The sequence below is a fragment of the Clytia hemisphaerica genome, unplaced genomic scaffold (assembly GCF_902728285.1).
Source record: "Clytia hemisphaerica strain Z4C2 unplaced genomic scaffold, Clytia hemisphaerica genome assembly, whole genome shotgun sequence".
NCBI classification, from domain to species: Eukaryota; Metazoa; Cnidaria; class Hydrozoa; order Leptothecata; family Clytiidae; genus Clytia; species Clytia hemisphaerica.
The window spans coordinates 1,517,689-1,574,870 of record NW_027104530.1 but is presented as its reverse complement, the minus strand read 5'-3'; the positions used below and the strand labels follow the sequence as shown (position 1 = coordinate 1,574,870).

Genomic DNA, 57,182 nt, shown 5'->3' with positions numbered 1-57,182 from the left:
TTTTAATAATTAAGTTTTAATTTGTTTTGCTACAATCGGGCCTTTGAATAATCCGAAGCTACTGAAGTTTCAAACTTTAGGAGTGAAATTTCATTCTCTTCCTCAATCTGCGAAATCATTGTCATTTTGCCTTGATCCCAAAATTAGAACTTTTCATCTGTTAGTGAAAAAACTTTAACCAGAGACGCACATCTGATATGTATTTTTCAGAAATTGAATTTGTTCAAAACAATATTGATGATGTCTCCAGTCTATCAAGGCAGGATTAAGGCGATGTAGCCGATTATAAGCTTATTAAAAATGATGCGCATTATTGGGTAAAACTTTATAAAGCTTAGTCTGATATTCAGATTTTTGAATGTAGCGTAATTCGCAAAAAAACATCAATTTATAATCATAAATTCTGGTCATAATTCTCAAAACTTTAAATAACTTTCAAAACAATTTTAAATTTGTACCATGAAAACTTTGCGCAGAAAGCATGGCGTTCTGAAGTTACTTTAGAACGCCATGGTCAAAAGGAAATTATTTTTTGACGTTCGCATCATTTAAAAAAGGGGAAAATCGCAAAAGATGCTGACAGAATCAAAATTTTAATAAAATTTTCAATCTTTATGAAATACCTTAAGTGGATAAATTTTTGCGTCTACTATAATTTTCGCGAGACGAGAATTTAAAGATTTCGCGTGGATTAAATTTCGCGAAAATGGGTTTTTTTATTTAATTTCGAGATTATATAAATTGTTACTATAAAAGAGATGTGTGCTTTTTAATCGAACAAAGGCAGACAAAGTCGCCCAAAAGCTTTCAAAAAACTTCAAAGAAAGTACTTTTAGGAGGTTACTAGGGCCCGGGGGGGGGGGTACTACCCTTGTTGACCGACGGGGATGCTCCGCTAAGGTTCGAAAAATGGACCCTACGTGGGACTCGAAATTTGCGAAAAAGGTGACCCTGAATGGGACTGAAATTCCAAAATTTTCTTAAATTTTCTACTTTTTCCCCAAATTTTCCAAAAATAGGCCCCTACGAGGGACTGATTTTTCTATTTTGGTGTTTTTGCGACCCTACCTGGGACTCGTAGAGGTTAAAAAAGGTACCCTGACCAGCGGAGCATCCCCGTAACCCATCTTGCCCTAGTACCCCTAGTTGAACTCTTAATATAATAATTTGATTTCTTTCTTTGATTTCCCGAACTTTTATTTTCGCGATTGTAAAATTCCAAATAATTTCGCGTGGACAAATTTTCGTGAATCAAAGGCCTTCAAAATTTTCGCGTGGACTAAATTTCGCGAAAATGGCCAAAATTCGCGAAAACCGCAAAAATTAATCCACGCGAAAATTTATCCACTTACGGTATTTATGGACGTGATGGTTAAAATTTGAAAACTTTTTGACAAATTGATCAATTGATTTTACGGATTACGCTAAATATATAGTTCAAAACTTATCAGGCTTAAGTTTTAAAATGTTCCTCTCCATAATGCGCTTCTTTTAAGTTAAGTTCTAACAATGAAGTGTAACAGTGCGAATTGTTAGACCCTTCATGCCTTGATAACCTGGAGTCAGCAGGTCAGTAGAAGAATTATAAAAAAACTAAATATGGACAACCGGCTCGGCTATCTATGAACTGAAGAGTTAACGCTCAAATAAAGTCTTTTAATTGCAAAAAACGACAGAAAATCTTTAAATTAACACTCGATAAGCCTTGTGAATAATTCAATTTACCCCCTACCAAATTCATTTCAAAAAAAGCCTTGTAACACGGTATATAACCTAACAACAGACGAAAAACAGTTTTGAAAAATCGCTTAATTTTTATTATTTCAGAAACTAACAAAATGCCAATAAATAAATAATTGCAGAAAATGTCTCTGTCGAAAAGTTTGAATTTATCGTTTTAGATGAAAGTGATATCTTTCATGAATTTCATGAATTATTGTCTATTTCTGTAATGTTCTCAAACTAAATAACGTAATAATCCTCCAGTGGATCGATTGGTCAAGCAATACATTCTAAACAAAATATCAGCTCAACAGTTTCAGTCGAAGATGCTCATTACGTCTAGCACCATCTTATAACAATCTTTTGAAATGATTTTCCAGGTTGCTTAAGGTCCATCGAGACCTTACGTAAACACGTTCACGTTCACGCTCACGAAGGACACCCGTCACATTGACACGAAACTGCTTCACGGTAAGCAATCACTTTCGTTTTCTTGCTCAACATGGGGCATTTCATAACGGTCATTTTGCGAATCGTTTTCTTTGGTTTACAGAATTTGCAATCGATAGCCAATGCGTCTTTATCGTTAGTATACATTGAGGAGGAGGTGCAATAACCATGGCAACCTTTAGTGATTACCGTTACTACACCACAGCCAGGCTCGTAGATTTTCATCCGCATTTTCTTCACAGCGCACGGCGTCGACGCAGAACCATCAACAGAGCGTCGCACCAACGAAGCGGAATGACAAAAGGAGATCAAAGTTACCAAACATACCAGTTGCAAAATCGAATTCATTTTAGTCATCGTTTTGTGTAGTTGTTTTCCTTGTTTTAAAAACTGAAAAGGAAAGGAATGAACGTATTAGAAAATGATACTTAAAATACCAATACTTAAAAGTTTTTTGCTTTCTCATGCATTCCTCATTTGGTTTATTTTCTAAATATTATACCGCTTGGGCACTCTGTTTAATTCAAAGTCAGTTGTACGGTCATTAAAAAATGAAATGACAAACTTAAAAATACTAAAGCAGAGGTGCATTATCCGACAACTTCTCACGACCACGAATCAATCATAGTATTTATACACACTCAACCACTCGTTCAAACACTGCTATAATCTTGCTGAGTGAATCAGTGAAGCTTAAGTGTGAAACTTCCAAAAAAAGATAAAGGGACAGTGACGAAAACAGTTATAATCTGACAAAAACTCAACTTGCATGGTTGCACCTTATTTACAAACGATTGTGATAGCGGACCGATTAATGCTGTCGCGACAAATAATTTCATTCACACAACTTTCGAATCATCATCCAAACCAAAAAGATTTTCGATACTTTAGACAACGTGAATTTGAACAAGAAAATGCGAGGCATGCGATTACCTTGTTTTTGCGCAAAGTCATCTAAAAAGAAAATAAAGGCAAGGGGATCTATGTTCCAAAAATTATCTAAGTACTTCAAACTTCAAGCTAAATAGAGAGTTTCGAAAGTCAATTTTGATCTTGCTTACTTTGTCTTCTTGGCTAAATAAATATCTGACGAAGTTCGAAATTACAACATGGAACACTACATCTTTAGAACAAAAAAGTCAAAATACGAATAAAAATCCAAGCTTACGACATTTTGGTCAGACTATGTTTCGGAGACACAGGCCCTGCAATATTTCAATTAGATTCGTATAATGTAATTTCCCTGAAAGTTGAACACTAGTTAGGCATTGGTGAGGCATCTTCGAAGCGAAAGTCAATAAGTAAAGCACTCTGCGACCAAACGCCTTGCACAACAACGCAACACTGACATAAACCCATCTGCTGAGACAATACAAGAGATCATAGCATTCGTAAGTAGATTAAAAAAAGAATGTGAAATAGGGGAGGTTTGAAAAGCCTCTTCAGGCGTGTGTATGAAATAGTTGACATTTTCACGCGCCTTAAAACGAGGTGTTAAAGGTCACAGCCGTTTTAAAAATAGATCTCCCCTCTGTCAAATAAACGTCACAAATTCTTACAAACTTGACCGCCACATCAACAATTTGGAAGTTTGGGCCTAGACCACCAAGACACAGGAAATAGCAGAACTTGAAAGAAGTTGGAAAAGTGGCAGCCGGTTTCAAAAATCTAAATCAATGACAGTGGAGTCTCTTTAACTCGAACAAGTTTCATCGTCTCTTCAGTTAATAAACGTTACTCCATAACTCGATCAAATTTGTGTTCCCACGCGTGTTCAAGTTATGGACTTGACTGTACTATTCTTTGACATTTTAAACTTCGAAATCATTGATTGGTTGCATTTTTAATATATCGTTTTTTATATCGAATCAATGCACGATTACATCGCCAAATTTCAATGGAAGAGTTCAAGAGAATGCAATCTTCTACCAATCTGTCTGAACATCTAACCCGAAAAAAAAAGACACTTTCGTAATAGTCAACTGCTGAGGTCGATCAAAGACGCCGTGTGTTGTTTTAAGGACGACTGCTCAAAAATAATCATCTAAAAATAAAAAGCACAGGAAACACAAGAAATGCAATCTAACATCGTTGAACTTAATTGGGGACAGATTATTTCCTTTTCATGAAGTATAAAAGTTCAGTGAAGAATCTGAACTTAAGAACACCCTCTCCACATTACATAAGGACGAAAAAGAAGCAAGCAAATCACCATCAAACTGTGACTGGAAAAGTTAGTTAGTCTGGGCGAGCTCATGTGTTTCCCAGCGATGGAGACGGTGAGCTTCTGATTTGTCTAGATCCTGATCAACTGAGAACGACGGTAAACAAGCACTTTTACCGTCCTCAATTTTGCGGGACAAAACTGAGGGTTATTCCAAATCCTTTCAGTCACTTTGCCGTCCCCAAAAGTGCAAATACGTCAACTCTCCAATGTACCATAGGCTCCAGAAGTAGACTTTGCCACTTTGTATAAAGAAACAGGAGGTTCAAAGGGGGTTTATATCAAGTTTCACTGACCAGAGGGAGGGTAAAGAAACGCCTTAAAAACATCAAAAGAAGTAACAATTTTTTTGAGCTCAAAAAGGGCATCCGAATCATCTTTGAAAAATGTTGTGGCTATAGATATCAGAGATTAAGGTGCTCCAAATAAGGTCAAAACATGGTCATAACAATTTGATGTTCGTTAATACATAAAGACTTATCACCTAATGAAAAGAACTTTAGTCGGTTTTAAAAAATACCGTGAAAATTGATCAAAAAGTAATACATTCTTAATATAGAAGCAAGTTGAATGAATTTCTATTTTTGAACCGCAGAGACAAAAACCAAGAAGTCTAAAAGGAGGATTTTTCCTCTCGACGCATGACGCAATTTTCGATAGACAAATACTGCAAATAGAAACTTGAGTTTGTAAAATATGACAAAGCTAGAAAGATTTAGAGGATTTCTCAGTCGTTCCACCTTCACAGTTCTTAGTCAGTAGCATTATCAAGAACCGTCTGTTCTGCTCTATTACCAGGCTGCACTCATCCCCGAAATTAATTTTGATACTTGGAGCTGCGTATCGTGTTTAAAACTCCCATACCCCCGTCTTTGTGTTTTTTAGGCGTATATTTTACCGAACAGACGAAGTGAACGTTACGAAGGAGAGTCATACAAGTCTTATTTAATTTGTGCAGAGGCAATGAAAACGATATAAGTTGAAACAGGTTACTTTAAGTTTCAGGAAACTCTCGGGCGGGAATTTTATACACGATACGCAACCCCTATATCAATACATATCAGAGGCAATGCGTGCAGCCTACTCTATCACAGCGGTCTTCAACAAGCCTAATTAAGGGTATTTTTAACTTTTGACTGAAAGCAAAATCGCATAAGATTAGGTCTTCCAATGTATTTTTTCCAGACAATAAGTTGCGTTCGAATCTAAACTGCTGCGAGCAACAAAAAATGCAACTGCAGACCAAATAAAAAAATAATTGGAGAACCAAGTAAATTAGCAAAATGTTCAAATAATTTAAACTAATTAATTCCATCAGTTTTTGCTTACTCACAACTCATCATACCATAAATAGAAGTGATACAAAGTAAAGTAAAGAAACACCCGAACCATTTATATACGAGTATACCACCACCAATGTTGTTTTCATTGTAAACAACCCCTTTGAAGGATAAGGCGAAAGTAGATTCACGGTCCTCTATTCTTTGAGCTAGCAACTGCGACTGGGAGGCTGGATTGAGAGCTTTTTATACTAAAGACCCCAGTGCACTATAAAAATTAAATAGTTTTTAATAAAGATAAAGCTCTATTGTCAACAAATAATAGTACCTTATGCTGATTGGTCGGATAATACCTTTTAAATGAAGTTGTACCATTCAAGAATTCCATATAAGGAGATTAAATGATCCTTTTTGAGCACCTGAGCAAGCCTTCGTTATCGTACCTTAATCTTAAGAACTTGTTGATAGACCCTATCCTCAAACCTCATCCTACAGGCAGTGCGTTGGACGAAAGGGAAAGTACCAAATTGATCTTGCTCCATAGAAACCTCTCACTCAACAAACATCGTGCAAAAATACTTAAAGTCGAGTGTTAAAAGGAAGCTAAGATACCTTTTGAACGGAAGTAAACCCGTCGTCATGGAAACGGCTCGTGTGGGAGAATGGATTTTCTAGGGTATTGAACCGAAAGAATTAACACTTTAATGACAGCCAATAAATAGAGCGATCATATGTGCTTCAATAAACCCACGATAAGAAGATCAACCAGATTGCAAAAGCATAGCTGGACGAAATTTCCAAAGCTAAACAAACCATTTATCTTGCTGAAACGTCTGAAGGGGTTCAAGCAAAGAAATTTCACACCACCAGCCAGGAGTCAAGATTCATTAAAAAAGAGCTCCAGAACCTGGGACAAATACTTTTTAACGTTGGTCAATAATCTATGGTATGCTCCAATAAATAACAGTTAATATAGCTGCTTATTTTATATTACTGGTTACTTCTATTGATAAGAAAAATTGAATATCGCATTCTTTTAACGGGCACTTTTTGCAAGTGCAAAACAAAAACAAGGATTCCCATTTTTAACTTTAGCCACTGACAATGTTAAGGCTTGGGGACACGAGAGGAATAGAGCATGTTGTAATGCACTAACGCAAAAAAACCTTCTCGTGTCCCCAAGCCTTTACTCTAGATTCAAACTCATTAGCTCCATTAAAGACCAGCGTCGAAATTATTAACGATCAAATCGCCTTAGTTTTCCAATTTCTAACACATCTTATATGAAAAGTAATACAGCTGTGGGTGAAATCTTAAAAGAACATTCATCTAAAGAACAGCAAAGGAAGAAAAAAAGAGTTTGACTAATTCAAAGTTGGAGGAAAATATTTACAATATTTACTAAAAAACTGACAGGGTATTCCGTATACATTCGTAACGAATATACCATTTTTTCAATAAGAACAAAGTATATAAGAACTTCATGTAAGGCATAAAATCATAAGAACATTTTAAGGCTTTAAAGTCTTATAAACCATCAATTTCTTAAAAAATTGAAGTAAAATTCTCACAAATTGCTGAAAATGGGAACATTTTAAGATAAGATTTTAAAGCTGAAATAATCTGAAAAGTTCAGCCTGAAGCTTCAAAAAATGTTGGCTGTTCTTATTACGAAAAAAAAATCAAAAAAAAATCCTTCACACTCAAAGAAACTTTCGATGGATGCCATTCAAATTAACAAGTATCGACCAGTAGAAGTTTCTAGATTTCAAAACTATCATCTTGGTCAGTTTTCAGGCCAAAAGGAACAAAAATTAACATACGGAGAAAACTGTTTCGGTGTAAGAGGTTTTGTCAACAGACAACAGACGTCCCGCATCAACTGTCGAATGCTTCTTTGAAAGAAGGAATAGAGACATCATTTTATACCACACAGAAGATTCTAACGAGAATGTATGAATATCACTTCCGTAAGATTAGTTCACAGATTATTCACCGAGTTGAAGAATTAATCAAATTAACAAGATCAAAAATCGAGAAGGAAATATTGAAGGTGGTTGAAGGAAGCGCACGTGCTACAGGACAGATTTAAAATATATTGAGCCTTAAATATCTTAGAAAAAGCGATAAAGTACATTGACATAAATTTATTCTTTTAGTATCATTTCATGAAAGAAAAAATTCCTTCTGGAAGACGGAGCTATAATTACCATACTTCTAAATTCTCAATTCATTTTCTGTGTCTGCAAGGCTTTATTCTTCAAAATGAGATTTAAAGAATCCGATTAGAGAAGGAAGCAAAAGATCAAATCTTGCGGTGACTAATGAAAAGCGGTGTAAGAGAACAATGTGGCGCATTTTTCTTATCAGCACAGTCACCAAAAATCGCAAAAATACATATTTTGTCACCACATGCCACTTTTGACACCGAAATAGAATCACTTTTTTCTTCAAACACCGATAAGCACCGACAAAAGAGCAATAGCGTCAAATCATCGAACCCCCTATAACCGTATATCATAAGAGACAACGTGCGATATTATGGAAAATAATACATAAACAGAAACAGTTTCAGGTGGCCATTTTTTCTGTCCAGGGGAGAGGAGGTACCCTAAAGTACCGGATATAAGGGGGAGAGGGGAGAGGGGTCAATGAAAATTCTGGACAAGCACAGGGAAGTTCTCTAAAATTTCGACAGAAATCAAGAGGTACCTTTAAGTTTCTGCACAGACCACCACTGCTTTTGTACCTCACTGAAATCCGTCCGAGAAGGAAGAGCTTTGTACACTGTACCAGACAAAGACATTTCTAGAACACAGACCATCAATGCTCCTCCTGGCAACCTTCTTGGAACAGATCCAACAGGATGTGTCAAAACATTCATGTTGCAGCCAAATAAACAAAAGGACAGTTGTTGATGAAGAAGGATTTAATCTCTCGCTAAATCTTCTTGTGAGTTTTAAAGCACTTTGCATTAATCCTACCACAAAACTACGTCACATAAGAATGGAACACAGCGAAGGAGTGATTAAAACAATCACGCTTGATAACACATACAAATGGAAACGAGAAACACTCCCCCACATCGTTCAGCATACTATTTTTGTAACAAATTTCGGACAAGCATACCGTTGATAGCCAGTAATCTAAAACTCAACTCAAACCAATTAATCAAAATTTCCCGTAAAGTTCATCGGAAAACTTCTCATAATTCTCATAAGTCATAATTAGACACTCTTCTAGTTTTTCACTCTAAATAAGAGCTTTCCACGTTTCCCAGGAAAATCTCGATTGACATTCTATAAAAGCATGGAAGCCCATGAAAAAAGCTTTGAGTAGGAACTAGGTCATAGTTGGCGAATGTCAGACCATTTACTTACCCAGCATTTTTAAACTCTGCACCTGCATAAATTTTGCTGTGTCAGCATAATATGCTTATATTATAAGAGGCGCGCCTATCTCATCAAAAATAATATCTTCAAGAACTAGACTATATTAGAAAATTCTCATTCATAAACAAGCTTTGAGACAATATTAAGACTAATCCGAGACAAAAACAAACTCAACGCCAGCAGTGTTTTGACAATTATGTGAAAAAATGAGGGGTTTAATTAAGTCAAGAGGGATTGCCTGAAGATTATCCATAGGAACTAAAATACATCCGACACCCGCCGAAAGATTTCATTACCAATTATTACGTAACAAAAAATTGACTTGATACATTTTAGCTTTTATATGCACCAACATTGACGTACCAGCATAAAGACGAAAATATTCATTTGGTTCAGCCAATTTTTCAAAAAAAACAAAAGATACCTCAGATCAGCTCAGTTAAGTTCTAAAATTTATGAGCAGGTCTGATACATAATGTTTGATACCGACGACTGTGTGTGAGCCCTTATTAACAGATTTTGACGAATCTGTATTACAGGCAAAAATCTCCCTGAAAGCGAGCTATCTGCGCCAAGCGTTAAACAAGCAGCAATATAAAAATCTAGACCGTGAGCAAAGTTTAGCGCTTGGAAAGTTTCAGGCTAGGTACGACCAGGTTCTGAATATGTAAAGACACCACTGAGGTTAAGCATACCAGGATCATCACGACGACGGACGAAAAGGCTGGTGAAAATACAAAATTTGATTGGTTGAAACTCACTAGCCTGTTAACTTTTCGTTCGTCATCGTAATTTTACATTTTACCGATTTACTTAACTTCACTATCACCATCATGTAATGCACAAGGTGTTGATTCCACCAAAGCCAAATCAGAAAATTTTAATGAGTTATGAAATACTCATCGACAGGTATAGATTCAACGTTTAATTAAACGCATGCGGTTGGTTGACACTCTATATATAGCATCAAAGAAATACGCCATTAATCGCCTCAAAAGAAAAGGAGAAATGGATTTTCTATAATTATCTTGTGCGTTCAAACTGTTTTTTAAATGCCTTGAAAAGTTATTAATAAATACAATTAATGCCAAAGTCTGATAATGCGATCATCATAACTTAATAAAGTCTTTGAGCCTTATATGTCTTTGAGTTTATAGAGTCACCACAAGACGTACTTGGGATGAGTGAAAGACATAGCAGTAAATGTTCGAAAACGCCAAACATTAGTTTGAGATCTCGCACAAGTAAAAGTGATTACACAATTTCATTAATTTATATGATTTCAGAAAAAAACCACAGTCGTTAAATTGTTTTTAAAAAGGAAACAATTCGACTAATGCAACAAAAAGGAGGGGTAATTGCTCAAAAAATAAATTGCTGAAATAACTGAAATAACTTAGACGGCCACAAAATTGCGTTTTTAAAATTTATTAGAATTGGTTTTGTTGATTGAAAAGAAATCTTTATACGGGATGATTATGAATATATTTTAATCTGGCATTTAGCAAGGTCAAAAATTCAAACCTCAAACAAACTCATCTGCGAGTGTAATCATCGAAGCCATAAAATGATCCAACAAAAAATGAATGGCTTGATACTTAAGTTCAAAATTGACCTAAAATCTAGGTCTAATTGTAAACATTCAATTTGGAATTTAATATCTATTTCATTTTCAGAGCACTGCAATGACCTTCCCCTTCCAGCACTTTCCCAGCTTTACTACTGCTTAACTATATTCATCCTGAACCCTGAAAGAAATCTCTCTTTATACAAGAACACACCCACACACAAATATAAATTCCACTCTCCCTTACAAACAAATGGTACAACAATCACAAACACAATATCCGGGGTGTCTAGAAATTCTATCAGCATTCTGGATGTCTTAGAAAGAAATATCCCACGATAATCTTGCAATTGATCAAAAGCTACATATTTTACTTCCGCTGAGCACAGCACTCTCCTTAAAAGGTTCCCTATATGACGCAAACGAACTTGTAGAGGGTCATTTTAAAACACACAAGCATTAGGGGATAGGATGATAAAGGGTTATTGATTTGATTATATATCTATTGCTAACATTTGCAAACTACCTTGCATTGAGCTCCGCCTCTCTAAAGGGTGCATGCTGTAAAAGGTTCCCACACGCTAATCCCATCACATCACTTTCGCGGAAAAATCTGTCTATAAAGCATCATAAAAAAGATTCGTGCCAAGCGGAATTTAAAATTTACACAAGGAAAGGTAGATCTTAGCCTCTCTATCCCAACACGCAATTTTTTTATCACGCCGTGGTCGTCTGGTACAGGTAAGGTTGCTCTGATCTTTCTAATTATTATATTATTAACGAATTTTGCTTAATCTGGAAACTGTATAGTTTCTTTCTATATTTCGTTGTGACGGAGAACAGAACCTTCAACCTCGTTCCCTGCGTATTATCAGCTTTTTGGCAATTACTGATAGCGCTAGTAAGTTATTCTCAGATGTCCGTAAGTAACATTAATAAATCCTGGAATACACAGGGACGAGGTTGCAGAATCTTATGAGATAGAAATTTTCAACAATGTTCGAAAGTTTACGAAAAATCAAATAAAACTTATCACCAAAACACATACCTATTCGACTTTGTGATCCATTTCATCCACCATCTTGAGTAATCGAGGCAAAGAGAACTTCAAGACCAACACAACAGTGAAAACAATAGACGTGATGAGTTTCCAAGTGGCCAGAGAACAGCCCAAATATAATCTGTTGACAACTAATAAAATAAAATTAAAGGTTTGACAAATAAATAATATTGAAAACTAAGCCTTCTTAGACTCGTTGATAGAAATTTTGGATAATGAGACTATTTAAGGCGCTGTTCCCAGTAATCGGATCGTGAATGCATAAGACGTCAAAATATTCCGATATTTCTTTTTCAAAAGAGTGCTTCTCTCGCCCCGAGAGCTTCAGACAGCGAAATGTATTACAAAAGCTAAATACAGCAAAAAGGAAAAATGACTTAAAATAACCTTACTAATATTGAAAGGCACTGGGTCTTGAAGACGCTTCAGATTGATTGGAACTCCCGTTCGATGTGCTCTTACTTTGATGATGTAACTCTGTGAGGAAGGAATGGACGTTTGTGATTAAAAGCATTGAACAAGATAAATCAAACTCTGACTCAAAAAAGAAGGGAAGAACTAAGCTTAAAAGGGAACTCTTAAAAGTGGTCTTTAGGGTACGGGTGCACTTATTTATTTTTGCCCTAAAACCAAGTCCTATTACCATAAACTCGCTTTTGTTGTCAAAAAAGGGAAGAACAAAAAAGTATCCGGAGTCACATAACAGCCAATTCGATTGACTTCAAAATATGCCATTTTTGCCGTAATTGCCAATTATTTTGCATTCGATTGACAAAAATTTGACAAATCTGGCAAAATTTGAGTGCCATAAATGCCAAATAAAAAAGACTTGGTGAATGTGGCATTCTTGGCATTTTTGGAACTTACCTCCATACGTCGCCATACAAAACACTGTTCCCACGAGACCTGTGTTCTTTTCGCTCTAATTTTGCCACTTTTGCCAAAGATTTTGAAAAATAGAAGACCTTCCAATGCTAAAGCAAAACAATGCCGTTCGGCAACTTGATTGGTTAAAAAATCGTTGGCTTTACAAACGCCGACAGAAAACTGCTGACTAAGCATCACAAAACGGTAATCATAATGGCGGCGTGGCGATGTACAAATTTGCCATGAAGCTGTGATCTTTTGACATTGAAATTGTAGATTTGGCAAAGTTGGTGACTATGGCAAATTTGGAAGTCAATCGAATTGGCTGTTACAATTACAATGTAATGATAAGAGGGCAAAAAAGGATGTACCTTATAAAAATTACTTAAAGTTCCACTATATTTTAACATTCTAGAAAAATAGAGTTTGGAAAATGAGGAATTATATGAAACCTCACTTTGCTTCCTGCTTTCCACTGAAGTTGTTCAACGTTCAAAAGTTTCCTACTTGAAATTCTTCCTTGACTTTCTTCAACTTCAAGAACAAAATCCGTTGGTATCTACGGAAAAAATTGTTTAGAATTGATGACGTCAAATTTCCTAACGGAAGCACCCGAAAAAGGCCAGATTTTGACAGATTTTGACTACCTTAAGGGAACTTATTTTGGCGGGAACTAATTTTGGCGAATTTAGTTCCCGCCAAAATTAAATATTTTGCTCACTCGCCAAAATAAGTTCCCGCCAAAATTAAATTTTTTGTTTCCTTGCCTAAATAACCCCTGAAATTCATCAAAATTGCTCAAAATAAGGCAAAATAGAACAGAATTACGCTGTCATTCGCCAAAATTATTTCCCGGCAAAATTAAAAAAATTCACTATTCGCCAAAATTAGTTCCCGCCAAAATTAATTTTTTTTTAAATTTTCGTTGCTCGCCAAAATTAGTTTCCGCCCAAATAAGTTCCCTTAAGGTACCTTGTTTCTATTTTTAGTAACAAAGAGGGGTTTTTTCCTTGCTTTTTTCTGTTTTCTGGTATTTACGCTATAAAATTGACTTATACATATCAAGAATAGAAACCAGTAAATCTTGGTCGAGTCTTGGCTTTTCTTATTTTTCGTGATTACCAGGATTACTCACTTTATGCTTATTTTACTCATTAACTTAATGCGGGGCTTAATTAATCAACATTTTCTTTGCCATCTTATGAAATCTGAGGCTGAGAGTGTTTTTAGTAATGCTCTTAGCTTTTGGTCAACAACAATGAGCCCCATACAGCCCCACGCTGTTTTATTTGAAAAAGTTTCTTGCAAAAGAAAAAGTGTGCAATAAGAAAGTTTCATTATTCTGTTCCATGTCCAAACGACATGAAAAGATTTACGGAGAAAACCTTCACATTTAAACTTTTGTGTTCATTTGTATCCATTTTATTAGGGCAGAAACACTGCGTCAAGGAAATAAAAATATCAAAAGCAATGACTTACAACTGCTGGATAAGATACACGAAGTTCGTAATTCGAGTTTTCTTCTAGTTCTTCGATCGTATACAGGCAAGTTTGTTTATCCAATGCCTTGATTGAAAAAGTAAGAGTTTCAGAAAATAAGAAAATTGGTAACATTATATCATTTTTTCACTTACATCGTTGCCCTCTTTCATCATAAGGTCAAATTATCAGTTTTTTCTTTGAATCTAAATAGTGTACCCGTTGAATATTGCTTTGAACTGTATTTTTTTTGACTGTTTCCTACAAGAAATGTGAAAACCACATACCTGGTCGGGAAAAGTCACATCAATAGATAGTCTAAAATTACAAAGTAGAATAATTATTCATTGTTAGGATTGGTAGCAATTCAAAAAGAAGAAGATTTTCGCATCTAGGACTGCAATACCTTACACCGCTGATTAGAAAAAGTTGTAAAAGGCAAAATAAATCTCTTTACCTATGTGCAAACTCCAGCACTTCTGAGCAAGATAGACACAATCCAACCAATATGAAAAGCGTATAAATTATTTTTGTGATTCTTCTTTTCATTATCTATAAAAAGAAAATACTTAGGAAAGACAAACAACAATAATAATGATGACATCAGTAACTTTATCTGAATGTTGCAACTTTATCAATATGCTGGAGGTCTGAAGGAGTAGGTCAATATCTCATTGGAGAGTAATGAAAGTCCACCTTTGATGTGCCACATCCCTAGCCAAGCTCAACAGCTCTTACACATAAGCCTGGATATATTTGGTTGGTTCTGACAATCCCGACAAACGAGGGGAGTTCAGGCCTCCCACTGGCGATGTCTGATGAAATTCTGTAATCTTAACCTTCCAGGTGTTAAATATTTTTCCGTTAGCGTTTCAGAAGAAAATTTCAATATCGAGTGCCAGATAATCAGAAACTAAATATCTCAAAAATACTTGATCCATATGTCACTTTGTCAGAGTGTCAAGAGACTATCATTATATCAGATTATGAATATTTTTGCAAATAGATAGAATTCAAACTCCATAAAAAATCACTCCAAAGGCCACGTATCTATTACATTCTAACCTTCTTTCTAAATTTACAAATTTTCACTTTTTTCAGTTCACAAAGTATATTCAATTTTAAAATACTATTTACATCAACTACATATACATTATATAATTCAACTTATTTTCGAAAGTAGATATTGCTTTCAGAAGATTTATCGTTTGGAAAAGGGATAGCAAGAGATTAAATTCAATATCCCAGTAAATTTTAAACCAAGGAGTTTTTAAATACACATCGTTTTTTTTAAGAAACTAGTTTTACCAAGCAGCCTCAATGTTTCTTAAGAAATCGGCCTTTTGAGCCTTAAATGTTTCTTACATGTTTTTAAACTTCTTGACATAATCAGCCTCATGGAAGGCTGGATTGGAAGGTTCTTAAAAAACAAATTAAAAAATGTTATTTTCTCTTTCTCAGCCTTAGCATGTTTCTTAGATGTTTCTTAGTTTTTAGGCATTCAGAGCCTCATGTTTCTTAAAAGTGTGTTTCTTAAAAAAACGTATCTAAATTTGTACGCTTAAATCGGGTGGGGGGGGGGGTTGAAAGTCCTAAAATCGAGAAAATTCAAATTTTAATAATTTGTAAATTTCTCAACTTCATGCAAAAAATAAATCATCTAACATTTTTCTTTCAAGCATGTCTTCATCTTTTTTCGAAGATTTGGTTTTCGAGTTAGTAGTAGTTCTTTTTCCATAAACTTTATCAAGCTCTTTAGGCTTTGTTTTCGAGTAACTATTTGTAGATGTGGTAGACCTTGACTTAAGAGAACTACTCTGTTTCATGCTGTATTGATCGACAGATGTACTTGTGGACCGAGGCTGTATTCCTTCAATCAACTCTAACATAGATGAGGGTTTGAAATGTTTACGTTGAAGAGGTGACACCAGGATCATTTCCTCGTATTCAGCATCTTCATCAGATGTTGTTGATTTCGAAAAGCAAACACTCTTTTGTGGTGGTGGGTTCAAGTGTACTGATGTCCTTTTATACGCTTTCAATGATCTATTTGAAGTACCTTGCCTGGTTGGTTTCGAGTCAATGTCAAACTTCTCTTTGGTACTACGTTCTTCTAACATTCTTGGATCTCTAGACGAAGAGCATTTTATCTGACTTGAAAAAGCTTTGTTTTGATGTCTGTAGCTTGATTTTATAACTAATGGTGAATCTTTCAAAGTAGGTTCTCGAGGTGTCTCGGTTTGTACTTCCATATCCACAGTATGCTTCACTGGTTGTTTTATCTTTTTAGTCTGTTCATTGTTGTATGTTTCAAGTTGAGTTGATTTAGGACTGTTTTTAACGAGTTCAGCTTTGTTTCCCTTTAGGTCGTGGCTTTCAGTTTGCATGGATAAATCAGCGAGGGTGCTATTTGTGTGTTTAGATGCTGATTGTTGAAGGTAAGATTCAAGTTTTTTGCTATTCAAACCAACAGTAGGTTTCTTTGGAGTTTTTTCAGTTTGTTGTTTGATGACAGATTCTTGTAGTTTTTGAAGCTGTTCAATTTGCTCTTGTAAGATATTTTGTTGGCGTTCAAACTTCTTTTCTTGCTCTAGGAAAGGTCTGAAAAGTTGTCAATCAGACGGGTTTCAGATTAGCATCAAGATCCATAATACTTTGTGCATTTTGTTGGTTTGATTTCATTTCCTCCACCAGTATTTGATATTCTGTCAGTTTATCTTTCATTAAATTGTGTTGATGGATAGCTTCTTCTTTCTCACGCTGAAGTTGCATTTTCAAAGAACTATAATTTTCTTTCACGTCATTTAATTCTTTGACAGCCTTTTGTTTTTCACTTCCAAATTTAGCAAGTTCTTGGATGAGCTTTGTTATTTTTTGTTTGTCCTCTGAATTGAGGTCCTTAATACCAACAGACCTGGTGTATACCTTTGGGGAGGTAAATGATGCCACACTTTCTTTCTTTTCTGGAACTTTTGATTTATTTTGGTTAGCAATCATGACATTGACATCTGGAATCTCTTTCTCTTTTGCATTGACAGTCTTAACTTTGGATCTTGGAACATTCTTTGCAAGCCACGGTTTTGGTCGTGCTGTAACTTCAGTTGAATTCAAAATCTTACTTGGTTCTTGAAATTTGGTTGGATCCAGCACATTACGAAATTGATCTGAGTTCTGTGGAAAATCTTCCCAATAAATCTTCACAGGATCTATTTTCTTCATTTCTATTTCTTTTTCTGTTTTCACTACTGAAATCAAAAAGATAACAAACATGTATAAATCATTTTGATTAGAAGAAAAAATTCTTAAGTCTAAAATCTCTAAAATCATCTCATTTTTTGTTGTTTTAGATTCTAACCCTTATCAGTATAGCTACCCTTATCAGTATAGTTGGGACTCTACAAATCCTAGGTCAGAAAAAGCTACACCTATTTTCTTTTCTCTTTACAGAATCAAAAGCCATCAACATCAACAAATTCCACACATTTCCTCATCAGAAACTTTTAAATTATCTGCCATTTTGACTTCCCATGGAACCATTCAGAACTTAACCCAACTGCATCAGGTTATGTAATAGAATTATTTCTGGGAGTGATTTTTCAAGATTTGCAAAATAACTAAGTCAGTAAAAAACTATTCCCTGAACTGCCATAATTTGTTTTTTATTTAGCCATTCTTAAATTTGTGCTATGAAATGCTTAGAATGAATAAGTCACGGTGGTAAAAAGTCACTGTATTTTTCCCACATAGAGTAAGTCTGTGACGTCACACACTAAATTAATTAATGTTTAGGTTTACAGAGCCTTGTAGAATATTCGAAATGCCTTCAAACTTGGTAGGAAAATTCAAAATAATAATAATTTTTTTTGTATTTATAACTTTTGGATTCCCCACCTAATTTTCAAAAACGGGAAAACAGGGAATTTCCCCACAATCTGCATTAATTTATGCAAAATTAAACACCTTTTTGACCACAAATAGGCCCATAACTTTTGATCTAGAGAAGTTGGGACTTTGGTGTAATACACTTTTTTGCTCAGTTTGAAGAGCTCTATCATGTGATATAGGTCTTTTTTTAATTTGAAGACCCCCCAAAAATCATGAATTTCCAGGCCTTGCAATTTTGCCTGGAAACGCAAAAAATCGCCAATTACTCGTTACTTGCACGATAATATCGCGGAAACTTTTTGATTTTGGAATCTACATATACTAATTCGTGAGTTTCCACCAAAAAAGGTTAGTTCTAAGATGTGTGTCACGAAACGAAACATTTATCGACCTCAGCAGCGGGACTACCTGTCTTTGGTAAAAATTCAGACCTACTGTAGCAAAAAATTAAAGGCCTTAATTGAGTAAGTCTTAGATAGGAAATTTTCTTTTAACCATTACTTCCTTCATGTCAATTTTCAGTTTTTAGCATATCGGAAACATACAGTTTAAACTCTGTAATCCGTTTTTTTTACCATATAAGGTCATACCTTTAATTCTAAATTTCTTGAAATTAACAATAGCTGAGATTAAATGTGACCCTATTTTTCACTACTTGTCAAGATCTATTGTTTGAACATGCAGGAACATGTTGCTTTTAAACATGGTACCAACTTTAAATCTCCATTTAAATTTTGATGACGTATTTTTGGGTCACGTGAAGATGTTTTTTCAATGGAAAATAGTTTGAAAAATATTTAGGCCAAACAAATTATTTTAAAGCTATAAGAATGATAAAGAACAGGATAATGGATTTAAGTCATTAAGTAAGTGGTAATAAAAAAGCCTATTTTGAGCACTGTGAGTAAATAATATACTATTTGTATCTTTCAGAAAATAAACACTTACAAAGGTGATGGCTTCTTCATAAAAGCGAATGACACACACAAATATACTTTTCAGATCCGACATGCAGGAATAGTGTCAGGACCTGCAGGCAACCTAGTAGGGTTGGGTATGGGTGTGGTTTGGGTGTGGTTGTGTATCAGATTGGATAGGGATAGGGTTGTTATCAGTTAGGGTCAGGGTTGGAGCTCAAAACAAGCACTCTTTTGTGATTTTGGTCTGTAGTTAGTACAATATAAATAACTGTCAGAAACATTCTCCTGGCATGATTCTGTGACAGAGTGGATAGAGCGTTGGGTTTCTGATCATTGGAACTTTGCATTCAGTGGGTTCGAATCCCACCGGTGGCAATTTTTCGGAATTTAATCATTCAATCAAACACTTGAAGAACATACCGGGTGTCCCAGAAAAAAGTTCCGCTCTTTGAATTGAATTTTCTCGAGTTCTATGAACTTTTAGATAATGAATCTTTTTGCATTGGAAAGAGGAAGGATAAACTTAAATTTTGAGGGGTCATTTATTAAATTAAGTCAATTTGATCAAAAGTTATGGCCTAAATGCTAAAATATCACTTTTCAAAAAAGTCAAAAAAAGACGAAAAAAGAGGGGATTAAATTCATTGTAAGACAAAGACACAAAAAGCTTTGGAAACTCTTGGTAAGATTTTGATGAATGTTTGGAGCTCAAAAAAGCATCGTACCCCTTGATTATGCCCATGGGAGCTCGTTAAATTAGACAAAGAAAAGAAAAGGAATTAACAATAAAATAAAGACACCTTAAAGAACTGCATGGAAAAAACTTTGAGCGTAAATAAATTGGCAAAAGAAGTGCTTTCTTTATGATGATTTGATCTCCTCTTTTTTCGTCTTTTTTTGACTTTTTTGAAAAGTGATGTTTTAGCATTTAGGCTATAACTTTTGATCAAGTTGACTTAATTTAATAAATGACCCCTCAAAATTTAAGTTTATCCTTCCTCTTTCCAATGCAAAAAGATTCATTATTTAAAAGTTAATGGAACTCGAGAAAATTCACTTCAAAGAGCGGAACTTTTTTCTGGGACACCCGGTAGAAAATAACTCACAAAGTCCCAATAGTCAGAAAAACTATAAACTAGAGATTGAAAAGTCAGATAACTTGCATCAGTGGAGGGAAACTTGCATAGCCATCAATTGCTTGACCAATCAAAGCAGCAAAATTTCAAAACAAATCTCTACTCTACTCTACCATTTTAGAATCTCATATTTGCTGTGCAAGTAATTTTGGCAAGTTACTTGCCGACAGAATAGTGGGTTAATAGTTGGATAATAAAAAATCAAGCGATATCATAAATTTCAAGATGGTGGGAATTCAGATGTTTCCCAATGGCTGCTGGACATGTAACCTCAAATTTAATATTATGATATTAAACATAAATTATATACATGCATGTTCTGTAACTTTGTATTTCAATGACCAGCCAGGTCATTCATTTGAGGGCTATGCATGTTAGCCTCCACTGATGATGCAAGAAGTTACCTGATCTCACGGCACAAAATAAGTTCAGATGTGTCTTTTGCAATTGTGAAGAAACCACAACCTACTGAAGTTGGTCTAATGTCGACATCCCTCTTCTAATTTTGACACCCTTGTCAGGCCATTTTTCATGCCCTTTTAACGTCCAGTCATCGGATGCTGCCCCTCCTGAAAACACTAAAATTTTGGTAAAAGCAGCCTTTTTAGCAGAAAAACACAAGAAAAAGAGTGCCCTTTTGGGCAACAATGGAAGCTGCCCTGCTTTTCTAAAATATGATCTGCTTGTGTACAGATAGGAATGATCAGAAGGTTATGATAATATGAAGGTTAATGATAAGAATTTTTTCAAACTCCTTTTCAAACAATCAAACAAATACAACAGTTAGTTTAGCTTATTGCTAAATAGAATAAATGCCCTAAAAGAAATAGGAGAATAAGCTATATATATTTAGCTTTGTACCATTTTATGTTTTATGTAGTATATACATTCAGTTCAGGAATTGATGTTGAAAAACTTTTCCACGCGCACTGTTTACATCTATAGTGAAGACGTGCTATTGCACAAATCTTTAGAAAACAATATGAAGACATGCTATTGTACAAATTTTTAGGAATAGCTCAGCGCACACACAATTTTCAGAAGCAGTCACCGACAAAAAATTTGTAAATACCTGTTCTTATTTGCCAGCTGGAAGGATTTTTTGATTTTTACAACAGATACCCCGATTTCCAGGGTACCAATTTTCTACTCAGAACAGATCAAATAATTACTATTTGTTACTAGAACAGATTGTGTTTATCCAGCCAAGCAAAGCTAAAGCCAATAGAACAGATACTATTTTCTGAGAACAAAATAGAACAGATAAAATCGGATTTCTTGAAAATATCTGTTCTTACTTGCCAACTGGAAATATTTTTAATGTTAATAGAAGAGATCCCTAATTTCCGGCTGGAAACCAATTAGAACAGATCAGAAAGGAGCGAGTGCTTGTACGATGCAGAACTTATCAAATTTCCAGCTGGAAAACTTATAGAACAGATCAAATCGATGACCAAAGCGGGCAGCGGAGGCAAGGTTTAGAACAGATAGTATTTTCCCAGCTGGACCAAAATTCTGCTGTGATCTGACAAAAGGAAGTAACCATCAATTTTTGAAAATTCGTATTTTTGCAAAATTCAACTCCTTAGTAGAGTCCAAATATTATACTATTCTAGGGTTTGGTCTTTATCACAATCAGCAAAAGTTTTGATCTTAAAACGATACCATTAATCTTGAAAAAGGTCAACTTGTTTATGCAACTAAAAATAAGAAAAATGCAGTTACTTCCTTTTGTCAGATCACGGCAGAATTGGGAAGCATATATTTTAGGGAAAATATCGACCATAATTTTTGCTTAGAACTGATCGAAAATTTCCAGGTGGCAGATTTTTATGTAAGAACAGATCAATAATTTCCAGGTAGACAACTTTCCCATTTTCCTTAGAACAGATTGCTCTTTTCAGCTGGAACATGTCTTTAGAACAGATATTTTGAAGAAACCCCTCGGTGACTGCTTTCAAGTTTTCTCAGAAACACACTTTTTTAGACAGAATACATTCCATAGTGAAGTTTATGATAAAAGAAAAACAAGTTCAGAAAAAATCACCAAACATAGAATCTAGCCCCCAGGTCCATCTGAAAAAATTTAGGTGAACCCCTAACATGGTTAGCTCCCCCCTAGCCACAGGCTAAAATCAGGTATATACCAATTGCTGCTTGACCATTTTAGCCCCCCCCTCAGGCCAGGACCCCCTCCTGGTTCCAGCCATGTGGTTTCGAAAAAAAAATCCTGCGCATGCGTACAATTTACATCCCGAGAAATCCCGGGCCTGGGAAATGCCCATTTTTGGGGTTTTCAAATCTCTAGTTAAAAAAAAAAGAAATTCCACCCAGAAAATGACCATTTTTGTTTTACATCCCAGGTCTGGATGACGGCAACTTTTGGGGTGGGGAAGTTTGCATAAAAATTTTCCCAGGGTTGTAAAATGGCCAAATTACCCCAAAATTTATTAATCCTGCGCAAAGCTGCACTTTTAATTTAATTTAACCGCTAGCTGATACTTACTACAGTATAAGGTTGTTTGGGAAATGCAATACCGTGAGTAGTCCTAAATCCGACAGCCCTGCCTAAATCCGATGGGGTCTTTCAACAAACAGTTAGTCACACTAGCTTCCCGCCAAAATGCATATCAAAGATTAATGCTGCGAAAGCGCTATATCGTTTACTTGACTCTCAAGCAAAAAAATGCGCCGCAAAACTTCTAAAAAGGGATTCATGAAAAAATAACCCGGCGCTTTTTAATGAAAATAACATTTTCAAAAACTTTGAGAAATTGCCTAAAATTTAAGCCATAGATGAAAAAATTTAAGCCAAGCCAACCTTGAAAACTAATTTGAAGAGCAACTTCCCAAGAAAAAGATCTACAGGGGAGGCGGAACCCACCTAGATCCGCGCACCGCCGGATAGGCTTATTGCCCGGAAATTTTGCCGGACCTCAAACAATGACCCATTTACATGTGCGGAATTATTTTTACTTTAGCGTATAAACAAGGCCTTAAAAAGCGAAGCGCTGTCTCGGGAATTGAATGACAAAATTTGGTTGGTTGGATATTTGGCTGCTGCACGTTCGCAATCGGTAATTTTGTCTCATTTTAAGTTTGCAAGTTTTAATTGATTGTCTTGGGATCTTGAACTTGATTCAGGTAACTCTCATCCTTGTTGTTGAAATACATCCTGTAGATGACTGATGTTGTTTTTTCTGAAAGCTTAATTTCCTAGTGTGACTAACTGACAGTAGATACAAAACAAACCTTGTGTTGGTTGGTTGGTTGGCGAAAAAAACGTCAGTAATAAAATGGATTTTAAAACTATTGGAAATTGAAAAACATAATGACCTGCATGCTGTTTTACCATGTTTAGACATTATCTGTCACGGCACACGCAAAATGGTGGTGGTTAGCAACTCCAGAAAATTTTTCAAATTTTAATTTTTTTTTCAAAACCTATCCTATCTTGTAGAGCTTTGAAAAAGAAAGAAAATGAGGGGTCATAGGCCTCCAGAGGATAAGTGGTTGTAAAGATATTCAAATTTTAGTGTCAAAAATTTGACTAAAAATGTCAAAAAAAAGGTTAGGAAAATAGCTTGGAAAAATTCGAAAAATGTGTCAAAGAAGAAAAAAAAGTAATTTTCCAGTCATGCTTCTTCAATTTTGCATATCTCTTTTTTTAATGTAGCTAGAAACCTGAAATTTGGAGGGAGAATTCTTTGATGGTGTTAGAATATTATTATATAAAAATATTTGTAAAATATTTAGTATATGTATCAAAATAATGAAAGATATATCTTTTTTTGAAAAAAGAAGACATTGCATTGTTTTATTTTTGTTTTTGAAGAAAATTAGCTTGGAAAAGGTTGAAATGAGTCAAAAAAGGTGGTAGGACCCATTTTCAAGGGGCCTCTGGAAATGGAGGAAGAAAAACTTATGAATAAAGAATAAGTTTTTCTGAAAGGAGAAACCCCAAATGAAAAGAAAATCCATTTCGGCAGAAATAAAAACTTTTTTTGGGACATTCCCATGCAAAAGAAGCAAAAAAGTTAAAAAAACTACATGAAAATGAAAGAATTAGAATTAGCGATTGTGACTTTTGAATTCCTCACCCTTTTTCTGATAAACATACAAAGTTTCAGCCTTCAAATACATTTTCCTCCGTTTCCAGACACATTTGTTCATCGATAGTTGGAAAAAATTTTTCTCCCGTCGGCAAACAATTTTCAAAATGTTGCAAAACGTTCGGCATTTTACCAATTTGCCGTCTAGCCCGTGTCCACAGTGTTATATACCACTGGAAAGCTAAGATCACGGGCTTTCATTTAGTAAAAACCGGAACGCTTTAGCATACATAGAAAAAAAGTTCAAAGGGTTCAAAGTTCACGGAAAAATGAAACATTTGGTTTGACGTCAACGAAAGTTGCATGACTTCTGGAGTCGCTATGGTGGTTACAACTACAACCTTGTTGGATGATTTCACACACACTAATGGCCCCTCTTTAATTCTTTCAAAAGTGTTATCTCTGTTTTTTACTCTGCGAATATTCCCACGCAACGTCCTATTAAGTATTAGGGTTTTATTTTCGTATTGTAAGTTGGTCTAATATCGACATCCCTCGTTAGCATACAACTCCTGATTCTGAAGTCAGGCAAATTTTGTTGACTTCAAACCAAATGTTTCATTTTTCCGTGAACTTTGAACCCTTGGAACTTTTTTCTATGTATGCTATTAAGTGTGCTTAATGATCTTAGCTTTCCAGCGGTATATAACACTGTTGACTCAGGCTAGACAGATTGGTAAAGTGCCGAACATTTTTGCAACATTTTCAAAATAAGTTGCAACTATTGATGAACAAATGTTTCTGGGAAAGGGAGGGAAATGTATTTGAAGGCTGAAACTTTGTATGTTTATCAGAAAAAGGGTGAGGAATTCAAAAATCACAATTGCTAATTTTAGTTCTTCGTTTTTCATGTAGTTTTTTTCACTTTTTTGCTTCTTTAGCATGGGAATGTCCAAAAAAAAGTTTATATTTCTGCTGAAATAGATTTTCTTTTTGTTTGGTGTTTCTCCTTTCAGAAAAACTTATTCTTTACTCATAATTTGTTCCTCCATTTCCAGAGGCCCCTTGAAAATGGGTCCTATCACCTTTTTTTGACTCATTTCAACCTTTTCCAAGCTAATTTTCTTCAAAAACAAAAATAAAACAATGCAATGTTTTCTTTCGTTATTTTCATAAAATATACTACAGTAATTTTGTATTCTACAAATATTTTTATATAATAATATTCTAACACCATCAAAGAATTCTCCCTCCAAATTTCAAGTCTCTAGCTACAGTACACTAGAAAAACAGATATGCAAAATTAAAGAAGCCTGACTGGGAAATATTTTTTTTTTCTTTTTTGACTCATTTTTTGAATTTTTTACAAGCTATTTTCCTAACCTTTTTTTTGAAATTTTCAGTTAATTTTTTGACACTAAAATTTGAATATCCTTACAACCACTTATCTTCTGGAGGCCTATGACCCCTCATTTTCTTTCTTTTTCAAAGATCTACAAGAATATAGGATAGGTTTCGACAAAAAAAATATATAGAAACCTTCTGGAGTTGCTAGTAAAGATGGAGGTTGAAGCAAAGGATATGGAATTCAATAAAAATCTGACAATTTTGCAACTTTTCGACTCAAAAGAATCAGAAAGTTTTAAAGAAAAATGATCAGTTAACAGATGCAGTTTTAAAGGGGAACTAAACATTTTTTTGAAAATACCTTAATCACATCACATACTTCAAAGGAATGACCTCTGAAAATATTTTTCTCTAAAAACTTCTCCATCAAAAGATATAGCCATTTATGTTTGCAGAAAATCTAGTCTTTTTAAAGCAATGCGTGTTTTGTTAGGGGATAGCTCGAGCCATCTGTTTGACGTAAACACGTTCAGAAAGTAATTGGAAAAGCTCTTAATTTTAGTTGATAGAGAACTTTTAACTTTTTTAGTGTAGCCATAACTTTTTATCCACAAATGGCTTAACCAAGAGATAGAATTCATTAAAAAGCCATTTTTGAGTGGAGTAAAACTATGTTTGAACTTTTGAAAACAAGTGAGTGAAAATGATTTTAGAGTCGCTTGAAAAAATTGAACTTTTTATTGGAATAAGCTGAAAACCCCAAATTTAGTGTACGTAAAACTGAATCCTTTCAGAAATCAAAAATGATTTTACTATCTTCCTATTATTTCTTGTTCACAAAATATCAAGCTTTAAAGTTGATGAACATACAAAAAATTCATAAAAAATATGAACGATATGACGTCACAAACATGTGTAAAGTGGGGGTTCATTTTAAACAAATTATACGTTTTTTAAAGAAGGTTTTATACAAAATAGAAAAGACATTGAGAGTGGAAATTATATTTTTTCGAAGTTATACTGTGTTGTGTAGTTCTTGGAGACAAAAAAAGCATGACTTCAAAAAATGTTTAGCTCCCCTTTAAATGTTTCTTTCTTCCATTTAGCAAAAATAAACCAAAATGAATTCAGATAGTTTAAATCAAAATATTGATTATGTATCAAGCAGTGGACATATTTTGAGTGTAGAGCAAAAAGCTGCACTCCAATCATCCCTTGTCATTCTGAAAAACCAACAAAAATTTAAAACAGTTGAATTTTGGGGTAAAGTGACTGGAACTAAAAATGAATATTTCATTGTACAAGGCATTGGTACGGATCAAATCAAAGATAGAAAAACGCTATACAGGTATCTCTTCTTTATGAAATTTGTCTTAGTTTGAAATTAGAAATAATTAGTAATATAAATTTCCCTCATTGTACTAAAAGAGCTATTAAAGTTTTATTAGTTGCTTAAATTGTCAAGTTAAATATTTTTATTATTAAAGGATTTTCAATTGCTTTTTTTCTTCAAGTTTGGATTGTATAAAATGGGGGCTGATGCCAACTCCGAATGAAGAGACAAGGAGGAAATGTACTTTGATCAAAGGACGGTTCACAGGAGATCCTTCACATGAATATGAACATTCTGAGAAAAATAATGATGAAGAATTGAATGAAGAGGAAGGAAACATGGTCAGTTTCAATATTATTTGCTCTTAATAAAAAGGAACCATATCGTCGCATCAAAATAAAAAAGCTTGAAGTCATTTTTTTAACAATTTTTTCGGCTGAAATCCAATTTAAAAAGGGACATAACAGTACTTGCGAAATTTGTAAACAAACTGTATGCAGCAGATACAAAATCAAAACAAATATCACATGTCAAAATGTCAAAATAAAAAATCAAACCAAATATGGCTAATTTTGATTGTTCAATTGTTTTACAAGTTTGTTTTGGACACATGATTTTAATTGTTCTCTTTAATGACACGTGGTTTGCGCAATGTTTACATTTTACTACTGTTATGTCCCTTTAAGGTAGTCTAATTTTAAGTTTTTAGAAAAATAAGAATTTTACTTATCACTTTATTATTTTCAGGGTAAAAAAAGCCTTACACCACATCAGTTTAGGGCAAAAAAGTCCTTTTTAAGTCAAGTGGGGAAACAATTTTGGACTTAAGGCTTTTTTAACACAAAAATATTTCAAATGTTAATGGTTTTCAGGGCAGTTCAGGGATATAAGGAAAAATTATTTAAAGTCGATTTTCTTAAAACAACAAAAATGGACTTAAAGCTTTTTTATTTTGATGCAATGATATCTTTATTCTTCATTATACTGTATACTGCTTCTTCTTAATCCGCTCATTCAAATCTTTATAACTTTAATAATTACCAAGTTTGAACTTTTTTAACCAAATCAATCTCAATTATTTTCGGTTTAGCCACATGATTTGAATTTGGTTTTATTGAATTTTACTTGCTGTTTCAGATAATAGTGAAAGAGGAGGATCGATTAGCAATCGTTGTGGAAAATATCTGTCGAGATGTTTCCATTGTCCCTCGAGGAGCTTTTCTTAGGACTCCACTGGGTGAAGTTATCAAAAATAAAGCTTTTGAAGGTTTGAGTTATTATAAAGAAGTTATGGAAGTTAATGTTATTCAAAATACTGTTCAGGCGAGACCAATTTGATTAGTTGTTTTACGGGCTCGACCAACCCTAAAATTTCAAAAATCGAAATAAAAATAAAATTAATTATGATATGTCTTTTTTTTTGCATTTTTGCATTTTTGTCAAGATGTAGTAGTTTTTGCTGTCTTTTAAAACTTGTAAATTTTTACTTATAAGTTTTATTAAAGATCTGTTATCATATCATTTCGGTAAATTTCGGTATTTCCTTTTTAGTGTGTATTTCCATAGAAACTTTCTAAAATATTGTTATTTTTGACAGGTTTATCATCAACAGAAGCCCTACGATTGACATCATATTTCCATTTTCGTGATCCTATACTTCTTCACCAAAAGACTCTACTAGAACAGGTATTACTCGAATCTCCCCTAACATGTTTTCTTTAGGCAATAAGAACTATCTTTGTCCTACTAAGTTTCAAAATATTATTGTTAGCTTTTCAATGTTGACTTTTTGAAAAGATTGTTTTTCTTCGTTTTACAGGCTGATTTAGACAAAGCGATTGACTTTTTGGACCCTATCGTGACTGATATCCCTGTTGACGGTAATTACATACTTTTTAACTGTTCAGCAAAGTATTCTAACTTCTTTAAAACAATGCGTTATGCTATCTTGAAATCTAGTTACGGTTGAGCTTTAGAAGACATAAATCTAGGATTTCAATTCATTTCAAATAAAATGTTTCTAAACATTCGAATAATAGAAATTCGAACTAGTGAGCTGTAATTGTATTTCCAATCATTAATAAATACCACACAATACCATTTAATTTTGATTTCACTTTATTGTTACTTTTCTTTATTCATAGGTTCATGGAGCATCCAAGCAGAACGTGGTCACAGTTTGATTGTTATTCGAAGTCTTCATTGGTTAGGTTTCACATTCTATCATGTGCCGGAGACCAACTCCTATGGATACGTTTATTTTGGTACTGGTGAAAAGAATCTTGATCTTCCTTTCATGTTGTAATGTAGTGACACCATATTCACCAATATTTATTTCAGTGTAACCTGTCAAAGTTAAGAGATTTTCTTACATGTCAATTTAAGGGGTTGATGTTGCTTTCAATACAGCATTTCGTGATGTGAAGGTGTTACTTAGGATAACTTTCTTTCTGTTTCTTTTAATAAAGCTACCTATAAAATGATTTCAAATATAGGGATTAACTTCTTTGATGGTGAACATTTACGAAATATTTGTTAATTTTCTTGATTGTTGTAAATACTTAAACTATCTAAATAATATAATATTGAAAAGTGCTTTTTAAAATACTGCGTTTTATTTTGAATTTACCCATCTGGTGCTGTATATGTATAAAAGCATTATCTTTACCCATCAGTAATCAGAGACGTCTGGCTTTTTGTGGTCAAATTCGAATTGAAGACACGATTAATTTTTCGGTTTAATCGATGTTTTTTGATTGACCAAAATGATGCTTTATTAATTGTTATGTCAGATTTCCTTGCAAGATCCAGTAATCAACTTCTGTCTCTGACTGTTATTATGGAGTTCTATTTTGCAGATTGAGATAATCTTTTGGTTTTAAATTGTTGGAGATTTTAATGTCTGTGAAACTTTCTAAACTTATTTACCCACATCTTTCAAAATGCTTTGTAAATCTTTCAGATGAATCGAATACAATAGTGTTTTTATTTTAATATTATTTAGACTAAATGATACTTAAAATATGATCAAATGAAAATTAACAAAACACTGCAACAATGGATGATGCAGATTTAGAAAAACTTATAGTTAAACCTGGGAAATTGAAGCCGAAGTTTAATCGTAATGTGGCAGAGTATGAACTGGTGCTTAATAGCGGTATCACAAAACTGAATGTTGATCCTTTTACACGTGATTGCAATGCATCTTGGACTATCATGGTATGTCTCGATCTAATTTTCAAATTATTTCATATTTACTTTAGGCGTACAAACTTTCGCGAACAGAAACTTTCGCGATTTTCGCGAATTTTGGCCTTTTTCACGAAAATAAATGTCTTTGAAAATTCTTAACAGGGCAATTCGCGAGAGGTTTATGCTCGCGAAAAACCTCGAAATCAATCAAATTTTTGGCGTATTATTATCCTTTAATGCCTTTAAAGTTGAAGAGCAACCGTCTTTTATTTTTCACCTTTTAAGGCAATTTTTATTCGAAAATTCTCATTTTTATTCAATTTGAGAAAGTTTATGCTCGCGAAAAACATTTTTTCCTCGAATTCGCGAAAGTAAATTTCGTAAATTTCGCGATTTTTCGACCTTGCGAAAGTAGTTCTTGACTATGAACATTCGTGTGATATACGTTGGAAGGGAAACTCAAACCAAGGTTTAATTCACTGAAGATATAGTGTGGTCGTGTTACAAAAATACAGGCTGTTTGTAGGAAAAGAATAAGATCCAGCTGAAACTTTCTCCAGACCTTCTCTATAGGATGGTTATGCCTCAGGAAAAATTCCCCTAAAATCCCACTGGTGGAACATCCTTTTTTTGGGACATTTCTTTTTTCCCCAGGCAAAATCCTAAGGGCGAAATTTTTTGAAAATTTCAAACTCATTTTTAGATATTATCAAGTATACCATTCGAAAGCTCTCGAAAAGTTATACAGAAGACTTTTAAATGGGTATAGCCGATTTCCTTACCTAACTCGAGATATTTCATGCGCAAGTTCCACTTTTCGCCACATTTTGGTTATTTTGGTCTAAAATTGACCATATATAGCATCTTATGCATGAATTATCTTGCTTAGGTAATGAAATCGGCTATACCCGTTTCAAAGTCTTCTATATAGTTTTTCGAGAGCTTTCGAATGGTATACTTGATAATGTCTGAAAATGAGTTTGAAATTTTCAAAAAATTTTGCCCTTAGGGTTTTGCCTGGGGAAAAAAGAAATGTCCCAAAAAAAGGATGTTCCACCAGTGGGATTTTAGGGGAATTTTTCCTGAGGCATAACCATCCTATAGAGAAGGTCTGGAGAAAGTTTCAGCTGGATCTTATTTTTTTCCCTTAAATTATGCTAGACAACCCCACTAATATATGTTCACTGAAAACACACAATTAATCTATTGTAATTGTTCTATTTCCCCAATTAGCGACGTCGGTTTTTCACAAATTGTAAAGTTTTAACTGTGATTATGTGAGAAATCTGCAAAGGAAAGGCCACTCATTTTAAATTTTGGAAGAGGTTTGCTAGTGGTTATCTCCATTAACAGATCCATTTAGATTTATGTGATTTATCATACCTTCTCTTTCCAGGGTCGAGGAACAGAGCGTAGTCTTGCGATTACTGAAGGATCAATTTTTGACTTGGTGATCGAAGTGACTGCTGAAAATGGTTCAACCAAAAATTATACCATCTCCGTCACTTCACTAGCCTCCAACAGCACCTATATCTCATCCCTTGTGATCAAGGAACACAGTCTAGTCCCTGCTTTTAAACATGGCGTCTTGAATTATGAATGTATTGTCCCATCAAATTGTCTTAGTGTAGAATTCTCATATGTTGCACCTGATAAAAACACTAAAATTGAAATCAGTCCCCTGACTGATGACAAGATTGTCACAAATTATGGTAAAACGCATGCGCAAGTCAAGATTACGTCACCTGATGGGACAGCGACTCTTTGCTATCACGTGACAATTCAAAGAGAGAAGCTGATATCCCCCTTACCTGTAAAAAGTAAGGAATTTGAATGTGGAGTTTGTATGCAGTTGGCACATTGTTCTGTCAAAGTTTCAGGATATTGGTTCTGTCAAAGTTGTCTTCAAACTATTGAACTATAACACGTGTTAATAAAAAACATCCGTTTACCAATCAACCAATCAAAATGGAGGATGACGTCATTTCAAGTTCACAGGATGAGGAAATGAAGATTTCGAGTATCCAAATGGTTTGTGGTTGTGACGTAGAGGTTACTATGGGTGACTTGGTGGGTCATTTGAAAACTGATTGTAAGAAGATGTTGACTGTTGACGAGAAATCTGGTGTGTTGTTTATTAAACGTGATGATGGCACTAATAAGGTATTTGGCTGTTCTGATAAATTATTTTTCCCATTTTCAGGACTAAAAAGTGACATTTGCAGGTAATTTTAACTATACCCAGACTGATTAAATATCCGGTCTTTAAGGAATTACCTTATCGACCCTTATTACGCCACAACCTAATTTTGGGCTTACGCCAATTAGGGCCGTTAATAACCCCCAAATTTGTAAAAATGGTTACTTATGCTTCAAATTAGTAAATAATGACTAAAATTAACATTAAAATGTGATTTTTCAGTAGTAAGCTGTTGAAAATTCCATCGAAAATCACTGATTTTTTAATATATTATTAGGTATTTCACTGAAGTTTTAAATATGGAGTAAAACAATGGATAATTTTCGTCTTCGAATCATACCTAAAATCCTTTAAATTGAGAAATAATGATAAAAAATTAACGCCACTTTTAGGTTAAAATTGCAAAATCTTGCCCCTTTTAACGCTGGCCCTAATTACGCCACGAGCCCAATAATAACGCCAATAAGAGCCGGTGTAAAAAGGGCCGATAAGGTAGATCAACAATATCGAATGTAGGAATGTGTTCTTAAAATTGACATTGGTATTTATATAGTTTCCCGCACCAAGATTCCACCGACCGCTTCCTAACCATAATTTTGCTAACATTAACAACCTTCTACTAATTTACAGCCAGTTAGACCGGCTAATAGTGACGAAGATATCCCTGAAAGGTCGGTGGAATCATAGTCAGGAAACTAAAATGTAGTTTACTGTCTTAGTGTTTTTTCTTTCAGTTCCAAACTGAAGCTTGTTCGTCGTGCAGTTGTGCTTACTTTAAAGATGAGAAAATATTCCACGATTCATTCATCTGTTCATCCAAAGTGGATTACAAGTTCAACCATAAGTTGAACAGTGATCGAAAATGGGAGAAGAAATTACAAGATGAGATTCTGGGTCAAACTATTGAAGAACCGATGATCAAAGCTCTGACAATTGAAACAGAAATTGAAGAAACTCTTTCAAGTAGTAAGAGATCTAACTCTATATATGGCCTTTTCCCCAACCGCTGTACATAACATAGTCAAAAATATACTCAGATAAAAAGAAACAAAAGATAGTCGCCATTTTATCCGTTGTCGTCAAGTGTGACGTAGACGTACTTCTTTTCGGAATTTTGAATAATTTTGAATGCACAGATATCTGTAAAGGCCGAAGCTTTCTCGAGCAAAAAAAATGAAGCAAAAGTTTGGCTTTTTTAATTTCTAGCACTTTAATTGTTTTCGGAGCGCGAGATCAAAAAAAGTAGGCGACAAACGCTATTTCGCATCTCTCAAACCACTGAAATTGCTTGTTGTCACGTGATTTCTTTGGTAGGAAATCCTACCAAAACTCGTTTCACTTTTCGATAAAGTCCGCGGATCTAGCCCTTCGGGCTTTACAGATCTGTGTTTGAATGCCGCTGTTTTATTATTCGAAAAATTATTTTGTTTATATTTCATTTCATCTGTTCTTTTGTATAGTAAGCTTCATCACCAGTTCCACTGTCGATCGAATCCATTTAGCCTGTCAGCTCTTCTCCTACGAAACCAGTCTAAACAAGAAGAATCATGAAGCACATTACAAATGTGGTGTGATGTTGGAATATTTATATCTAATGGAGGATGTTTTTAATATCAAATTAAAAGTAAGTTTCTACTTCTTCTTCTTGAACAATTCAGGCCCCAGAAATATAGTTTGAAGGTCTAAAATTCGACGTTCTACTAATCGATGGAGCATATTATTCGACAATATTTGAGGGCCGTCGACAAGAAACTCTCATAAACGACGCTCTACTACAGTGGAAACTTTTCCCTTCTTACCACTTTAACTCGGATGCCTCCTTAACTCGAACTAAGTCCCTTTGGATTTAAAGGTTTTGTTTTGATTGAAAGGTCTGGTGATGCTGCTGTAGTAAAAACAAGTGCGACAAGATTTGAAAAAGGTGTTGAAAAAATGAAAATACATTGAATAAAAAATCATTCCTCCAACAAAGGGACTTTTACTGATACTCTTTTGAATGTTTTTATGTTTATAATAAATAGAACGTTTTCTATCTTATAATCGGTATAATCAAAACATTTGATTGCAAATTTGCTAGAAATTAACTTTGCTATTTTTTTGTTCACAAAAGCAATAGAATGTGAGGTCCTCGAAATAACTTTCGATCTTTCACTTGTTTGCAGGATATCGTTGCGTAAAAAATAGCTTTGATTTATCTGACTCAGCATGAAGACACTGCCTAAAATAAGCTCCTTTTATTCCCGTAGAAAAGCTTTTACGATGCTTTTTAAACTTTACTTCATAACTCAAAATTCCCATAACAGGAACAAATTTGCGCTCCCTTCATGGCTCGCGACCCCCCCCCCCCCCCCCGCCTGAGCGGGGGGAGCTACACCTAAAATTTGCCATATAAGAGGTGGGAGCTGCTTGTTTTTTCCCGACAGGCGGGGGGAGCTCTATCTTGGGGGGACCTGCATTAGTTTATGTAACTCTGGGGGCTAAATAACACTTCCTAAATATTTTTCTTTACTGTTGGTTTTTAATTTTTCTAAACCTTTATGTTTTCATGCAAAGTGTGATCTGATCCTTAAAATGCAAAAATGAAGACATTCTATTGCATTCTCTAAAAGTGCACACACATGTAAATAGCGCTTTGTGAATGCCATAGAATTTTTCCCCTATACTGGGACCTAAAATTTTATCAGGCTGGGGGGACCTTGTTCTCAGGGGGAACCTAAATTTGGCGGGGGAACCTAGAACCCCAGTCGGAGCCACGCCCTTGCGGGTGGCTTAGTCGGTATAGTATTCGCCTTACAATCCAAGGGTTGTGGGTTCGATCCCCACTCACTGCCAACTCAGCCAATGAGTAGCTTAGATTGGGTAATCTGATCTAGGTGGTAAGTCATTGGGAGCTAAGAGTAGGTGTGACGCTTCACCTCAGCATTCGACATTCCCAGGCCGAGTGCAAATAGAAAAGGGGATAAACTCCCTCGCTTCCAGCTTTGCTGACAGCCACCAAATGAATATACTTACTACTGTATACTTACTTGCGGGTTCGAGTTACGGAGACTCCACTGTATTTGATACGTTCCTTTATTCGATGAAAATCTAATTTCCTTTGAAAATTGAATTATAGAGCGTCAATCGTATTTGCATTTTCTACTTCTTCAACTCTCAAGCTTGGAGTCCCGTGACTTACTGTAACTTCTCTTGAAAAAAAACAAAGTTTGTTAAAGCTGTTTTGCTCGGAGTCCGATTTTTTGAACCGAAAAAGTCCAAGGGAAGCTCGAATGTTCGAATCCCTGCTCATTCGAATGTTCCGCCATAGATAGCTGAGCCGGCTGTCGGTAGGCCCGCCGGAAAAAAAGTCAAGTTGACCAGCTGTTTCGAGAAGCAGACACCCTTCAAAAGAGACTACCAAAAGTTGATAGAAAGAAAAACATCAACGTCATTTCTCGAAAATTTCGCGAGCACGTATGAAAAGGAAACTTGAACTTAGCTATCAAGCTTCTGTCGAACAATATGGAAGGGGGAATCCTACCACTGAATGATCAAACGAAAGATCTGCTAAAAGTCAAACATCCAGAAGGACGTAAAGCTGAAGAAGACGTCAAATTGCAAGGTCCACTTCAAACCGTCGAAAATATAATATTTGACGTCATTGACGACAAGATGGTGTACGAAGCTGCAAAGATCACTCGTGGTGGTTCCGGACCCTCGGGCTTGGATGCGGACGGATGGAGACGAATCCTCGTTTCCAGAGACTACGGAGACACGGGTACAGACCTCCGAAAATCAGTTGCGTCGCTCATCAGAAAGATATGCTCCATCGATGTGAAGGATTCAACGTTAGCACCACTTTTTGCTTCACGTCTTGTACCTCTCAACAAGAACTCGGGGCGGTGATTAGTACGGATGAAAACAAAAGTCAGTACATCAACCAAAAGACCGACGAATGGACCCAGGAGATTAATCTTCTTGCTGAAATCGCAGCAACCTATCCACAAGCAGCCTACTCAGCCTACGTCAGCAGCTACCAACATAAGCTGACGTACTTCTTACGCACCATCCCAACGATCAATGACGAGTTGAAAAGAGTCGACGAAGCTTGAAAGTTGAAAATCTACGCCGAAGAATCGAGCCACGATCACAGAGATTCGATGAGTGCAACCGTGGCACTGCAGAATCAAATCCTTCAAACGAATGACGGTGCACCCGAAGCGAAATCCAACTCTCGTCAACGAACGGCAGCAACGTCACCAGGAAAAGCTACGAGCTTTCTTGGAGGCAGCCGACATCAACACTAAACGAACGATGGAGACACTCAACACTTGCGCGTGCGGATCATCGTTCGATCTAGCACACGCGCTCTCGTGCAAAAAGGAGGATTCGTGTCTCTGAGACACAATGAAACTAGAGACATTACGTCCAAACTGCTAGGAGAAGTATGCGTAGATGTAAGAACTGAACTCTTATTAAACGAGCTTAATAACGAAGATCTACCAAGACATGCAAATGTCTCACGTGAGGCGAGACTGGATATAAGCGCTCTCAGTTTTTGGACTGCTGGCCAAAGAGCATTTTTTGATGTGAGGGTTTTCAAACCGTTTGCTCGAAGGTACAGCAATTCAAATATTGAGAACTGCTTATCATCCAATGAACGCGAAAAGAAAAGACAATATGGTGAACGCATTTTGCAAGCCGAAAATGGGACTTTTTCTCCGCTTGTTTTTGCGGCAAATGGGGCGATGGGACGTGAATGTACGTTATTTTACAAGCGTCTAGCTGAAATGATAGCAGACAAAAGACATGAAACTTTCTCGAAAGTTACTAACAGCATTAGAACTATCATATGTTTCTTGCTAGTTAGATCTACAGTGAGATGCATCCGTGGATCGAGAGGTAGAGTACGACTCCCTCAAGAAGAAATTTAAATTTTTTCTTTCTTTCTTATACATAATCCATAATTCTAGTAAAATTTTATTTAAGTCAAGTTTGACAAACACGATTTTATTTTTACATTAAGCGTCCTCGACGTCAATATAACGTAAACTGGAACAACGATCTTATTTTACCTTTGAAATTGAGTATTTTCTATTTATATATTTCCCTCTCACCAGACAGAAGATGCCAAGCATCCAGATTTAGATGATGGTGAATTTCAAACGGATGAATCCATGCAAGATGATATTCGCGCCCTTACGGAGATGCGTGGATATGGGCGGAACGCCACCAATACCCAACAACTGCAAGCACTTGATCAAGAATACCATCAACTGTTAGATCAAGGCCAATCAGAAAAAGCTGACTACGTTCAGAAATTATACGCTTTTAAACAGCGACAACAACATGCAGCTGGGAAGCCGATCCTCCAACTTCAAAATCAATCAAATTTACACAAAGCATTACAGAAATATGAAGATGCTTCTAGTCTAGATCAGAAGAATTTCTTGTATCATTTAAACGCCGGTCGCGTCCTGCTTATGATTGGAAGACTAGATGATGCTGTCTCGAGGCTGAAATGTGCACTATCGTTCAAACCAACAAACCCACAAGCAAGGTTCATATCTCAAAAAACTTATTAGATTCGGTATACCTTTCAAAACTTGTCCTTTAGTAGGGGGCCAAGCCTAGGGTTCCGTGACATCTTTTTTACGACCTAACCATTTTTAGTCTATTCCAAAGAACAGTATATTACAAGATATTTTTGAAAGGGAGGACGCGGATTAGGCCCGGGAAAACTTTTTATGACCAAAATAGTGACGCCATAGGCAAAACTGAAAGGGAAATAATTGATTTTCAAAAGTCAAAATAAACGAAAATAATTTCTACCATCTGATAGAGTATGAAATTCTGACTAAAAAATTGTATTACAACAACTCTCTGACTAAAACACGCAAAGAAATACAGCCGCTTTAAGACCAACTAACTGTCAGTTCTACTGTGATTTGACGTCAAATCTTGTAACTTTTTTGAATAATCCTTTAATAGAATGTGTTTTTCTAACTGGAGGTTTTAAATTAAGGTCTCTTTAGTCGACAGACTTAGTCAGTCGGTACCACTACATAAAAAAGGCAACTATTGCCTTAACGGGAAGTATTTCCCGAACGGGAAGGTGAAAATAACCCGAAAAGGAAACTGTTTCAAGATTGAAAATGTCATCACTTTTCTGTTTCCCGTTTTAGTCAAGAACTTTTCATCGTTCCCGAACGAGAAATATAATTTTTGTAAACAAAGCAGATTTTTGTTTCCCGATCAAGAAAAAGTTTCCAAATTAGGGAAGGTTTTAATTGGGAATAGTAGAATTAAGAAGTGGGTTTCTTAACTACCTGGTGAATATTATTTATTTTCCCTCCTTTACAAGAGGGACAAGTTTTTAACTTTCCACAGGCATTTCCGGAGTGCTCAGAGGCTACTTTCCCGATCGGGAAACTGGTGAACTTTCCGATTTGGAAAGTCTAGCCATTTCGGGAAGTTTTCCACCTTCCCGTTCGGGAAATATTTCTCGTTAAGGCAATAGTTGTTTTTTCATGATAGTGTTCCCGACTGCTAGTGTTCATCCACAGGGAACATTAAGTACTCTTCAAAGTAAAAGTCCCCATTGGTGTCCGCTTTATGGATACTCTAATATAATGAACATTTTCCTTTAACTTAGAATATTGCTCGGTATTACAATGGCGTCTATGGAAAAATATAAAAATCAGGAACACCAAACCAAAATATTTCTCAGAGAAAACCTCTACCATGTTCTTTACCAAAACATTACGTCATCGACAGCCAATCAGATTTTGGATCTTCGCTACACATTTTTGTTGGATGGTGTAGCTCATTTGTTGAAGTATAGTTTTGATGAAAAGACTGCACTGTTGGAACATGGACTTTTGTTAAGGTAAACTATACACCTTATTACATGAATAAGTATGAAAGTATTTAACGGCCTTGAAATTAACACGACATCAAATAAACACGTCTGAGAAGGTGTCAACTTTAGAGTTCTTTTAGCTCTAAAAATTAACGGAGTTTTTATTAACACGAAAATTTTCCAATTCGTGTTAATTACACGTCTCCTTATATTCATGTAATACGAATACGGTACGTACGACCTTAACCTCACACACTGAATCAAAGAATTTGGAAATCTTCCAACAACATCGGAGGCACAGATCTTGACAGTCGACAGGGATTAGCTGCTAAAATTTGAAAATGGACCCTGTTTGATAAAGATTTTAAGAAAATTATGGACTTTGTCAGATGGTTTGACGACTCTATCTTATCAGAATTGGACCTCGGTGGAGGAAATTTGGTCTCTTACGTGTAGGAAATCTGAAACATGATTTAATTTTCATCCTTCAATAATCGCCACAAAGCTTACCCTGTCCGATGAAATTCAGTTATTTTATAGTGACTCTTTCAGTCCGGAGCTTACTCCGTTACCCTGAGTTGCCCGGGCCTTATAATACCAAGATTTCATCAAAAGGTTTTATTATTTATAAATTATAACATTGAAAGAACTACAAAATTCAATTTTGATTGATTCCGTTTCGTCAACAGGTTATTGGTCGGACAAAGTGTTTCGAATCTCCACAAAATAACCAATAGGAATGGTTCAATTTTCAAAAAGAACCAATCACTGCTCTTAGAAGGACAATACAAACTTGGTCTTTTGATGCAAAAGAATAGTGACGTCGGCAAAAATGTGATGCGGACCTATTGGAGACAACTCTCCAATCTGACTATTGTTTTTTGTGGGAATTCATCACCCGAAATCCTTGAAATTCAACGAAAAGTATGTATTATTCCTTTATTAGGTGGTATGTATTTTCAACACCTAGAACAACTTTCTAGTATTTTATGTCTGTTTACAAGTTTCCATCCCCCTTTTTCTTTATACAATGATATTTTGTTCTGAGGCAATGAAATTTTCGTATGAAAACCAGCTGCGAATAACACTAGCGATAAATAATTTTAAATCTATTGGGCTTTTCCAGAAAAAGTCCGTGCCCCTGTTAAGGATATCGGATATTCGAATATCCAGAGGGTTAAGGTATGTGGAAACCTTCGTTTGGAATTTTTATCAAAAAATTTTTTTTTTTTTCAATCTGATGTAAAATTTCCAGAGCTTTCCAGACATGTAATTATTGTTTATTAATTCCAAATATTTTGGATGTTATGATAGAATTTGAATCTCTTCCTTGTTTCCCTTGTTTATAAATAAAATGTCTCTCTTCTCTAGTTCAATAAGACCGCCAAACAATGTTCAAAAAAAGAAGAAGGGAACATTTGTGTTTTGCCCCTTTTTATATAAGAACGGCTGCTCGAAAAGAATTTCTTAGAACATTCAATCTTGTGACCATAATCTTTCCGTCCATAATAGAGCCCTTTAGAAGTTACCAAAACAGATGAATGTATCATAATAAGGATATATGATTTATTTCGAAATACAATAGCGAAACTTTTTAGACAAGAATAATTTCATTAAATTTTTCTTGTAAAAAAATGTTAGAGAGAACAGAAACTTCATATTTATAACTTTTGTTGTTTGATGAATAGTTTTGTTTAATCTTTATGCAAACAAAAGATTAAGGGGAAAACTTAAATCGATGATATCTCAAGACAGAAAATTGGGATACCTAGGGTCATTCCACGAGTAATAAGTCCCCTTATCTCTGAGCTACGGACTTCATTTTTTCTTTATTGTACTCGTGAAAGATAGATCTAAAAAACGTTGCCACGTTTTTCTTTCTTCTTGCCTTAAACTAAAGTTATGACCCTTTAAAGCAAAAAATCGCTATTAATTTCATGTTTTTTGTCGTTTTTTGACGTTTTATCGAATAATTCGAAAACTAAGCGTTTAGAAAAAAAAACATGGCAACGTTTTTTTCGTCTTTTTTTCTGGATCATGATCATATAAAAAGCTTTATTAAATTGCCAACATAAGGGGACTTATCACTCTCTGAAGATGACATGGTCATTTTTCCTTTGTCACCTTTTATTTCTTTGTCAAATTGACAAAATTTAATGTTGTCAGTATCATTCGATAGAGAATTTAAAAAGCTTTCCAAAAATATATACTTTTACTATTGAAATATATCTGTATCGAAAGCTATTAATAAAAGAGTCAGGTGTGGTGTAGAAGGTTTCCACATACCTTAACGATTTTTGTTCCAAAGTGGATATTCAGGGGGTTAAATATCTACAAGGGAGCGGATATCCAGGGGGTAAAGTGTCTTTTCAAGTAAAAAATACGATATACAAGGGTAAGCATCTTTATAAGAGAGGATATCCAGGGGGTTGGGCACATTTCAAGAGTGGATATCCAGCGGGTCTTTACTAATAAAGTAGGATATCTAGGGGGTTCGATGCTTCGAAAAATCAATATCCTAAACAGTGGGGGTAAAATCTTTTTCTGGAAAAGCCCATTTTGGATAACCTCCTTACATTAAGTTTTTTCTTTGCTCTTCACCAATAGATTTGCGAGCAGCTTGTCACATTGTTACCACGCTCAACCGAAGCATTATCCAACTATGCGACCGTGTTAGCCTCTATACTCGAAATATCACCAAACTCAACAACCTTAGAAGAAATAGAGAATTTTTTTCGTGCAAGTCTTGAACTTGAAGGATCAAACATACACGATGATAAAGCAGAGATGTCCAAATTTCTCATGAAAACTACTTTCTGGTCGAATACTGGTGAATCTACTAAAGATAAAGAGCGAAAGAATTCGACACCTCAAAAAACATCAACAGGAGGAAATACAAAAACACCAAATGCTGCCAACAACAGCAAAGCAACTCCACAAAGTTAGTACTTATATATTTCAATGTATGATTCCTTTCATAAAGGAATTCTTATACAATTTTAAACCTTCAATGACTAAAACTTTCGATTTTTCTACTGTTTCTAAGATTCCTATTAAGTATGAATAAATCCAAAAATTCAAATGCGAATCAACGACTGATCGATAGCTTTGACTCTGTTCCAGTTTTTTTTTTTCGCGTCAAGAGATATCAATTAATAATATTTTTTGTGCGTTTTTGAAAAAGAAATCCCTGCAGCAAAATCTGGAGCTGCAACTTCAAGACCAGCCGCCTCAAACAAAACGCCTGCTACCAGAGCATCTCCCTCAAAGACTCCTCAAACGAAAACACCCGCCAAGGCTGTTTCTCCAGTCAAGAAAACAACACCTGTCAACAGGTCTTCTCCAATGAGGGCAAGTGGAGTTTCCAAGCCTCTACCTCCAGGTGCGTAATTTTTGTTTTGTGAAAGGTTTAACCAGAGCCTTGTTGAGCTTTTTTCCTTAACGGGGTAAATAATGAACTAGGTTACTCAGCTCAAAAGATCTTCCTTCATGCAGACTATGGTTTAAGTTAGGATTTTTACGCAACTCGATCCTTTTCAAATCATAGCGAACCGCTCAAAGACAAGTCTAAATAGGAAAAGTTTGGACAAACTCAAGACAAGCACATCAAACTCCAAAGTATCTGAATCCACCAATAGTAAAGCCACCGATCCTAAACTCTCCAAAGCTGGTGGTGGAGGTGCTGATTCGTTAAAACCAGAGATCAATCCAAAGAACGCACAAGCGCGTTTAGGTCTTGCACGCCTTTTAAAGCAACAAGATTCCGAAACGCATTTTCAAGAGATCGAAACCTTATATCATGACGTCATTAAAATGGCACCATCATTGCACGATGCTTATATTGAACTTGGTGAGTTATTGGCGCCTACGAAACCCCTTGAAGCTGTAGATGTATTTTGTCGATTTCCCTTTGGTGAAATTGGTGGAGATTCTGAAGGCTTTGATGATGGTTATCTGTATGGTGAGATTGTTCGAATTCTGATGCGGGAGGAAAAATTTGAAGATGAGAGATTGAAAGAATTTATGACCAAGTTAGGAAAAATCCTTGGCTTTTCTACTCTCGAGAAATATGTCACCATTTTGGAGAATAAATTCAAGTATAATAAAATGTTACGTGAGATTTATGCTGGCATCAATGGAAAACCTGTTGATCATCCTGATTTGAAACAATTCTTTAAATTCAAGTGTTGGGAATGAGATTGGAATTCAATGTACCGTAATTTCTCTAATTTAATACGTCCTCTAATTAATGCGAGGAAATTATTTTCGTCATTTTGAACTAATTTAAATCCGCTAATTATTAGTGCGAGCACCCATTTACCTACTTTTGATTTTCCTCTAATTTAATACGGTAAAGTTCAAATTTTCCTCTAATTATAGTACGAACTGATTTTTTCAGGATTAGTGGTGCATTAGTCGAAGATCAATACGCGATTGCTATCTGTAGTGATGGTCAAACGGTTGGACACGTTCCCAAATTTTTGTCAAAATTAACATATTTTTTCATCAAGAATGGAGGAGGATTGTCGGTGAAAATTACAGGAGAAAGGAGATACTCTCATGACCTGCCTAAAGGAGGAATGGAAATTCCCGCAAGCTTTATTTTTAAGACTGAGAACGCTGATCTTTTCGCCCAAATGAGGCAGATGACACGTGAAAAGTTGGAAGAGTTTGAAAAGAGAAGAAAATATGGGTTAGAAAAAAGCTTAAAAAAGAAAGAAACAAAAAACAGAAAATAAAAAAAATTGTCTTTTTTATTTTTCCTCCAATTTAGCGCGCCTTTACAAAGTTTTTCCTCTAATTATTAGTACGATAAAAAGATTCCAGATTCAGAGCAATTTATATCCTCCTATTATTAGTGCGACACCTCCAAAATAATTATTTTTTTGGTCGTATTAAATTAGAGAAATTACGGTAGTTATTTAGTTTTATTTGTGTTAACTTACGTGGTTGTTAGATGAATTGTTAAAAAATTTGTTCAATTTAATTTAATAAATATTGTTTAGATTTTTCAAGATTGTATTTTCTACTAATAATTTATTGTTTTGCTAAAATATGTTTTGTAGTTATAACTGATTTATTTATTTTTTGAAAATTTTCAATCGCCGATAATTGTAAAATTTTAAAAATATTTTGGATTGTTAAGAATGGTTTGGTAATGCTTTTTTGTAAAGATTGTTTGTTTACTCTACAGTGTGTTCAATCCCGCCCTCACCCTGACCAATGCCGCCCTCATTAAACATGTTTATCGTTAAACGTCCCCATTTCCTCATGTTGTTAGATCTTCTAATCTAAAATCATGTCATTACTTTAATAATTATCAAATAAATAAAAAAAAAAACTTTTTGGATTGTTGGCACTCATTGCTTCTTGATGATTAACCGCACATCGACGGACTGGAACTCAAAGGGTTGACCAAAAAAAAAGGTAAAGTTTATAATTACTTTCCACTCGGACTTAAATCAATTTCAAATATAAAATTATTTTTCATGTATAACTATTAGACAAGCGATTATGCAAAGCTCAACACTTAGTGTTTTGAGCACTCTGGTGACAACAGCAGTCTATGCTCGAGCTTACCCGAGCGAGCCGCACTGATGAGTCCTGGGAAGGACGAAACACGTGTCTGCGGATAGATGAATCTATTAGATAGAAATTTTAGTGAATAGAATTTTGGTGATGTTTGTTTGTGTTGCATGACATCAAAAAAGTATTTATTTCCGAAACGTGTGTGTTAATTTTGACCATTTCATTTAAGCAGGGGCGTGATAAAGGCACCCAGCATTTAAAAACGATCGTATTGTGCGACCCAAGAGAAAATTTGAATACATTTGGGCAAAAATTAACCCTTACGCTGTATTCTCGTACAACTTTTTGTTCATTTTAAAGCCCCGTCGCTTTGGCCCAGGGGCTTCCCCACTGTGGTAGATTTCTATATGTCAAGAACTTTATTTCTTGAAATTTGAACTCTGGAATTGGATCAATTGACATTTTTGTTTACAATCAAAGCATTCTATAAGGAAAAGAACTATCAAAACATTTCTGACTGCACAACTCAAATTGTATCTACTTTTTTGAGATGTGATGAAATATTTTTAATGAAATATGGACTTTAAAGAAAGTTTGCAAATATCATAGTCCTCTATATTGACTGTTTCACACGTTATCAAATTCTTATAGGCTGTTTTTAATTTTAGTTTTTTTAAAGTCTTTTATGAGAAAACTTATGTGAACTGATAAGCACTTTATATAATATTTTAGTGAGGCTTCCTTTTCTTCGAGCAGATTCAAAGAGAGATAAGTAAAGAGGGGGATGTCTCAGGTCTCAGAAAAAAATTTTAGACAAATTTTTATTCTTGTAGTTGGATTTTTTCAGGGGAATTTCTGGTCTGTGATTAGGGTGATATGAGATATAAAAAAGTAGGGCGATATAAAGACAGTAGAGTTTGTAAGGAAAATGTTTGTGATTTTTTTATAGCAGAAAAAAAAGATTTAAACTTTATGTTTAAAGATGAAATAAAAACGCAGGCTAGAGCAGGACATATCTTTGCCATAGTATATGTTGGATCAAAGATTTCTAAACCCCCTGTATTCAGTTGAATGAAGAAATTTCATTTGGTACACCTCTGTCTCAATGCAGGAGACCTCAGTGACCCATTCAGCCAATCTGGATAGCAGTTTTATAAAACAATAGTTTTCAAGTCATTATGAAATTTTAGGGTATCTATTGTACACATTTATTTCATAAGAAAACCTTCATTTGGGTTGAGCCTGGATGTACTTATTTGGACAATATTTTGAGCCTAAGCTACATATTAATTCAGATAATATTGAGCAAATTTTACTAATATCTTTTTTCTCAGGCTACACATAGAAATGACAATTTTATTTTTATGAAAATCTTGGAGAATTGATGTCGAGGAAAAGCTTAAGAATAGGTTTTCAATTTTCCAGAAGGGTGCTCCTAAGGTTAGTATGACTGAGAGAAAGTGGACCGTCAGAATCTAAAATTAGAGAGAAAAGATTATTGTGGAAAATCTTATCATTTCCTGAATTTTGGGGGGTCAGGCTGATTATCCTTCGTGGGTTCTTTAGGCTTATTTTGTTATTTTTGAGGAATCTTTAAAGTAATGTTCTAATTCAATTGAAGCTGGTCTAATATTGATGTTCACTTTGTGTTTGTTTTCAAAATATTTTGATTACAAAAATCTTAATGAGAAAATTCACAGACTGGAAACACACTCGACTGTCTTAAAGTAAAAGTTTTTTGTCGTGAGAAAACAAAACAACAAATTCAGATTTTTATTTTATTTCGATTTGAGTGTTAGACCGTAGAACTCAAGAGATGAGGATATACAGTTTAAGTGAATTCTGGGATTCATGATAATCTTAAATTGTATACTATAAGAGTATTAGGTGAACATAAAAAACACAGTTGTGTATGCTATTGTGTATGCATTTTTATGTTCACCTATAATTTTTGACAAAAATATACATTGACTTTTACGTTCACCTATAAGAGTAATATGTAGTAGCATGTTAGAATTTGATTTCTACTACTAGACATTGTTTTTACTCTTCATTCTTTCGAATACTAATTGAACTATCATATCAAGGCCCTCTAAACCTTATAGCACAGGTATGTGAAAGATAACATACTTTATCCAAGTTTCAAGTTACAGTTTAGTTGATTACTTGTAAGATTTTTAGGGTTATATATTTTGAAACAGAGACTTATTAAACATTAAAGCAAGTCTAGCCATGAGTGCTATTAACTTCTTTAACTTTCTAGCTTTGATAATAAAATACATTGTCAAGAAAAATGAATTGATAGAATGATGGGTTTATGCTGCTGTCGATACATCTTGGTCCCATTCACATGTTTTTTGTGTCTGGTTGTCTACGCTGTTTCTATAGTTACACCGAACTGGAGGATTTATCAAAATGGTAACCTCACTGTGATCGAGGGATTATGGAAATCATGTAATTCTTCGACAAATTATACTTTTTATGAATGTTATATCGCTCAGGACTCAATAGGAAGTACAGCATGGATGAAATTTTGTCGGATGGGAGCAGTCTTAGGTACAGTTTGTTGTATCTTAGCAACCGTTTTCAGTATTCTTTTCTCACGGAAGCCGAGTCGATATACAAATCTGTTATTAGTATTGCTACATTTGATCGGATCCGGTTCTTTGGCACTGACTTTAATGTTATATGGAATCGAATTTAACCGATCTTCCAATGAATTAACTGCGCATAATTTCAAACTCGGATGGAGCTACATGATTGGCTGTGCGGGTGTGTTAGCATCCATTTTGACACTTATTTTAACGGTTGTTGTTTATCGGAGATGGATCAAGAGGTCTGGGGAGGAGAAGAAACAGAAGAATGATCACGAAAGTTTGATGGTACAAATGACTGATGAAAGAAACGATTTTTATTGAGAATGTTTCTTAACTTTGGTTGAGACGGCCCACTTTTCGCCCTACATATTCTCATTGTGAATCTAGAAAGTCGGCTGTCAATGCATTGCCTTATTTTGGCGTCAATAAAATGACTTCAACAAAGATTTGAATTGCCAAATTTTTGCCTACTCTAACAATTAAAATAGGAAGGGCAGAAAGGCTGTCTAAAGCAGAGCTTAGAGCTTACGCCTATCAACGAACCCTTATACCAAAAGTCGTATAAAAAAGAAATCAAGTTCGAGTTTACCAGGGTTGAATGAAAAACATTTGAATCCGTTAGTAATGATTGGTTCGTGGCGATCTATATCTAAGGCATAGCAAACGTGAATTGACGTCAAAATCCAAGGGGCCTTTTTCGACTTAGAACGCCATGGATTGGTTGCATTTTGAAGTCAATCAAACTCTGACCCAATCCTTTTGTTAGGGGTGATAGGTCTATTTCCCTAAGGTTTCAATGTTGAGATAATTCTGAATCCGTTCACTTATCTCCTAATAAGTTATACTAAGAAGCTGACGAGTATTTCTGAAGATCTGGAAGAACTTGAGTAGATCTTTAAGATTGAAGTAATAAAGATTATTGTCCTTTGATTAGCAAACTAACATAATGTAGACCAGACCCGATCAATCGAATTTGTCGAACCAATATGTAAAAGAAGGGGGGACCTTATCAACAGAAATGAATATTATTTTTAAATGATTTTTATAGAAATATTAAATTTGTACATAAAGAAAAATTTTTAAGCAGAACGATTTTTTACCAAAGACATCCCGAACAAATCAAGTTTATTTTGTTCCAATTTTAGTGATATCTGTAAGCATGGCCGAACTCAATGCTTTTTTCTTATTAACAGTTCTTTTCACACAAGCTTTGGCTGGATTCCGTCTATAATATTGTGTTAATATTTTCTCCACATTTTTCAGCAATGATTTACGATCGCCGTTCGGGGCTGATTCCGACATTTGGAAGACATCTAATACGGGAATTCCGTTGTTACACATTGTTGATGTTGCATACGCGTTGAATAATTTGACTCGCTGAAAAGAAAGGAATAATGGAAGAATCAATTTAGGTTTTCAAGGATCCTGGTGGTCTCGTAAGGGGCGTGGTCTCTCGGAAAATCTTCAATAATACTCTTCTTCGATGATTGTTGCTATTTAAATTATAACCATAGAATGGTAATGTTCTCTCTTTCCCGTCAAGGAGCTTGCTCCCATTCATAATGATGAACTTTATCATGTATCCTCCATTTTAAGTCTTAGACTACCTTTACACGCTACGGTTCCGTTCCACTCCGAAGCGAAATGAAGCCATTCAATTGGTTAAATGTAGTTTTACGTCACTCTGACCAATAGAATGGCTCCATTTCGTTTCCGAGCGAAACGGAACCGTTACGTGCGAACATGGTTTGGGAAAGGAGATTACTTTTAATGATTGGTCAGTTCAGTTAAAAAATAGAATCCTAGGATAGAGTCGAGGAAGAAGAGAGCCTTATGGTGTGTTTTCTCTCAAGTTACCATGTTTCTCACCTGGTGATTGTTGAAGTGATTGTTCGGGTCATCTGAATCTCTCCATTTTGTTGAAATGGTTCTCCAAACAGCTTTCCCTTTATATTTCTCCTTCAAAATCTTTGCAGCACGATCAATAAACGTTCGGTATTTCTTGAAACCCAAATTCCGTACAAATGGGTGCCCGTATGTTAATAAAAGACCGCTTTCTTTGCCCATTTCAGACTTGGAGATAATTTCTTTGAGCCTCTTGAGATGCATGGCTGTAGAGAAAGTCTTTTGTGGTGTGATGTTTTTCTTTTCTGATGTATCGTCTTCGTATCTAATTATTGGAAATAGAATTAACATATTTCTTCTTCAAAACAATCAAGCGTAATTTCTCCACACGACAACAGTGATTGATTTGAGCTCGCAAAACTTACTATTACTACTTTCGGTACTGCTAGACAAAGGTCAATAATATGTTGCAGGCGCTATGTACCTTTTGTCACTTTGAATTTTAAAATATTACAAAAATATCAGGCAGAATTTGTTAAGAGGTTTTAAAACCCTTCTTACGGTATACATTCTTTGAAAACATTTTTACACAAGTCTTTGGTTTTCAATCGTTCGCTTAGTTCTTGTGTCATCTCATCACCCACCATTTTGAACACTCCTTCCTTGTGTTTAAAACATGATTCGATACCATCTTCATTGTTGTACTCAAGAATCTCGTCTACGAGAGAGAGGAAAATAGGTTGTTGACGACAACTATGTCATAGTCCTATAGAGACACGTATATCTCAATTGTTGTGCGGAGAGGGTCACTGGGTGGAAATTTTAGTAGAAAAAGACTAGTGTGGTGTTGTTTATATGTAAGAGTTTGAACCTTCTCGGCTATTTCTCCTTCTCCGAATGAACAAACAATAAATCACAATAATAGCTACTTTTTGATTGGTATTTGTCTGCAATAACACTCGTGGTAAAAAAATGTTTAACAAAATCAGTAGTAAAATTACAAGTTGGATAAACTCAAATAAAATACAACTGAATTTTTGTGACGAAGCGTGTAGCGTAAAACCCCCAGTGGCTGTTTATTCTGGAGGAAACATTATCTCCGAACCAATGGCATCCGTCACCCCGACCTGCGGAGGTTAAAGGTCTTCCCCCCTTTATGTACAAAGTTTTTACTAACGAAATTATTCCATCTGCAAGTGTTTGACCGTCAAATGTAAGAGATCGTAAATTTAAATTATAATTATTATAATGGATTTTTACGAGGTATGAGCTTCATAGCTTCAAAATGTTATCAATCTATTTGTAATTTTTGTTTAAGGAATACCAAATTCATCAACTTGATAAAACACATCCACGATTCCATGTTTGATAAGTTTTCGGTGGTGAATGTTGATAAGATCGTCAATCTCCAATGACCGGCGTTTGTTTTGGTAATTGATCGTCTTTTAGTATATTCTATTGTATTCCTTGGTGGTTGATCGTCTAAGCCATTGATTGATCATCTGTTTGAAGTCCAGGAATAAGAGCTCGTCCGATTGTTCCAATGTCATAAAAGTAAAGAAAGGTTGACCGGAGTATACAGGGGCTTATGGTTAAATATAGTATGCGAAAATCTGGAAATTTCGGAGAAGTTTGCTAAAGTATTTTAAAATGATTTTGAGTGAATGCAATAGCGAAGATGATTTAGAATTTTGAATTGTATTTAAAGACATACCAATCATAATTATCACTTAATGATGCGCATGCATAATTAATTTTCCGTGCGAAATTGTTGAGAACCTGCTTTTCCAGCTTTGTTCAATCGCTGGATACATCGTTTCTCCACTATTTCTCCTTTTCGACTAAGTACGCTTAGTTTGATGAGTGAATGCAGCGAGGATGTTTGTAATTCAAACGCCCTATTTAAAACGTTTTCACAGCGCATGCTTCTCATTATGACGTAATGATACGCATGCAAAAGTAATTAGCGTGCGAAAATGCACGAGAATCTGCTTTTCCAGCTTTTTTCAATCGCTGGAAACTTCGCTTCTCGGCTATTTCTCCTTCTCCGAATGAACAAACAATAAATCACAATAATAGCTACTTTTTGATTGGTATTTGTCTGCAATAACACGAGGGATAAAAAAGAGTTATGAGTTGTACATAATATAGTAGCAAAAAAAATAAATTTAAAGTTACATTCCCAATGATTGAGAAATTTTGAATCGGATTTCAGTTTTGTCTTTAATATTGTTGCGAGTTTTTCTTTCAAATTTTTGGGGTCATGATCGGTCGGAAATTGAAATAAGAAAAATAGTAAATTTCGTACCTTTGCACTTTGCCATCTGTAAGACGATGGGTTTCAAGATGGAGAACGAACTCCTCAAATGCGTTTGTACAGAGACATTGACGCAAAAGACGTGTTTGCACAGAGGCATTGACACATAAAACACACCACGTGTAACGTTGATCGTGATGTAATAAATCTTGCAAATGTAGTCACCAAGTTTGTCAACATAAAAGGGAAGAAAAATGATGCTACAGAATAGAAGCCTGCAAATCCGTCAGTTATACATTTTGTGTTGAATAATTGATATACATTTTGTGTTGAATAATTGATATAATAAGGGTCAAGTAATAAAAATATTTTCACAAAAGCTTCGAATTCTATGCCGTTCGATGTCAACAATGGCCAGTAATAAGAACAAGGCCACAATAGAACAAGTAATATGCCTTTACCTCTACAGTTTTTCAGATGCTGAATTGTTTTACCTACGAGCGATATTGGAGGACAAAGCCTCATTGTTTCCCCAATTACAGGAAACAGCGTAATACTCACGAGAATTAAGAACAGTTGCCTTAGCGTTTTGGTTATTGGAAATTCGATCGATAGTAATTTGTCCATAGTTTTTGATTATATAATTAAAAATCTCATTATCGATAGACCAATTATCTGTGTCGGTAGATTTGGAAATTAAATCTGCTGTTTTATTAGTTTGGAAAGGACGTCAAAAATATTTAACTGTAAGAAGTTCACGAAAAGTTGAGCTAGTTGTATTTCATGTCTACCAAAACTTCCTTTTGCTATGATGTTTCCTAACTTTTCGACCGCGTAACCTCCATAACCTGTACCACCTGCGTCCGAAAAGATGACCTTCGTATTTCCTGGTTTGGTTTTAATTCTAAAAGCTTTTACGCTTTTTAAATTGGTTTGCCAAAATTGAAGTTCTTGAATAACGTCAAAATTTATTAATCGTCTTTTATCCCAGTGAGGTAAATTCGCAAAACGAAGGAGAGAAGTTTTGATAATTTGTTGCATCATCCATTTTTGACATTTATTATTTAAGAAGGTAAAATGGCACAGTTGAAATAGAATAGAAGATCAGGTACATTTATATCATCAGCTCTCATTAATACTAATCTAATTACAACAAGACAAAATTGTAATCAATTTTTAAAACGCAACGTAAAATAGCTACTGTATTTAAAAAGTTGAAAAAATTGTTCTGAATATCTGGAATCTTTTATTTTTTGTTAAGGTTATTTTCCATCCCTTGACGATTTAGAATTTGAATTGGACGACGAACTTTTTGTTGCTGTTGATGAGGACATTAATTTTGTCGAGTGGGCCAAAGGTGACGAAGATTCAGAAAAAGGACAGTGGCTGACGTAGTGCCCTACTCTTTTGCATGAATAACAGACCACCTCATCCATACGGCTCCTTTGTTCAGTTCTAGATTTGATTGCCTTGGAGTATTCTCCAGCAGGTTCCTCTATTCTTGGCTTTTTATATATACGTTCTTTAACTTGCTCTGCATTTTTAATAGCCCTCTTAAGCCTTTTCCTCCACGTCTCCAGATGTAAGATCGCTTGCCTTAAATTCGTTGACAGTAAGCCACCCATATGTGTCGGCGATTCTAATATGTTGAATACGAGTCTCTAGCAATCTCTTACCTTTATTCAAAGCTTCTTTCATCCCATCAACATCCGTCTCTTCCATGAATTCGAGGGTATCCTCAATCGTTTCCAAGACTGCTGTGTTATGAGCAAATTGATCTTGATGGCCGGTTTTCTTGAGTACAATGTTGTCGTTGGCTCTCTTCTTTTCGAGTTTCTTTTTGAGCTTAGCCAGATTGGTCGACTGATTCTCAGCAGATTGTACAGAAGCAGCTTTCACTGTGTCCTTGGTGCTTTTCATGATTTGTGGGCCAAAGTCTTTTTCAACAACATCATTAACCAGAGTTTTCAACTGCTCGTAAGTAACAGCTAGTGTTTCATTTCCAGCAGTAGTTCCACCATCAGTAGATTTTGATTTCTCACTTGATTTTTTAGACATTTTTTAAAAAGAATTTCTTTCTCACACACACATACACAAGTACGCTTAGTTTGATGAGTGAATGCAGCGAGGATGTTTGTAATTCAAACGCCCTATTTAAAACGTTTTCACAGCGCATGCTTCTCATTATGACGTAATGATACGCATGCAAAAGTAATTAGCGTGCGAAAATGCACGAGAATCTGCTTTTCCAGCTTTTTTCAATCGCTGGAAACTTCGCTTCAAGGTTGACACTTTCGCGGTTCTTGGAGAATTTGCCCTTTTTTCGTCAAATATTTTTTCGCGAAAGTTTTTATTCGTGACCTTTCTTCTAAACCTAATCTTCATAAGTTTTATGCTCACACACGAAAGTTTATTCAATGTACTTGGATTAACATTCAAGTAAAACAGTCAAATTAAATTAAATTTCAAATCGGGTTTGGGTAGGTAGTGAAAATATTTTTTTGCCGTTTTGCAAAAGAATAATTTGTCTCACCATCGATATACGGTGTCCATGTTTTGTTTACCCAACGACCAAATCCTTTCCATAGCAACGGGTCACATTTATATTGTCTACCACATGATTCTTTCCATCGTTTCAAGTTTTGCCGTAAATCTAAAAATCGAATTTATAACATTCTAATTTTCATACTGGAAATTTGATTATTAATTTCTTTTTAAGACGTTCTTTTTATATCCCATGTCAGACTTCTGAGTAGTTTAAGCGACTAGTTTCAAGAAACATTTCGTCTTTCCACTCCAGATTGCAAAAAAAAAGGAAACAAACTATCCTAACTGCACCTGTTTACCAACTTTAACGCTTTCAAGAGGAATAATCAACTCAATCGTGTAAGGAGGCATAAAAAGCAAAATGTAATTTGTCATGGCACTATAGAGCCAAAAGATCTGGAGATCTTGTCATCCATTTAATGTTTCAGGTTCTTTTTTTTTAAATGTACCTTGTGTGACGTTTTTTGGAGATTGTTCGATCTTGAAGGATATGTTTCCACCTCTCAGTGGTTCCCATAGCAACTTGGAATTCTTTTCATCACCAATAATGATGGCAGAATCTGAAGAGGAGAGATATAGTAGTTTATTAACGCAGGTTCATCAGAAAATATCAGTTTAGGTTATTTTGCAAGCCATAGAGGGATCGGGAGTTCGGTTGAATCAAAATACGGTTAACTCTCTCTAATTCGATCTTCAAAGACCCGGAGTTTTCATCAAATCAGTGAAAGATTCGAATTACAGAGACTATTTAACACTATTTTCTGGCTGATGGGATTAATATTTAAGTTCGAGTTATAGAAGTATTTGAATAATAGAGGTACGAATAGATCATCCTCTGCGTTTTCTTTTATGGGACCGAACACTGTATTGTCAATCAAACTACAAACCTCTTTTTAACCAATCCTGTGGCGGATCTTTAAATGCTTCACAAAGAGTTGACTCTAGAACAATTTCAGCTTTATAGTGACCAGGCTGCATGGCTATAAACTTTGTCTCATAGACACCATTATTAAGATCTGTGATGGAGGGTGTGATACGATCAGCACCGCGTACAAAAACACGCCATGTATCTCCTCCTTCTTGCTTGTTATGACCATCTGCTGTTCGTGTTTGGATTGTGATTTTATTGAATACTCCAGTCTTCTCAAGGTCGAGACCTAAAAATTTCAAACTAAAAAATTGAACTCGATCATAATGTTATTTGAGCTTTGAGTTAACATGCGAGTTGGATAGAAGGCTTATTTTACCAGAACCTGACATGTACTCAAATTTCAAAATACATTACCGCAGTAAAAGTGTTAAACGTTTAGATACTTCTGGCACAAAGCAGACATAAGGTCAACTTATCAGTTGTAGTATTTGATCAAATGCGAGCCAAAAACTTACCTTAAGTGGATAAATTTTGGCGGGGATTAAATTTGGCGAATTTGGCGAATTATGCCAAAATTCGCCAAATTAAATCCTCGCCAAAATTTCCAAATTCGGCAATTCGCCAAATTAAATCCCCTCCAAATTTAACAAAAAGAGAATTATGTGAAAAATCACAACTTTTTAGTATATTCTTGAGTAATTTTCACCCATTTCAGTGTGACAAAATTTCCAATTCGCCAAATTAAATCCCCGCCAAATTTTACGAAATTGATCTATCGCCAAATTAAATCCCCGCCAAAAATCGTATTTTGGCCAATCGCCAAATTAAATCCACGCCAAAATTTATCCACTTAAGGTACTTAAAATCAAACTTGGCTTATTACTAAAAGTAAGTTCCAACACGAATAGCCCAACGAACTCATTCTATTAACGTCTAATTAACTGACAGGGCCCGCGCCACGATTTTGAAAGTGAGGGGGCCAACAAAAATATAGTGACTAAGGAGGCGCAACCATGGTTTGCGCCGACGGGCCGGAAAATTTTCGATTTTGACCTGTCTTATTTGGCTAAAACAGCTTCCTTTTTGTTCTGATTTTCTGAAAGAAAACTGTTAAGTTTGTTTTTTTAAAACAAAATAGTATAATTAGACTTATTTAAGTTTTAAGTGTCCATCTGTCCCCTCTTAGAAAGGTTCTAACGTTTTTATTGGCACGCGCACAGAAAAGAAAAAGATTATTAGGTGAAGAGAAATTTTTTATTTTGCTTTGCAAAAAAGTGGAGGGGCCATGGCCCCCCGCCCCCCCCGGTGGCGCGGGCCCTGACTGAGGAATAAATTGACACTTTCTGAGAGGTTACTTACCTAACGTATGACTCCATTTCGGACTTGTTCTGTATTTCTCAATACTTCTTTTTTCAGTCCCGAACTGCATGTACGGACGACATGGTCTTATAATAGATTGCCAATCCATGACTGACCACCTATCATGACACAGATTCTTTTGAAACGCGTCTGTCATCTCAAGAGACTGGGACCAAGTCACGTGGAAGATGGCTACCCACGTGGTGAGTAATAATGATATTTGTAACATCTTCTGGTCTTTTAAAAAGCAAAACTATTAAAAAGTTCCTATTGTCTTTCTTAATTAGATTTTTTAATTCAATTGATTAAAAAGATTTGGAATGCTGTTTGATTTTCTTCTTTTGTTATTTACATAACTCATTTTGAGCATTTCGAACGATAGTTGTTCGAGAGTAGAGTCGAAATAAACAGTAAATTTGTTTTTAAACATTCTGTTTTTGATGTATTTGTTTGAGTTTCTTAGAGGCGAAGAAAGTATTTTCTGAGTATTTTCTTCCTTATTTCCAAGATAAGCAGTGCAAAATCAAATTATTGCTTACCCACTTAACCATCGTTTGAAACACCCCTGTTTCAAAGCTCCATAGTTGAACTTCTTCTCATAGTGGGATGGAAATTCTATTGTTTCAAGCTCAAAAATCAAGTGGGATCGTTTTGAAGTGCAATTTTTTCCAATTCTTTCCAAAGTCGATTTCCCAGTGGGGAACTACAGTGGAAATTTTCCACTAGGGACGAAAATTTGGCTAAACTTTTCAGTGAAGCGAGTGTCCCACTGGGTCTTTGGCACAGGTGTGCTGAAGGGGAGCTTGCGAGATATGTGGATAGTGTTAGTGCGTTATCTCTGAAAATTTAAGAATATATTTGACGGAAAGGCATAACGTACAAATGTTTTTCTACCCCTTCCTTTTTAATCGTTTATCTTTATTCAAAACTCCCTATTCGCAAAATGTACATATCCCCGAGAAAACCGCAATGTTTCAAGTCTTATAGCCCATCATTACAGAATATTCCTCTGGAATTCCTACCCTATCCTTTGAAAATCTACTGCATCCTTGTTACTTAGATCATCCCTTTAGACCCCTTTTTTCCTAGAGATTTTAACGAAGGCTCTACTCTGGTGAGGGGGGGTACTTAGGCAGAAATAGAGGTGCTGGGAATGGGTATGGTTAGTTTTAGGAGAACCGGTTCGTTCCGCACATACCCGACTTTTTCCAACCCTAGTGCCCCCCCCCC

The 57,182-nt window shown here is 35.2% G+C and overlaps 6 protein-coding genes across 6 annotated transcripts in view; 3 read left to right on the top strand and 3 right to left on the bottom strand.

The window, feature by feature from the left end:
* Positions 1 to 2,011: 2,011 nt before the first annotated feature.
* Positions 2,012 to 17,260, bottom strand: LOC136822291 (early endosome antigen 1-like). Its single transcript, XM_067078530.1, has 9 exons — positions 16,696 to 17,260; positions 15,784 to 16,631; positions 14,499 to 14,593; positions 14,329 to 14,359; positions 14,042 to 14,128; positions 13,020 to 13,121; positions 12,088 to 12,172; positions 11,684 to 11,826; positions 2,012 to 2,562 (listed from the first exon to the last, which is right to left on the bottom strand). Exons 1-8 carry the CDS (start codon positions 17,258 to 17,260, stop codon positions 11,684 to 11,686), a joined length of 1,956 nt encoding a protein of 651 aa, XP_066934631.1. The 3' UTR covers positions 2,012 to 2,562.
* A 9,227-nt stretch (positions 17,261 to 26,487) lies between these two features.
* LOC136822386 (radial spoke head protein 9 homolog) lies at positions 26,488 to 29,258 on the top strand. Its single transcript, XM_067078636.1, has 6 exons — positions 26,488 to 26,729; positions 26,896 to 27,055; positions 27,852 to 27,981; positions 28,312 to 28,400; positions 28,534 to 28,594; positions 28,859 to 29,258. The coding sequence occupies exons 1-6, from the start codon at positions 26,503 to 26,505 to the stop codon at positions 29,017 to 29,019; spliced, it is 828 nt and encodes a 275-aa protein (XP_066934737.1). The 5' UTR covers positions 26,488 to 26,502; the 3' UTR covers positions 29,020 to 29,258.
* Positions 29,259 to 29,719: 461 nt separating this feature from the next.
* Positions 29,720 to 43,155, top strand: LOC136822383 (uncharacterized). Its single transcript, XM_067078632.1, has 10 exons — positions 29,720 to 29,933; positions 31,303 to 32,069; positions 32,841 to 33,072; positions 33,567 to 33,730; positions 37,206 to 37,645; positions 38,741 to 38,974; positions 39,637 to 39,871; positions 41,555 to 41,888; positions 42,132 to 42,329; positions 42,495 to 43,155. Exons 2-10 carry the CDS (start codon positions 31,875 to 31,877, stop codon positions 43,142 to 43,144), a joined length of 2,682 nt encoding a protein of 893 aa, XP_066934733.1. The 5' UTR covers positions 29,720 to 29,933; positions 31,303 to 31,874; the 3' UTR covers positions 43,145 to 43,155.
* A 4,947-nt stretch (positions 43,156 to 48,102) lies between these two features.
* On the bottom strand, positions 48,103 to 56,273 carry LOC136822384 (uncharacterized). Its single transcript, XM_067078633.1, has 7 exons — positions 55,953 to 56,273; positions 54,610 to 54,879; positions 54,172 to 54,282; positions 53,709 to 53,828; positions 49,480 to 49,636; positions 48,943 to 49,243; positions 48,103 to 48,450 (listed from the first exon to the last, which is right to left on the bottom strand). The coding sequence occupies exons 1-7, from the start codon at positions 56,179 to 56,181 to the stop codon at positions 48,199 to 48,201; spliced, it is 1,440 nt and encodes a 479-aa protein (XP_066934734.1). The 5' UTR covers positions 56,182 to 56,273; the 3' UTR covers positions 48,103 to 48,198.
* LOC136822387 (uncharacterized) lies at positions 51,047 to 53,454 on the bottom strand. Its single transcript, XM_067078637.1, has 2 exons — positions 52,852 to 53,454; positions 51,047 to 51,435 (listed from the first exon to the last, which is right to left on the bottom strand). The coding sequence occupies exons 1-2, from the start codon at positions 53,231 to 53,233 to the stop codon at positions 51,281 to 51,283; spliced, it is 537 nt and encodes a 178-aa protein (XP_066934738.1). The 5' UTR covers positions 53,234 to 53,454; the 3' UTR covers positions 51,047 to 51,280.
* The window catches only part of LOC136822385 (transmembrane 7 superfamily member 3-like), a 5,092-nt gene continuing 3,981 nt past the window's right edge, over positions 56,072 to 57,182 (top strand). The window contains exon 1 of the mRNA XM_067078634.1: positions 56,072 to 56,155. The gene's annotated coding sequence lies outside the window, so the exon portion shown is untranslated. The remainder of the gene's footprint in view (positions 56,156 to 57,182) is intronic.

What these genes read in the sequence shown, in the direction of transcription:
- LOC136822291 (XM_067078530.1), bottom strand. Translation starts at nt 17,260, where the DNA reads ATGAAGAAAATAGATCCTGTGAAGATTTATTGGGAAGATTTTCCACAG. An exon ending in AAACCAACAAAATGCACAAA is followed by an intron (nt 16,632 to 16,695) that starts GTATTATGGATC and finishes GACCTTTCCTAG; the next exon opens with AGCAAGAAAAGAAGTTTGAA. An exon ending in ATGTGACTTTTCCCGACCAG is followed by an intron (nt 14,129 to 14,328) that starts GTATGTGGTTTT and finishes TTTTCAATCAAG; the next exon opens with GCATTGGATAAACAAACTTG.
- LOC136822386 (XM_067078636.1), top strand. Translation starts at nt 26,503, where the DNA reads ATGAATTCAGATAGTTTAAATCAAAATATTGATTATGTATCAAGCAGT. An exon ending in GATAGAAAAACGCTATACAG is followed by an intron (nt 26,730 to 26,895) that starts GTATCTCTTCTT and finishes TTTTTCTTCAAG; the next exon opens with TTTGGATTGTATAAAATGGG. An exon ending in AAAAGACTCTACTAGAACAG is followed by an intron (nt 28,401 to 28,533) that starts GTATTACTCGAA and finishes TTCGTTTTACAG; the next exon opens with GCTGATTTAGACAAAGCGAT.
- LOC136822383 (XM_067078632.1), top strand. Translation starts at nt 31,875, where the DNA reads ATGGAGGATGACGTCATTTCAAGTTCACAGGATGAGGAAATGAAGATT. An exon ending in GTGATGATGGCACTAATAAG is followed by an intron (nt 32,070 to 32,840) that starts GTATTTGGCTGT and finishes TTTTTCTTTCAG; the next exon opens with TTCCAAACTGAAGCTTGTTC. An exon ending in TTCCAAGCCTCTACCTCCAG is followed by an intron (nt 42,330 to 42,494) that starts GTGCGTAATTTT and finishes TTCAAATCATAG; the next exon opens with CGAACCGCTCAAAGACAAGT.
- LOC136822387 (XM_067078637.1), bottom strand. Translation starts at nt 53,233, where the DNA reads ATGTCTAAAAAATCAAGTGAGAAATCAAAATCTACTGATGGTGGAACT. An exon ending in GAAAGAAGCTTTGAATAAAG is followed by an intron (nt 51,436 to 52,851) that starts GTAAGAGATTGC and finishes TCTATTCTGTAG; the next exon opens with CATCATTTTTCTTCCCTTTT.
- LOC136822384 (XM_067078633.1), bottom strand. Translation starts at nt 56,181, where the DNA reads ATGTTACAAATATCATTATTACTCACCACGTGGGTAGCCATCTTCCAC. An exon ending in GAAATGGAGTCATACGTTAG is followed by an intron (nt 54,880 to 55,952) that starts GTAAGTAACCTC and finishes TGAAATTTTTAG; the next exon opens with GTCTCGACCTTGAGAAGACT. An exon ending in ACAGGATTGGTTAAAAAGAG is followed by an intron (nt 54,283 to 54,609) that starts GTTTGTAGTTTG and finishes TCTCCTCTTCAG; the next exon opens with ATTCTGCCATCATTATTGGT.